The sequence below is a fragment of the Ambystoma mexicanum genome, chromosome 7q (assembly GCF_040938575.1).
Source record: "Ambystoma mexicanum isolate Mex_15411 chromosome 7q, UKY_AmexF1_1, whole genome shotgun sequence".
Classification (NCBI taxonomy): domain Eukaryota; kingdom Metazoa; phylum Chordata; class Amphibia; order Caudata; family Ambystomatidae; genus Ambystoma; species Ambystoma mexicanum.
Genome location: NC_090941.1, coordinates 1,156,838,819 through 1,156,910,907, shown reverse-complemented (window position 1 = coordinate 1,156,910,907; position 72,089 = coordinate 1,156,838,819).

The following is a 72,089-nucleotide window of genomic DNA, read 5'->3' as shown; positions in this document are numbered from 1 at the left end:
ACATGGGAATGATGAGGGCAGGTGATGTTGCACACATGGGCATGATGAGGGCAGGTGATGGTGCACACATGGGAATGATGAGGGCAGGTGATGATGCACACATGGGCATGATGAGGGCAGGTGATGGTGCACACATGGGCATGATGAGGGAAGGTGATGGTGCACACATGGGCATGATAGTAGCAGGTGATGGTGCACACATGGGCATGATAGGAGCAGGTGATGGTACAAACATGGGCATGATGAGGGCAGGTGATGGTGCATACATGGGCATGATGAGGGCAGGTGATGGTGCACACATGGGCATGATGAGGGCAGGTGATGGTGCACACATGGGAATGATGAGGGCAGGTGATGGTGCACACATGGGAATGATGAGGGCAGGTGATGGTGCGTACATGGGAATGAGGAGGGCAGGTGATGGTCCACACATGGGCATGATGAGGGCAGGTGATGGTGCACACATGGGAATGATGAGGGAAGGTGATGGTGCACACATGGGAATGATGAGGTCAGGTGATGGTGCACACATGGGCATGATGAGGGCATGTGATGGAGCACACATGGAAATGATGAGGGCAGGTGACGGTGCTCACATGGGAATGATGAGGGAAGGTGATGGTGCACACATGGGCATGATGAGGGCAGGTGACGGTGCACACATGGGTATGATGAGGGCAGGTGATGGTGCACACATGGGCATGATGAGGGCAGGTGATGGTGCACACATGGGCATGATGAGGGAAGGTGATGGTGCACACATGGGAATGATGAGGGCAGGTGATGGTGCACACATGGGCATGATGAGGGAAGGTGATGGTCCACACATGGGCATGATGAAGGCAGGTGATGGTGCACACATGGGCATGATAGGAGCAGGTGATGGTGCACACATGGGCATGATAGGAGCAGGTGATGGTGCACGCATGGGCATGATAGGAGCAGGTGATGGTGCACACATGGGAATGATGAGGGCAGGTGATGGTGCACACATGGGAATGATGAGGGCAGGTGATGGTGCGTACATGGGAATGAGGAGGGCAGGTGATGGTCCACACATGGGCATGATGAGGGCAGGTGATGGTGCACACATGGGAATGATGAGGGAAGGTGATGGTGCACACATGGGAATGATGAGGTCAGGTGATGGTGCACACATGGGCATGATGAGGGCAGGTGATGGAGCACACATGGAAATGATGAGGGCAGGTGACGGTGCTCACATGGGAATGATGAGGGAAGGTGATGGTGCACACATGGGCATGATGAGGGCAGGTGACGGTGCACACATGGGTATGATGAGGGCAGGTGATGGTGCACACATGGGCATGATGAGGGCAGGTGATGGTGCACACATGGGCATGATGAGGGAAGGTGATGGTGCACACATGGGAATGATGAGGGCAGGTGATGGTGCACACATGGGCATGATGAGGGAAGGTGATGGTCCACACATGGGCATGATGAAGGCAGGTGATGGTGCACACATGGGCATGATAGGAGCAGGTGATGGTGCACACATGGGCATGATAGGAGCAGGTGATGGTGCACACATGGGCATGATAGGAGCAGGTGATGGTGCACACATGGGCATGGTGAGGGCAGGTGATGGTGCACACATGGGCATGATAGGAGCAGGTGATGGTGCACACATGGGCATGATGAGGGCAGGTGATGGTGCACACATGGGCATGATGAGGGAAGGTGATGGTGCACACATGGGAATGATGAGGGCAGGTGATGGTGCACACATGGGCATGATGAGGGAAGGTGATTGTGCACACATGGGCATGATGAGGGATGGTGATGGTAAACACATGGGCATGATGAGGGCAGGTGATGGTGCACACATAGGCATGATGAGGGCAGGTGATGGTGCACACATGGGAATGATGAGGGCAGGTGATGGTGCACACATGGGCATGATGAGGGAAGGTGATGGTGCACACATGGGAATGATGAGGGCAGGTGATGGTGCACACATGGGCATGATGAGGGCAGGTGATGGTGCACACATAGGAATGATGAGGGCAGGTGATGAGGCACACATGGGAATGATGAGGGCAGGTGATGGTGCACACATGGGCATGATAGGAGCAGGTGATGGTGAACACATGGGAATGATGAGGGCAGGTGATGGTGCACACATGGGCATGATGAGGGCAGGTGATGGTGCACACATGGGCATGATGAGGGCAGGTGATGGTGCACACATGGGCATGATGAGGGCAGGTGATGGTGCACACATGGGAATGATGAGGGCAGGTGATGGTGCACACATGGGCATGGTGAGGGAAGGTGATGGTGCACACATGGGAATGATGAGGGCAGGTGATTGTGCACACATGGGAATAATGAGGGCAGGTGATGAGGCACACATGGGAATGATGAGGGCAGGTGATGGTGCACACATGGGCATGATAGGAGCAGGTGATGGTGCACACATGGGAATGATGAGGGTAGGTGATGGTGCACACATGGGAATGATGAGGGCAGGGGATGGGCCACACATGGGCATGATGAGGGCAGGTGATGGTGCACGCGTGGGCATGATGAGGGCAGGTGATGCTGCACACATGGGCATGATGCGGGCAGGTGATGGTGCACACATGGGCATGATGAGGGCAGGTGATGGTGCACACATGGGAATGATGAGGGAAAGTGATGGTACACACATGGGCATGATGAGGGCAGGTGATGGTGCACACATGGGAATGATAGAAGCAGGTGATGGTGCACACATGGGAATGATGAGGGCAGGTGATGGTGCACATATGGGCATGATGAGGGCAGGTGATGGTGCACACATGGGAATGATAGGAGCAGGTGATGGTGCACACATGGGAATAATGAGGGAAGGTGATGGTACACACATGGGCATGATGAGGGAAGGTGATGGTGCACACATGGGCATGATGAGGGAAGGTGATGGTGCACTCATGGGAATGATGAGGGAAGGTGATGGTGCACTCATGGGAATGATGAGGGAAGGTGATGGTGCACACATGGGAATGATGAGGGCAGGTGATGGTGCACGCATGGGCATGATTAAGGCAGGTGACGGTTTACACATGGGCATGATGAGGGCAGGTGATGGTGCACACATGGGCATGATGAGGGCAGGTGATGGTGCACACATGGGCATGATAGGAGCAGGTGATGGTGCACACATGAGAATGATGAGGGCAGGTGATGGTGCACACATGGGCATGATGAGGGCAGGTGATGGTGCACACATGGGCATGATGAGGGCAGGTGATGGTGCACACATGGGAATGATGAGGGCAGGTGATGGTGCACACATGGGCATGATGAGGGCAGGTGACGGTGTACACGTGGGCATGATGAGGGCAGATGATGGTGCACACATGGGCATGATGCGGGCAGGTGATGGTGCACACATGGGCATGATAGGAGCAGGTGATGGTGCACACATGGGTATGCTGAGGGCAGGTGATGATGCACACATGGGCATGATGAGGGCAGATGATGGTGCACACATGGGAATGATGAGGGCAGGTGATGGTGCACACATGGGCATGATGAGGGAAGGTGACGGTGCACACATGGGCATGATGAGGGCAGGTGACGTTGCACACATGGGCATGATGAGGGCAGGTGATGGTGCACACATGGGCATGATAGGAGCAGGTGATGGTGCACACATGGGCATGATGAGGGCAGGTGATGGTGCACACATGGGCATGATGAGGGCAGGTGATGGTGCACACATGGGCATGATGCGGGCAGCTGATGGTGCACACATGGGCATGATGACGGCAGGTGATGCTGCACACATGGGCATGATGAGGGCAGGTGATGGTGCACACATGGGCATGATGAGAGCAGGTGATGGTGCACACATGGGCATGATGAGGGCAGGTGATGGTGCACACATGGGAATGATGAGGGAAAGTGATGGTACACACATGGGCATGATGAGGGCAGGTGATGGTGCACACATGGGAATGATAGGAGCAGGTGATGGTGCACACATGGGAATGATGAGGGCAGGTGATGGTGCACACATGGGCATGATGAGGGCAGGTGATGGTGCACACATGGGAATGATAGGAGCAGGTGATGGTGCACACATGGGAATAATGAGGGAAGGTGATGGTACACACATGGGCATGATGAGGGAAGGTGATGGTGCACACATGGGCATGATGAGGGAAGGTGCTGGTGCACTCATGGGAATGATGAGGGAAGGTGATGGTGCACTCATGGGAATGATGAGGGAAGGTGATGGTGCACACATGGGAATGATGAGGGCAGGTGATGGTGCACACATGGGCATGATGAAGGCAGGTGACGGTGTACACATGGGCATGATGAGGGCAGGTGATGGTGCACACATGGGCATGATGAGGGCAGGTGATGGTGCACACATGGGCATGATAGGAGCAGGTGATGGTGCACACATGAGAATGATGAGGGCAGGTGATGGTGCACACATGGGCATGATGAGGGCAGGTGATGGTGCACACATGGGCATGATATGGGCAGGTGATGGTGCACACATGGGAATGATGAGGGCAGCTGACGGTGCACACATGGGCATGATGAGGGCAGGTGACGGTGTACACATGGGCATGATGAGGGCAGGTGATGGTGCACACATGGGCATGATGCGGGCAGGTGATGGTGCACACATGGGCATGATAGGAGCAGGTGATGGTGCACACATGGGTATGCTGAGGGCAGGTGATGATGCACACATGGGGGCATGATGAGGGCAGGTGATGGTGCACACATGGGAATGATGAGGGCAGGTGACGGTGCACACATGGGCATGATGAGGGAAGGTGACGGTGCACACATGGGCATGATGAGGGCAGGTGACGTTGCACACATGGGCATGATGAGGGCAGGTGATGGTGCACACATGGGCATGATAGGAGCAGGTGATGGTGCACACATGGGCATGATGAGGGCAGGTGATGGTGCACACATGGGCATGATAGGAGCAGGTGATGGTGCACACATGGGCATGATGAGGGCAGGTGATGGTGCAAACATGGGCATGATGAGGGCAGCTGATGGAACACACACGAGCATGATGAGGGCAGGTGACGGTGCACACACGGGCATGATGAGGGCAGGTGACAGTGCACACAAATGGGACTCATGAGGGCAGGTGACGGTGCACACATGGGTATGATGAGGGCAGGTGACGGTGCACACATGGGCATGATGAGGGCAGGTGACGTTGCACACATGGGTATGAGGGCAGGTGACGGTGCTCACATGGGCATGATGAGGGCAGGTGATGGTGCATACATGGGCATGGTGAGGGAAGGTGATGGTGCACACATGGGCATGATGAGGGCAGGTGATGGAACACACACGAGCATGATGAGGGCAGGTGATGGTGCACACATGGGCATGATAAGGGCAGGTGACGGTGCACACAAATGGGAATCATGAGGGCAGGTAACGGTGCACACATGGGCATGATGCGGGCAGGTGACGGTGCACACATGGGCATGATGAGGGCAGGTGATGGTGCACACATGGGCATGATGAGGGCAGGTGATGGTGCACACATGGGCATGATGAGGGCAGGTGACGGTGCACACATGGGCATGATGAGGGCAGGTGATGGTGCACACATGGGCATGATGAGGGCAGGTGATGGTCCACACATGGTTATGATGAGGGCAGGTGATGGTGCACACATGGGCATGATGAGGGCAGGTGGTGGTGCACACATGGGCATGATGAGGGCAGGTGAGGGTGCACACAGGCATGATGAGGGTAGGTGGCGTTGCACACATGGGTATGCTGAGGGCAGGTGATGATGCACACATGAGCATGATGAGGGAAGGTGATGGTGCACACATGGGAATGATGAGGGCAGGTGACGGTGCACACATGGGCATGATGAGGGCAGAAGATGGTGCACACATGGGAATGATGAGGGCAGGTGATGGTGCACACATGTGCATGATGAGGGCAGGTGAGGGTGCACACATGGGTTTGATGTGGGAAGGTGATGGTCCACACATGGGCATGATGAGGGCAGGTGATGGTGCACACATGGGCATGATGAGGGAAGGTGACGGTGCACACATGGGCATGATGAGGGAAGGTGATGGTGCACACATGGGAATGATGAGGGCAGGTGATGGTGCACACATGGGCATGATGAGGGCAGAAGATGGTGCACACATGGGAATGATGAGGGCAGGTGATGGTGCACACATGGGCATGATGAGGGCAGGTGATGGTGCACACATGGGCATGATGAGGGAAGGTGATGATGCACACATGGGCATGATAGGAGCAGGTGATGGTGCACACATGGGAATGATGAGGGCAGGTGATGGTGCACACATGGGCATGATGAGGGAAGGTGATGGTGCACACATGGGAATGATGAGAGCAGGTGATGGTGCACACATGGGCATGATGAGGGAAGGTGATGGTAAACACATGGGCATGATGAGGGCAGGTGATGGTGCACACATAGGCATGATGAGGGCAGGTGATGGTGCACACATGGGAATGATGAGGGCAGGTGATGGTGCACACATGGGCATGATGAGGGCATGTGATGGTGCACACATAGGCATAATGAGGGCAGGTGATGGTGCACACATGGGCATGATGAGGGCAGGTGATGGTGCACACATGGGAATGATGAGGGCAGGTGATGGTTCACACATGGGCATGATGAGGGCAGGTGATGGTGCACACATGGGCATGATGAGTGCAGGTGATGGTGCACACATGGGAATGATGAGGGCAGGTGATGGTTCACACATGGGCATGATGAGGGCAGGTGATGGTGCACACATGGGCATGATGAGGGCAGGTGATGGTGCATACATGGGAATGATGAGGGCAGGTGATGGTTCACACACGGGCATGATGAGGGCAGGTGATGGTGCACACATAGGAATGATGAGGGCAGGTGATGAGGCACACATGGGCATGATGAGGGCAGGTGATGGGCCACACATGGGAATGATGAGGGAAGGTGATGGTGCACACATGGGAATGATGAGGGCAGGTGATGGTGCACACATGGGCATGATGAGGGCAGGTGATGGTGCACACATGGGAATGTTGAGGGCAGGTGATGAGGCACACATGGGAATGACGAGGGCAGGTGATGGTGCACACATGGGCATGATAGGAGCAGGTGATGGTGCACACATGGGAATGATCAGGGCAGGTGATGGTGAACACATGGGCATGATGAGGACAGGTGATGGTGCACACATGGGAATGATGAGGGCAGGTGATGATGCACACATGGGCATGATGAGGGAAGGTGATGGTCCACACATGGGCATGATGAGGGAAGGTGATGATGCACACATGGGCATGATAGGAGCAGGTGATGGTGCACACATGGGAATGATGAGGGCAGGTGATGTTGCACACATGGGCATGATGAGGGCAGGTGATGGTGCACACATGGGAATGATGAGGGCAGGTGATGATGCACACATGGGCATGATGAGGGCAGGTGATGGTGCACACATGGGCATGATGAGGGAAGGTGATGATGCACACATGGGCATGATAGGAGCAGGTGATGGTGCACACATGGGAATGATGAGGGCAGGTGATGTTGCACACATGGGCATGATGAGGGCAGGTGATGGTGCACACATGGGCATGATAGGAGCAGGTGATGGTGCACACATGGGAATGATGAGGGCAGGTGATGGTGCACACATGGGCATGATAAGGGAAGGTGATGGTGCACACATGGGCATGATGAGGGAAGATGATGGTGCACACATGGGCATGATGAGGGCAGGTGATGGTGCACACATAGGCATGATAGGAGCAGGTGATGGTGCACACATGGGCATGATGAGGGCAGGTGATGGTGCACACATGGGCATGATGAGGGAAGGTGATGGTGCACACATGGGCATGATGAGGGCAGGTGATGGTGCACACATGGGCATGATGAGGGCAGGTGATGGTGCACACATGGGCATGATAGGAGCAGGTGATGGTGCACACATGGGCATGATGAGGGCAGGTGATGGTGCACACATGGGCATGATGAGGGAAGGTGATGGTGCACACATGGGATTGATGAGGGCAGGTGATGGTGCACACATGGGCATGATGAGGGAAGGTGATGGTGCACACATGGGCATGATAGGAGCAGGTGATGGTGCACACATGGGCATGATAGGAGCAGGTGATGGTACAAACATGGGCATGATGAGGGCAGGTGATAGTGCACTCATGGGCATGATGAGGGCAGGTGATGGTGCATACATAGGGCATGATGAGGGCAGGTGATGGTGCACACATGGGCATGATGAGGGCAGGTGATGGTGCACACATGGGAATGATGAGGGCAGGTGATGGTGCACACATGGGAATGATGAGGGCAGGTGATGGTGCATACATGGGAATGAGGAGGGCAGGTGATGGTCCACACATGGGCATGATGAGGGCAGGTGATGGTGCACACATGGGAATGATGAGGGAAGGTGATGGTGCACACATGGGAATGATGAGGTCAGGTGATGGTGCACACATGGGCATGATGAGGGCATGTGATGGTGCACACATGGGCATGATGAGGGCAGGTGATGGAGCACACATGGAAATGATGAGGGCAGGTGACGGTGCTCACATGGGAATGATGAGGGAAGGTGATGGTGCACACATGGGCATGATGAGGGCAGGTGACGGTGCACACATGGGTATGATGAGGGCAGATGATGGTGCACACATGGGCATGATGAGGGCAGGTGACGGTGCACACATGGGAATGATGAGGGCAGGTGATGGTGCACACATGGGCATGATGAGGGCAGGTGATGGTGCACACATGGGCATGATGAGGGCAGGTGATGGTGCACACATGGGCATGATGAGGGAAGGTGATGGTGCACACATGGGAATGATGAGGGCAGGTGATGGTGCACACATGGGCATGATGAGGGAAGGTGATGGTCCACACATGGGCATGATGAAGGCAGGTGATGGTGCACACATGGGCATGATAGGAGCAGGTGATGGTGCACACATGGGCATGATAGGAGCAGGTGATGGTGCACACATGGGCATGATAGGAGCAGGTGATGGTGCACACATGGGCATGGTGAGGGCAGGTGATTGTGCACACATGGGCATGATAGGAGCAGGTGATGGTGCACACATGGGCATGATGAGGGCAGGTGATGGTGCACACATGGGCATGATGAGGGAAGGTGATGGTGCACACATGGGAATGATGAGGGCAGGTGATGGTGCACACATGGGCATGATGAGGGAAGGTGATTGTGCACACATGGGCATGATGAGGGAAGGTGATGGTAAACACATGGGCATGATGAGGGCAGGTGATGTTGCACACATAGGCATGATGAGGGCAGGTGATGGTGCACACATGGGAATGATGAGGGCAGGTGATGGTGCACACATGGGCATGATGAGGGAAGGTGATGGTGCACACATGGGAATGATGAGGGCAGGTGATGGTGCACACATGGGCATGATGAGGGCAGGTGATGGTGCACACATAGGAATGATGAGGGCAGGTGATGAGGCACACATGGGAATGATGAGGGCAGGTGATGGTGCACACATGGGCATGATAGGAGCAGGTGATGGTGCACACATGGGAATGATGAGGGAAGGTGATGGTGCACACATGGGCATGATGAGGGCAAGTGATGGTGCACACATGGGCATGATGAGGGCAGGTGATGGTGCACACATGGGCATGATGAGGGCAGGTGATGGTGCACACATGGGAATGATGAGGGCAGGTGATGGTGCACACATGGGCATGGTGAGGGAAGGTGATGGTGCACACATGGGAATGATGAGGGCAGGTGATTGTGCACACATGGGAATAATGAGGGCAGGTGATGAGGCACACATGGGAATGATGAGGGCAGGTGATGGCGCACACATGGGCATGATAGGAGCAGGTGATGGTGCACACATGGGAATGATGAGGGTAGGTGATGGTGCACACATGGGCATGATGAGGGCAGGTGATGGTGCACGCGTGGGCATGATGAGGGCAGGTGATGCTGCACACATGGGCATGATGCGGGCAGGTGATGGTGCACACATGGGCATGATGAGGGCAGGTGATGGTGCACACATGGGAATGATGAGGGAAAGTGATGGTACACACATGGGCATGATGAGGGCAGGTGATGGTGCACACATGGGAATGATAGAAGCAGGTGATGGTGCACACATGGGAATGATGAGGGCAGGTGATGGTGCACACATGGGCATGATGAGGGCAGGTGATGGTGCACACATGGGAATGATAGGAGCAGGTGATGGTGCACACATGGGAATAATGAGGGAAGGTGATGGTACACACATGGGCATGATGAGGGAAGGTGATGGTGCACACATGGGCATGATGAGGGAAGGTGATGGTGCACTCATGGGAATGATGAGGGAAGGTGATGGTGCACTCATGGGAATGATGAGGGAAGGTGATGGTGCACACATGGGAATGATGAGGGCAGGTGATGGTGCACGCATGGGCATGATGAAGGCAGGTGACGGTTTACACATGGGCATGATGAGGGCAGGTGATGGTGCACACATGGGCATGATGAGGGCAGGTGATGGTGCACACATGGGCATGATAGGAGCAGGTGATGGTGCACACATGAGAATGATGAGGGCAGGTGATGGTGCACACATGGGCATGATGAGGGCAGGTGATGGTGCACACATGGGCATGATGAGGGCAGGTGATGGTGCACACATGGGAATGATGAGGGCAGGTGATGGTGCACACATGGGCATGATGAGGGCAGGTGACGGTGTACACGTGGGCATGATGAGGGCAGGTGATGGTGCACACATGGGCATGATGCGGGCAGGTGATGGTGCACACATGGGCATGATAGGAGCAGGTGATGGTGCACACATGGGTATGCTGAGGGCAGGTGATGATGCACACATGGGCATGATGAGGGCAGATGATGGTGCACACATGGGAATGATGAGGGCAGGTGATGGTGCACACATGGGCATGATGAGGGAAGGTGACGGTGCACACATGGGCATGATGAGGGCAGGTGACGTTGCACACATGGGCATGATGAGGGCAGGTGATGGTGCACACATGGGCATGATGAGGGAAGGTGACGGTGCACACATGGGCATGATGAGGGCAGGTGACGGTGCACACATGGGCATGATGAGGGCAGGTGATGGTGCACACATGGGAATGATGAGGGAAAGTGATGGTACACACATGGGCATGATGAGGGCAGGTGATGGTGCACACATGGGAATGATAGGAGCAGGTGATGGTGCACACATGGGAATGATGAGGGCAGGTGATGGTGCACACATGGGCATGATGAGGGCAGGTGATGGTGCACACATGGGAATGATAGGAGCAGGTGATGGTGCACACATGGGCATGATGAGGGCAGGTGATGGTGCACACATGGGCATGATGAGGGCAGGTGATGGTGCACACATGGGCATGATGCGGGCAGCTGATGGTGCACACATGGGCATGATGACGGCAGGTGATGCTGCACACATGGGCATGATGAGGGCAGGTGATGGTGCACACATGGGCATGATGAGGGCAGGTGATGGTGCACACATGGGAATGATGAGGGAAAGTGATGGTACACACATGGGCATGATGAGGGCAGGTGATGGTGCACACATGGGAATGATAGGAGCAGGTGATGGTGCACACATGGGAATGATGAGGGCAGGTGATGGTGCACACATGGGCATGATGAGGGCAGGTGATGGTGCACACATGGGAATGATAGGAGCAGGTGATGGTGCACACATGGGAATAATGAGGGAAGGTGATGGTACACACATGGGCATGATGAGGGAAGGTGATGGTGCACACATGGGCATGATGAGGGAAGGTGATGGTGCACTCATGGGAATGATGAGGGAAAGTGATGGTGCACTCATGGGCATGATAGGAGCAGGTGATGGTGCACACATGGGAATGATGAGGGCAGGTGATGTTGCACACATGGGCATGATGAGGGCAGGTGATGGTGCACACATGGGAATGATGAGGGCAGGTGATGATGCACACATGGGCATGATGAGGGCAGGTGATGGTGCACACATGGGCATGATGAGGGCAGGTGATGGTGCACACATGGGAATGATGAGGGCAGGTGATGATGCACACATGGGCATGATGAGGGCAGGTGATGGTGCACACATGGGCATGATGAGGGAAGGTGATGATGCACACATGGGCATGATAGGAGCAGGTGATGGTGCACACATGGGAATGATGAGGGCAGGTGATGTTGCACACATGGGCATGATGAGGGCAGGTGATGGTGCACACATGGGCATGATAGGAGCAGGTGATGGTGCACACATGGGAATGATGAGGGCAGGTGATGGTGCACACATGGGTTTGATGTGGGAAGGTGATGGTCCACACATGGGCATGATGAGGGCAGGTGATGGTGCACACATGGGCATGATGAGGGAAGGTGACGGTGCACACATGGGCATGATAGGAGCAAGTGATGGTGCACACATGGGCATGATGAGGGCAGGTGATGGTGCACACATGGGCATGATGAGGGAAGGTGATGATGCACACATGGGCATGATGAGGGAAGGTGATGGTGCACACATGGGAATGATGAGGGCAGGTGATGGTGCACACATGGGCATGATGAGGGCAGAAGATGGTGCACACATGGGAATGATGAGGGCAGGTGATGGTGCACACATGGGCATGATGAGGGCAGGTGATGGTGCACACATGGGCATGATGAGGGAAGGTGATGATGCACACATGGGCATGATAGGAGCAGGTGATGGTGCACACATGGGAATGATGAGGGCAGGCGATGGTGCACACATGGGCATGATGAGGGAAGGTGATGGTGCACACATGGGAATGATGAGAGCAGGTGATGGTGCACACATGGGCATGATGAGGGAAGGTGATGGTAAACACATGGGCATGATGAGGGCAGGTGATGGTGCACACATAGGCATGATGAGGGCAGGTGAAGGTGCACACATGGGAATGATGAGGGCAGGTGATGGTGCACACATGGGCATGATGAGGGCATGTGATGGTGCACACATAGGCATAATGAGGGCAGGTGATGGTGCACACATGGGCATGATGAGGGCAGGTGATGGTGCACACATGGGAATGATGAGGGCAGGTGATGGTTCACACATGGGCGTGATGAGGGCAGGTGATGGTGCACACATGGGCATGATGAGGGCAGGTGATGGTGCACACATGGGAATGATGAGGGCAGGTGATGGTTCACACATGGGCATGATGAGGGCAGGTGATGGTGCACACATGGGCATGATGAGGGCAGGTGATGGTGCATACATGGGAATGATGAGGGCAGGTGATGGTTCACACACGGGCATGATGAGGGCAGGTGATGGTGCAGACATGGGCATGATGAGGGCAGGTGATGGTGCACACATGGGCATGATGAGGGCAGGTGATGGGCCACACATGGGAATGATGAGGGAAGGTGATGGTGCACACATGGGAATGATGAGGGCAGGTGATGGTGCACACATGGGCATGATGAGGGCAGGTGATGGTGCACACATGGGAATGTTGAGGGCAGGTGATGAGGCACACATGGGAATGACGAGGGCAGGTGATGGTGCACACATGGGCATGATAGGAGCAGGTGATGGTGCACACATGGGAATGATCAGGGCAGGTGATGGTGAACACATGGGCATGATGAGGACAGGTGATGGTGCACACATGGGAATGATGAGGGCAGGTGATGATGCACACATGGGCATGATGAGGGAAGGTGATGGTGCACACATGGGAATGATAGGAGCAGGTGATGGTGCACACATGGGAATGATGAGGGCAGGTGATGGTGCACACATGGGCATGATGAGGGCAGGTGATGGTGCACACATGGGAATGATAGGAGCAGGTGATGGTGCACACATGGGAATAATGAGGGAAGGTGATGGTACACACATGGGCATGATGAGGGAAGGTGATGGTGCACACATGGGCATGATGAGGGAAGGTGATGGTGCACTCATGGGAATGATGAGGGAAAGTGATGGTGCACTCATGGGCATGATAGGAGCAGGTGATGGTGCACACATGGGAATGATGAGGGCAGGTGATGTTGCACACATGGGCATGATGAGGGCAGGTGATGGTGCACACATGGGAATGATGAGGGCAGGTGATGATGCACACATGGGCATGATGAGGGCAGGTGATGGTGCACACATGGGCATGATGAGGGCAGGTGATGGTGCACACATGGGAATGATGAGGGCAGGTGATGATGCACACATGGGCATGATGAGGGCAGGTGATGGTGCACACATGGGCATGATGAGGGAAAGTGATGATGCACACATGGGCATGATAGGAGCAGGTGATGGTGCACACATGGGAATGATGAGGGCAGGTGATGTTGCACACATGGGCATGATGAGGGCAGGTGATGGTGCACACATGGGCATGATAGGAGCAGGTGATGGTGCACACATGGGAATGATGAGGGCAGGTGATGGTGCACACATGGGTTTGATGTGGGAAGGTGATGGTCCACACATGGGCATGATGAGGGCAGGTGATGGTGCACACATGGGCATGATGAGGGAAGGTGACGGTGCACACATGGGCATGATAGGAGCAAGTGATGGTGCACACATGGGCATGATGAGGGCAGGTGATGGTGCACACATGGGCATGATGAGGGAAGGTGATGATGCACACATGGGCATGATGAGGGAAGGTGATGGTGCACACATGGGAATGATGAGGGCAGGTGATGGTGCACACATGGGCATGATGAGGGCAGAAGATGGTGCACACATGGGAATGATGAGGGCAGGTGATGGTGCACACATGGGCATGATGAGGGCAGGTGATGGTGCACACATGGGCATGATGAGGGAAGGTGATGATGCACACATGGGCATGATAGGAGCAGGTGATGGTGCACACATGGGAATGATGAGGGCAGGCGATGGTGCACACATGGGCATGATGAGGGAAGGTGATGGTGCACACATGGGAATGATGAGAGCAGGTGATGGTGCACACATGGGCATGATGAGGGAAGGTGATGGTAAACACATGGGCATGATGAGGGCAGGTGATGGTGCACACATAGGCATGATGAGGGCAGGTGAAGGTGCACACATGGGAATGATGAGGGCAGGTGATGGTGCACACATGGGCATGATGAGGGCATGTGATGGTGCACACATAGGCATAATGAGGGCAGGTGATGGTGCACACATGGGCATGATGAGGGCAGGTGATGGTGCACACATGGGAATGATGAGGGCAGGTGATGGTTCACACATGGGCGTGATGAGGGCAGGTGATGGTGCACACATGGGCATGATGAGGGCAGGTGATGGTGCACACATGGGAATGATGAGGGCAGGTGATGGTTCACACATGGGCATGATGAGGGCAGGTGATGGTGCACACATGGGCATGATGAGGGCAGGTGATGGTGCATACATGGGAATGATGAGGGCAGGTGATGGTTCACACACGGGCATGATGAGGGCAGGTGATGGTGCAGACATGGGCATGATGAGGGCAGGTGATGGTGCACACATGGGCATGATGAGGGCAGGTGATGGGCCACACATGGGAATGATGAGGGAAGGTGATGGTGCACACATGGGAATGATGAGGGCAGGTGATGGTGCACACATGGGCATGATGAGGGCAGGTGATGGTGCACACATGGGAATGTTGAGGGCAGGTGATGAGGCACACATGGGAATGACGAGGGCAGGTGATGGTGCACACATGGGCATGATAGGAGCAGGTGATGGTGCACACATGGGAATGATCAGGGCAGGTGATGGTGAACACATGGGCATGATGAGGACAGGTGATGGTGCACACATGGGAATGATGAGGGCAGGTGATGATGCACACATGGGCATGATGAGGGAAGGTGATGGTCCACACATGGGCATGATGAGGGAAGGTGATGATGCACACATGGGCATGATAGGAGCAGGTGATGGTGCACACATGGGAATGATGAGGGCAGGTGATGTTGCACACATGGGCATGATGAGGGCAGGTGATGGTGCACACATGGGAATGATGAGGGCAGGTGATGATGCACACATGGGCATGATGAGGGCAGGTGATGGTGCACACATGGGCATGATGAGGGAAGGTGATGGTGCACACATGGGCATGATAGGAGCAGGTGATGGTGCACACATGGGCATGATAGGAGCAGGTGATGGTACAAACATGGGCATGATTAGGGCAGGTGATAGTGCACTCATGGGCATGATGAGGGCAGGTGATGGTGCATACATGGGCATGATGAGGGCAGGTGATGGTGCACACATGGGCATGATGAGGGCAGGTGATGGTGCACACATGGGAATGATGAGGGCAGGTGATGGTGCACACATGGGAATGATGAGGGCAGGTGATGGTGCACACATGGGCATGATAGGAGCAGGTGATGGTGCACACATGGGCATGATAGGAGCAGGTGATGGTGCACACATGGGCATGATAGGAGCAGGTGATGGTGCACACATGGGAATGATGAGGGCAGGTGATGGTGCACACATGGGAATGATGAGGGCAGGTGATGGTGCACACATGGGAATGATGAGGGCAGGTGATGGTGCGTACATGGGAATGAGGAGGGCAGGTGATGGTCCACACATGGGCATGATGAGGGCAGGTGATGGTGCACACATGGGAATGATGAGGGAAGGTGATGGTGCACACATGGGAATGATGAGGTCAGGTGATGGTGCACACATGGGCATGATGAGGGCAGGTGATGGAGCACACATGGAAATGATGAGGGCAGGTGACGGTGCTCACATGGGAATGATGAGGGAAGGTGATGGTGCACACATGGGCATGATGAGGGCAGGTGACGGTGCACACATGGGTATGATGAGGGCAGGTGATGGTGCACACATGGGCATGATGAGGGCAGGTGATGGTGCACACATGGGCATGATGAGGGAAGGTGATGGTGCACACATGGGAATGATGAGGGCAGGTGATGGTGCACACATGGGCATGATGAGGGAAGGTGATGGTCCACACATGGGCATGATGAAGGCAGGTGATGGTGCACACATGGGCATGATAGGAGCAGGTGATGGTGCACACATGGGCATGATAGGAGCAGGTGATGGTGCACACATGGGCATGATAGGAGCAGGTGATGGTGCACACATGGGCATGGTGAGGGCAGGTGATGGTGCACACATGGGCATGATAGGAGCAGGTGATGGTGCACACATGGGCATGATGAGGGCAGGTGATGGTGCACACATGGGCATGATGAGGGAAGGTGATGGTGCACACATGGGAATGATGAGGGCAGGTGATGGTGCACACATGGGCATGATGAGGGAAGGTGATTGTGCACACATGGGCATGATGAGGGATGGTGATGGTAAACACATGGGCATGATGAGGGCAGGTGATGGTGCACACATAGGCATGATGAGGGCAGGTGATGGTGCACACATGGGAATGATGAGGGCAGGTGATGGTGCACACATGGGCATGATGAGGGAAGGTGATGGTGCACACATGGGAATGATGAGGGCAGGTGATGGTGCACACATGGGCATGATGAGGGCAGGTGATGGTGCACACATAGGAATGATGAGGGCAGGTGATGAGGCACACATGGGAATGATGAGGGCAGGTGATGGTGCACACATGGGCATGATAGGAGCAGGTGATGGTGAACACATGGGAATGATGAGGGCAGGTGATGGTGCACACATGGGCATGATGAGGGCAGGTGATGGTGCACACATGGGCATGATGAGGGCAGGTGATGGTGCACACATGGGCATGATGAGGGCAGGTGATGGTGCACACATGGGAATGATGAGGGCAGGTGATGGTGCACACATGGGCATGGTGAGGGAAGGTGATGGTGCACACATGGGAATGATGAGGGCAGGTGATTGTGCACACATGGGAATAATGAGGGCAGGTGATGAGGCACACATGGGAATGATGAGGGCAGGTGATGGTGCACACATGGGCATGATAGGAGCAGGTGATGGTGCACACATGGGAATGATGAGGGTAGGTGATGGTGCACACATGGGCATGATGAGGGCAGGTGATGGTGCACGCGTGGGCATGATGAGGGCAGGTGATGCTGCACACATGGGCATGATGCGGGCAGGTGATGGTGCACACATGGGCATGATGAGGGCAGGTGATGGTGCACACATGGGAATGATGAGGGAAAGTGATGGTACACACATGGGCATGATGAGGGCAGGTGATGGTGCACACATGGGAATGATAGAAGCAGGTGATGGTGCACACATGGGAATGATGAGGGCAGGTGATGGTGCACATATGGGCATGATGAGGGCAGGTGATGGTGCACACATGGGAATGATAGGAGCAGGTGATGGTGCACACATGGGAATAATGAGGGAAGGTGATGGTACACACATGGGCATGATGAGGGAAGGTGATGGTGCACACATGGGCATGATGAGGGAAGGTGATGGTGCACTCATGGGAATGATGAGGGAAGGTGATGGTGCACTCATGGGAATGATGAGGGAAGGTGATGGTGCACACATGGGAATGATGAGGGCAGGTGATGGTGCACGCATGGGCATGATTAAGGCAGGTGACGGTTTACACATGGGCATGATGAGGGCAGGTGATGGTGCACACATGGGCATGATGAGGGCAGGTGATGGTGCACACATGGGCATGATAGGAGCAGGTGATGGTGCACACATGAGAATGATGAGGGCAGGTGATGGTGCACACATGGGCATGATGAGGGCAGGTGATGGTGCACACATGGGCATGATGAGGGCAGGTGATGGTGCACACATGGGAATGATGAGGGCAGGTGATGGTGCACACATGGGCATGATGAGGGCAGGTGACGGTGTACACGTGGGCATGATGAGGGCAGATGATGGTGCACACATGGGCATGATGCGGGCAGGTGATGGTGCACACATGGGCATGATAGGAGCAGGTGATGGTGCACACATGGGTATGCTGAGGGCAGGTGATGATGCACACATGGGCATGATGAGGGCAGATGATGGTGCACACATGGGAATGATGAGGGCAGGTGATGGTGCACACATGGGCATGATGAGGGAAGGTGACGGTGCACACATGGGCATGATGAGGGCAGGTGACGTTGCACACATGGGCATGATGAGGGCAGGTGATGGTGCACACATGGGCATGATAGGAGCAGGTGATGGTGCACACATGGGCATGATGAGGGCAGGTGATGGTGCACACATGGGCATGATGAGGGCAGGTGATGGTGCACACATGGGCATGATGCGGGCAGCTGATGGTGCACACATGGGCATGATGACGGCAGGTGATGCTGCACACATGGGCATGATGAGGGCAGGTGATGGTGCACACATGGGCATGATGAGAGCAGGTGATGGTGCACACATGGGCATGATGAGGGCAGGTGATGGTGCACACATGGGAATGATGAGGGAAAGTGATGGTACACACATGGGCATGATGAGGGCAGGTGATGGTGCACACATGGGAATGATAGGAGCAGGTGATGGTGCACACATGGGAATGATGAGGGCAGGTGATGGTGCACACATGGGCATGATGAGGGCAGGTGATGGTGCACACATGGGAATGATAGGAGCAGGTGATGGTGCACACATGGGAATAATGAGGGAAGGTGATGGTACACACATGGGCATGATGAGGGAAGGTGATGGTGCACACATGGGCATGATGAGGGAAGGTGCTGGTGCACTCATGGGAATGATGAGGGAAGGTGATGGTGCACTCATGGGAATGATGAGGGAAGGTGATGGTGCACACATGGGAATGATGAGGGCAGGTGATGGTGCACACATGGGCATGATGAAGGCAGGTGACGGTGTACACATGGGCATGATGAGGGCAGGTGATGGTGCACACATGGGCATGATGAGGGCAGGTGATGGTGCACACATGGGCATGATAGGAGCAGGTGATGGTGCACACATGAGAATGATGAGGGCAGGTGATGGTGCACACATGGGCATGATGAGGGCAGGTGATGGTGCACACATGGGCATGATATGGGCAGGTGATGGTGCACACATGGGAATGATGAGGGCAGCTGACGGTGCACACATGGGCATGATGAGGGCAGGTGACGGTGTACACATGGGCATGATGAGGGCAGGTGATGGTGCACACATGGGCATGATGCGGGCAGGTGATGGTGCACACATGGGCATGATAGGAGCAGGTGATGGTGCACACATGGGTATGCTGAGGGCAGGTGATGATGCACACATGGGGGCATGATGAGGGCAGGTGATGGTGCACACATGGGAATGATGAGGGCAGGTGACGGTGCACACATGGGCATGATGAGGGAAGGTGACGGTGCACACATGGGCATGATGAGGGCAGGTGACGTTGCACACATGGGCATGATGAGGGCAGGTGATGGTGCACACATGGGCATGATAGGAGCAGGTGATGGTGCACACATGGGCATGATGAGGGCAGGTGATGGTGCACACATGGGCATGATAGGAGCAGGTGATGGTGCACACATGGGCATGATGAGGGCAGGTGATGGTGCAAACATGGGCATGATGAGGGCAGCTGATGGAACACACACGAGCATGATGAGGGCAGGTGACGGTGCACACACGGGCATGATGAGGGCAGGTGACAGTGCACACAAATGGGACTCATGAGGGCAGGTGACGGTGCACACATGGGTATGATGAGGGCAGGTGACGGTGCACACATGGGCATGATGAGGGCAGGTGACGTTGCACACATGGGTATGAGGGCAGGTGACGGTGCTCACATGGGCATGATGAGGGCAGGTGATGGTGCATACATGGGCATGGTGAGGGAAGGTGATGGTGCACACATGGGCATGATGAGGGCAGGTGATGGAACACACACGAGCATGATGAGGGCAGGTGATGGTGCACACATGGGCATGATAAGGGCAGGTGACGGTGCACACAAATGGGAATCATGAGGGCAGGTAACGGTGCACACATGGGCATGATGCGGGCAGGTGACGGTGCACACATGGGCATGATGAGGGCAGGTGATGGTGCACACATGGGCATGATGAGGGCAGGTGATGGTGCACACATGGGCATGATGAGGGCAGGTGACGGTGCACACATGGGCATGATGAGGGCAGGTGATGGTGCACACATGGGCATGATGAGGGCAGGTGATGGTCCACACATGGTTATGATGAGGGCAGGTGATGGTGCACACATGGGCATGATGAGGGCAGGTGGTGGTGCACACATGGGCATGATGAGGGCAGGTGATGGTGCACACAGGCATGATGAGGGTAGGTGGCGTTGCACACATGGGTATGCTGAGGGCAGGTGATGATGCACACATGAGCATAATGAGGGAAGGTGATGGTGCACACATGGGAATGATGAGGGCAGGTGACGGTGCACACATGGGCATGATGAGGGCAGAAGATGGTGCACACATGGGAATGATGAGGGCAGGTGATGGTGCACACATGTGCATGATGAGGGCAGGTGAGGGTGCACACATGGGTTTGATGTGGGAAGGTGATGGTCCACACATGGGCATGATGAGGGCAGGTGATGGTGCACACATGGGCATGATGAGGGAAGGTGACGGTGCACACATGGGCATGATGAGGGAAGGTGATGGTGCACACATGGGAATGATGAGGGCAGGTGATGGTGCACACATGGGCATGATGAGGGCAGAAGATGGTGCACACATGGGAATGATGAGGGCAGGTGATGGTGCACACATGGGCATGATGAGGGCAGGTGATGGTGCACACATGGGCATGATGAGGGAAGGTGATGATGCACACATGGGCATGATAGGAGCAGGTGATGGTGCACACATGGGAATGATGAGGGCAGGTGATGGTGCACACATGGGCATGATGAGGGAAGGTGATGGTGCACACATGGGAATGATGAGAGCAGGTGATGGTGCACACATGGGCATGATGAGGGAAGGTGATGGTAAACACATGGGCATGATGAGGGCAGGTGATGGTGCACACATAGGCATGATGAGGGCAGGTGATGGTGCACACATGGGAATGATGAGGGCAGGTGATGGTGCACACATGGGCATGATGAGGGCATGTGATGGTGCACACATAGGCATAATGAGGGCAGGTGATGGTGCACACATGGGCATGATGAGGGCAGGTGATGGTGCACACATGGGAATGATGAGGGCAGGTGATGGTTCACACATGGGCATGATGAGGGCAGGTGATGGTGCACACATGGGCATGATGAGTGCAGGTGATGGTGCACACATGGGAATGATGAGGGCAGGTGATGGTTCACACATGGGCATGATGAGGGCAGGTGATGGTGCACACATGGGCATGATGAGGGCAGGTGATGGTGCATACATGGGAATGATGAGGGCAGGTGATGGTTCACACACGGGCATGATGAGGGCAGGTGATGGTGCACACATAGGAATGATGAGGGCAGGTGATGAGGCACACATGGGCATGATGAGGGCAGGTGATGGGCCACACATGGGAATGATGAGGGAAGGTGATGGTGCACACATGGGAATGATGAGGGCAGGTGATGGTGCACACATGGGCATGATGAGGGCAGGTGATGGTGCACACATGGGAATGTTGAGGGCAGGTGATGAGGCACACATGGGAATGACGAGGGCAGGTGATGGTGCACACATGGGCATGATAGGAGCAGGTGATGGTGCACACATGGGAATGATCAGGGCAGGTGATGGTGAACACATGGGCATGATGAGGACAGGTGATGGTGCACACATGGGAATGATGAGGGCAGGTGATGATGCACACATGGGCATGATGAGGGAAGGTGATGGTCCACACATGGGCATGATGAGGGAAGGTGATGATGCACACATGGGCATGATAGGAGCAGGTGATGGTGCACACATGGGAATGATGAGGGCAGGTGATGTTGCACACATGGGCATGATGAGGGCAGGTGATGGTGCACACATGGGAATGATGAGGGCAGGTGATGATGCACACATGGGCATGATGAGGGCAGGTGATGGTGCACACATGGGCATGATGAGGGAAGGTGATGATGCACACATGGGCATGATAGGAGCAGGTGATGGTGCACACATGGGAATGATGAGGGCAGGTGATGTTGCACACATGGGCATGATGAGGGCAGGTGATGGTGCACACATGGGCATGATAGGAGCAGGTGATGGTGCACACATGGGAATGATGAGGGCAGGTGATGGTGCACACATGGGCATGATAAGGGAAGGTGATGGTGCACACATGGGCATGATGAGGGAAGATGATGGTGCACACATGGGCATGATGAGGGCAGGTGATGGTGCACACATAGGCATGATAGGAGCAGGTGATGGTGCACACATGGGCATGATGAGGGCAGGTGATGGTGCACACATGGGCATGATGAGGGAAGGTGATGGTGCACACATGGGCATGATGAGGGCAGGTGATGGTGCACACATGGGCATGATGAGGGCAGGTGATGGTGCACACATGGGCATGATAGGAGCAGGTGATGGTGCACACATGGGCATGATGAGGGCAGGTGATGGTGCACACATGGGCATGATGAGGGAAGGTGATGGTGCACACATGGGATTGATGAGGGCAGGTGATGGTGCACACATGGGCATGATGAGGGAAGGTGATGGTGCACACATGGGCATGATAGGAGCAGGTGATGGTGCACACATGGGCATGATAGGAGCAGGTGATGGTACAAACATGGGCATGATGAGGGCAGGTGATAGTGCACTCATGGGCATGATGAGGGCAGGTGATGGTGCATACATAGGGCATGATGAGGGCAGGTGATGGTGCACACATGGGCATGATGAGGGCAGGTGATGGTGCACACATGGGAATGATGAGGGCAGGTGATGGTGCACACATGGGAATGATGAGGGCAGGTGATGGTGCATACATGGGAATGAGGAGGGCAGGTGATGGTCCACACATGGGCATGATGAGGGCAGGTGATGGTGCACACATGGGAATGATGAGGGAAGGTGATGGTGCACACATGGGAATGATGAGGTCAGGTGATGGTGCACACATGGGCATGATGAGGGCATGTGATGGTGCACACATGGGCATGATGAGGGCAGGTGATGGAGCACACATGGAAATTATGAGGGCAGGTGACGGTGCTCACATGGGAATGATGAGGGAAGGTGATGGTGCACACATGGGCATGATGAGGGCAGGTGACGGTGCACACATGGGTATGATGAGGGCAGATGATGGTGCACACATGGGCATGATGAGGGCAGGTGACGGTGCACACATGGGAATGATGAGGGCAGGTGATGGTGCACACATGGGCATGATGAGGGCAGGTGATGGTGCACACATGGGCATGATGAGGGCAGGTGATGGTGCACACATGGGCATGATGAGGGAAGGTGATGGTGCACACATGGGAATGATGAGGGCAGGTGATGGTGCACACATGGGCATGATGAGGGAAGGTGATGGTCCACACATGGGCATGATGAAGGCAGGTGATGGTGCACACATGGGCATGATAGGAGCAGGTGATGGTGCACACATGGGCATGATAGGAGCAGGTGATGGTGCACACATGGGCATGATAGGAGCAGGTGATGGTGCACACATGGGCATGGTGAGGGCAGGTGATTGTGCACACATGGGCATGATAGGAGCAGGTGATGGTGCACACATGGGCATGATGAGGGCAGGTGATGGTGCACACATGGGCATGATGAGGGAAGGTGATGGTGCACACATGGGAATGATGAGGGCAGGTGATGGTGCACACATGGGCATGATGAGGGAAGGTGATTGTGCACACATGGGCATGATGAGGGAAGGTGATGGTAAACACATGGGCATGATGAGGGCAGGTGATGTTGCACACATAGGCATGATGAGGGCAGGTGATGGTGCACACATGGGAATGATGAGGGCAGGTGATGGTGCACACATGGGCATGATGAGGGAAGGTGATGGTGCACACATGGGAATGATGAGGGCAGGTGATGGTGCACACATGGGCATGATGAGGGCAGGTGATGGTGCACACATAGGAATGATGAGGGCAGGTGATGAGGCACACATGGGAATGATGAGGGCAGGTGATGGTGCACACATGGGCATGATAGGAGCAGGTGATGGTGCACACATGGGAATGATGAGGGAAGGTGATGGTGCACACATGGGCATGATGAGGGCAAGTGATGGTGCACACATGGGCATGATGAGGGCAGGTGATGGTGCACACATGGGCATGATGAGGGCAGGTGATGGTGCACACATGGGAATGATGAGGGCAGGTGATGGTGCACACATGGGCATGGTGAGGGAAGGTGATGGTGCACACATGGGAATGATGAGGGCAGGTGATTGTGCACACATGGGAATAATGAGGGCAGGTGATGAGGCACACATGGGAATGATGAGGGCAGGTGATGGCGCACACATGGGCATGATAGGAGCAGGTGATGGTGCACACATGGGAATGATGAGGGTAGGTGATGGTGCACACATGGGCATGATGAGGGCAGGTGATGGTGCACGCGTGGGCATGATGAGGGCAGGTGATGCTGCACACATGGGCATGATGCGGGCAGGTGATGGTGCACACATGGGCATGATGAGGGCAGGTGATGGTGCACACATGGGAATGATGAGGGAAAGTGATGGTACACACATGGGCATGATGAGGGCAGGTGATGGTGCACACATGGGAATGATAGAAGCAGGTGATGGTGCACACATGGGAATGATGAGGGCAGGTGATGGTGCACACATGGGCATGATGAGGGCAGGTGATGGTGCACACATGGGAATGATAGGAGCAGGTGATGGTGCACACATGGGAATAATGAGGGAAGGTGATGGTACACACATGGGCATGATGAGGGAAGGTGATGGTGCACACATGGGCATGATGAGGGAAGGTGATGGTGCACTCATGGGAATGATGAGGGAAGGTGATGGTGCACTCATGGGAATGATGAGGGAAGGTGATGGTGCACACATGGGAATGATGAGGGCAGGTGATGGTGCACGCATGGGCATGATGAAGGCAGGTGACGGTTTACACATGGGCATGATGAGGGCAGGTGATGGTGCACACATGGGCATGATGAGGGCAGGTGATGGTGCACACATGGGCATGATAGGAGCAGGTGATGGTGCACACATGAGAATGATGAGGGCAGGTGATGGTGCACACATGGGCATGATGAGGGCAGGTGATGGTGCACACATGGGCATGATGAGGGCAGGTGATGGTGCACACATGGGAATGATGAGGGCAGGTGATGGTGCACACATGGGCATGATGAGGGCAGGTGACGGTGTACACGTGGGCATGATGAGGGCAGGTGATGGTGCACACATGGGCATGATGCGGGCAGGTGATGGTGCACACATGGGCATGATAGGAGCAGGTGATGGTGCACACATGGGTATGCTGAGGGCAGGTGATGATGCACACATGGGCATGATGAGGGCAGATGATGGTGCACACATGGGAATGATGAGGGCAGGTGATGGTGCACACATGGGCATGATGAGGGAAGGTGACGGTGCACACATGGGCATGATGAGGGCAGGTGACGTTGCACACATGGGCATGATGAGGGCAGGTGATGGTGCACACATGGGCATGATAGGAGCAGGTGATGGTGCACACATGGGCATGATGAGGGCAGGTGATGGTGCACACATGGGCATGATGAGGGCAGGTGATGGTGCACACATGGGCATGATGAGGGCAGGTGATGGTGCACACATGGGAATGATGAGGGAAAGTGATGGTACACACATGGGCATGATGAGGGCAGGTGATGGTGCACACATGGGAATGATAGGAGCAGGTGATGGTGCACACATGGGAATGATGAGGGCAGGTGATGGTGCACACATGGGCATGATGAGGGCAGGTGATGGTGCACACATGGGAATGATAGGAGCAGGTGATGGTGCACACATGGGCATGATGAGGGCAGGTGATGGTGCACACATGGGCATGATGAGGGCAGGTGATGGTGCACACATGGGCATGATGCGGGCAGCTGATGGTGCACACATGGGCATGATGACGGCAGGTGATGCTGCACACATGGGCATGATGAGGGCAGGTGATGGTGCACACATGGGCATGATGAGGGCAGGTGATGGTGCACACATGGGAATGATGAGGGAAAGTGATGGTACACACATGGGCATGATGAGGGCAGGTGATGGTGCACACATGGGAATGATAGGAGCAGGTGATGGTGCACACATGGGAATGATGAGGGCAGGTGATGGTGCACACATGGGCATGATGAGGGCAGGTGATGGTGCACACATGGGAATGATAGGAGCAGGTGATGGTGCACACATGGGAATAATGAGGGAAGGTGATGGTACACACATGGGCATGATGAGGGAAGGTGATGGTGCACACATGGGCATGATGAGGGAAGGTGATGGTGCACTCATGGGAATGATGAGGGAAAGTGATGGTGCACTCATGGGCATGATAGGAGCAGGTGATGGTGCACACATGGGAATGATGAGGGCAGGTGATGTTGCACACATGGGCATGATGAGGGCAGGTGATGGTGCACACATGGGAATGATGAGGGCAGGTGATGATGCACACATGGGCATGATGAGGGCAGGTGATGGTGCACACATGGGCATGATGAGGGCAGGTGATGGTGCACACATGGGAATGATGAGGGCAGGTGATGATGCACACATGGGCATGATGAGGGCAGGTGATGGTGCACACATGGGCATGATGAGGGAAGGTGATGATGCACACATGGGCATGATAGGAGCAGGTGATGGTGCACACATGGGAATGATGAGGGCAGGTGATGTTGCACACATGGGCATGATGAGGGCAGGTGATGGTGCACACATGGGCATGATAGGAGCAGGTGATGGTGCACACATGGGAATGATGAGGGCAGGTGATGGTGCACACATGGGTTTGATGTGGGAAGGTGATGGTCCACACATGGGCATGATGAGGGCAGGTGATGGTGCACACATGGGCATGATGAGGGAAGGTGACGGTGCACACATGGGCATGATAGGAGCAAGTGATGGTGCACACATGGGCATGATGAGGGCAGGTGATGGTGCACACATGGGCATGATGAGGGAAGGTGATGATGCACACATGGGCATGATGAGGGAAGGTGATGGTGCACACATGGGAATGATGAGGGCAGGTGATGGTGCACACATGGGCATGATGAGGGCAGAAGATGGTGCACACATGGGAATGATGAGGGCAGGTGATGGTGCACACATGGGCATGATGAGGGCAGGTGATGGTGCACACATGGGCATGATGAGGGAAGGTGATGATGCACACATGGGCATGATAGGAGCAGGTGATGGTGCACACATGGGAATGATGAGGGCAGGCGATGGTGCACACATGGGCATGATGAGGGAAGGTGATGGTGCACACATGGGAATGATGAGAGCAGGTGATGGTGCACACATGGGCATGATGAGGGAAGGTGATGGTAAACACATGGGCATGATGAGGGCAGGTGATGGTGCACACATAGGCATGATGAGGGCAGGTGAAGGTGCACACATGGGAATGATGAGGGCAGGTGATGGTGCACACATGGGCATGATGAGGGCATGTGATGGTGCACACATAGGCATAATGAGGGCAGGTGATGGTGCACACATGGGCATGATGAGGGCAGGTGATGGTGCACACATGGGAATGATGAGGGCAGGTGATGGTTCACACATGGGCGTGATGAGGGCAGGTGATGGTGCACACATGGGCATGATGAGGGCAGGTGATGGTGCACACATGGGAATGATGAGGGCAGGTGATGGTTCACACATGGGCATGATGAGGGCAGGTGATGGTGCACACATGGGCATGATGAGGGCAGGTGATGGTGCATACATGGGAATGATGAGGGCAGGTGATGGTTCACACACGGGCATGATGAGGGCAGGTGATGGTGCAGACATGGGCATGATGAGGGCAGGTGATGGTGCACACATGGGCATGATGAGGGCAGGTGATGGGCCACACATGGGAATGATGAGGGAAGGTGATGGTGCACACATGGGAATGATGAGGGCAGGTGATGGTGCACACATGGGCATGATGAGGGCAGGTGATGGTGCACACATGGGAATGTTGAGGGCAGGTGATGAGGCACACATGGGAATGACGAGGGCAGGTGATGGTGCACACATGGGCATGATAGGAGCAGGTGATGGTGCACACATGGGAATGATCAGGGCAGGTGATGGTGAACACATGGGCATGATGAGGACAGGTGATGGTGCACACATGGGAATGATGAGGGCAGGTGATGATGCACACATGGGCATGATGAGGGAAGGTGATGGTGCACACATGGGAATGATAGGAGCAGGTGATGGTGCACACATGGGAATGATGAGGGCAGGTGATGGTGCACACATGGGCATGATGAGGGCAGGTGATGGTGCACACATGGGAATGATAGGAGCAGGTGATGGTGCACACATGGGAATAATGAGGGAAGGTGATGGTACACACATGGGCATGATGAGGGAAGGTGATGGTGCACACATGGGCATGATGAGGGAAGGTGATGGTGCACTCATGGGAATGATGAGGGAAAGTGATGGTGCACTCATGGGCATGATAGGAGCAGGTGATGGTGCACACATGGGAATGATGAGGGCAGGTGATGTTGCACACATGGGCATGATGAGGGCAGGTGATGGTGCACACATGGGAATGATGAGGGCAGGTGATGATGCACACATGGGCATGATGAGGGCAGGTGATGGTGCACACATGGGCATGATGAGGGCAGGTGATGGTGCACACATGGGAATGATGAGGGCAGGTGATGATGCACACATGGGCATGATGAGGGCAGGTGATGGTGCACACATGGGCATGATGAGGGAAAGTGATGATGCACACATGGGCATGATAGGAGCAGGTGATGGTGCACACATGGGAATGATGAGGGCAGGTGATGTTGCACACATGGGCATATTGAGGGCAGGTGATGGTGCACACATGGGCATGATAGGAGCAGGTGATGGTGCACACATGGGAATGATGAGGGCAGGTGATGGTGCACACATGGGTTTGATGTGGGAAGGTGATGGTCCACACATGGGCATGATGAGGGCAGGTGATGGTGCACACATGGGCATGATGAGGGAAGGTGACGGTGCACACATGGGCATGATAGGAGCAAGTGATGGTGCACACATGGGCATGATGAGGGCAGGTGATGGTGCACACATGGGCATGATGAGGGAAGGTGATGATGCACACATGGGCATGATGAGGGAAGGTGATGGTGCACACATGGGAATGATGAGGGCAGGTGATGGTGCACACATGGGCATGATGAGGGCAGAAGATGGTGCACACATGGGAATGATGAGGGCAGGTGATGGTGCACACATGGGCATGATGAGGGCAGGTGATGGTGCACACATGGGCATGATGAGGGAAGGTGATGATGCACACATGGGCATGATAGGAGCAGGTGATGGTGCACACATGGGAATGATGAGGGCAGGCGATGGTGCACACATGGGCATGATGAGGGAAGGTGATGGTGCACACATGGGAATGATGAGAGCAGGTGATGGTGCACACATGGGCATGATGAGGGAAGGTGATGGTAAACACATGGGCATGATGAGGGCAGGTGATGGTGCACACATAGGCATGATGAGGGCAGGTGAAGGTGCACACATGGGAATGATGAGGGCAGGTGATGGTGCACACATGGGCATGATGAGGGCATGTGATGGTGCACACATAGGCATAATGAGGGCAGGTGATGGTGCACACATGGGCATGATGAGGGCAGGTGATGGTGCACACATGGGAATGATGAGGGCAGGTGATGGTTCACACATGGGCGTGATGAGGGCAGGTGATGGTGCACACATGGGCATGATGAGGGCAGGTGATGGTGCACACATGGGAATGATGAGGGCAGGTGATGGTTCACACATGGGCATGATGAGGGCAGGTGATGGTGCACACATGGGCATGATGAGGGCAGGTGATGGTGCATACATGGGAATGATGAGGGCAGGTGATGGTTCACACACGGGCATGATGAGGGCAGGTGATGGTGCAGACATGGGCATGATGAGGGCAGGTGATGGTGCACACATGGGCATGATGAGGGCAGGTGATGGGCCACACATGGGAATGATGAGGGAAGGTGATGGTGCACACATGGGAATGATGAGGGCAGGTGATGGTGCACACATGGGCATGATGAGGGCAGGTGATGGTGCACACATGGGAATGTTGAGGGCAGGTGATGAGGCACACATGGGAATGACGAGGGCAGGTGATGGTGCACACATGGGCATGATAGGAGCAGGTGATGGTGCACACATGGGAATGATCAGGGCAGGTGATGGTGAACACATGGGCATGATGAGGACAGGTGATGGTGCACACATGGGAATGATGAGGGCAGGTGATGATGCACACATGGGCATGATGAGGGAAGGTGATGGTCCACACATGGGCATGATGAGGGAAGGTGATGATGCACACATGGGCATGATAGGAGCAGGTGATGGTGCACACATGGGAATGATGAGGGCAGGTGATGTTGCACACATGGGCATGATGAGGGCAGGTGATGGTGCACACATGGGAATGATGAGGGCAGGTGATGATGCACACATGGGCATGATGAGGGCAGGTGATGGTGCACACATGGGCATGATGAGGGAAGGTGATGGTGCACACATGGGCATGATAGGAGCAGGTGATGGTGCACACATGGGCATGATAGGAGCAGGTGATGGTACAAACATGAGCATGATTAGGGCAGGTGATAGTGCACTCATGGGCATGATGAGGGCAGGTGATGGTGCATACATGGGCATGATGAGGGCAGGTGATGGTGCACACATGGGCATGATGAGGGCAGGTGATGGTGCACACATGGGAATGATGAGGGCAGGTGATGGTGCACACATGGGAATGATGAGGGCAGGTGATGGTGCGTACATGGGAATGAGGAGGGCAGGTGATGGTCCACACATGGGCATGATGAGGGCAGGTGATGGTGCACACATGGGAATGATGAGGGAAGGTGATGGTGCACACATGGGAATGATGAGGTCAGGTGATGGTGCACACATGGGCATGATGAGGGCATGTGATGGAGCACACATGGAAATGATGAGGGCAGGTGACGGTGCTCACATGGGAATGATGAGGGAAGGTGATGGTGCACACATGGGCATGATGAGGGCAGGTGACGGTGCACACATGGGTATGATGAGGGCAGGTGATGGTGCACACATGGGCATGATGAGGGCAGGTGATGGTGCACACATGGGCATGATGAGGGAAGGTGATGGTGCACACATGGGAATGATGAGGGCAGGTGATGGTGCACACATGGGCATGATGAGGGAAGGTGATGGTCCACACATGGGCATGATGAAGGCAGGTGATGGTGCACACATGGGCATGATAGGAGCAGGTGATGGTGCACACATGGGCATGATAGGAGCAGGTGATGGTGCACACATGGGCATGATAGGAGCAGGTGATGGTGCACACATGGGAATGATGAGGGCAGGTGATGGTGCACACATGGGAATGATGAGGGCAGGTGATGGTGCGTACATGGGAATGAGGAGGGCAGGTGATGGTCCACACATGGGCATGATGAGGGCAGGTGATGGTGCACACATGGGAATGATGAGGGAAGGTGATGGTGCACACATGGGAATGATGAGGTCAGGTGATGGTGCACACATGGGCATGATGAGGGCAGGTGATGGAGCACACATGGAAATGATGAGGGCAGGTGACGGTGCTCACATGGGAATGATGAGGGAAGGTGATGGTGCACACATGGGCATGATGAGGGCAGGTGACGGTGCACACATGGGTATGATGAGGGCAGGTGATGGTGCACACATGGGCATGATGAGGGCAGGTGATGGTGCACACATGGGCATGATGAGGGAAGGTGATGGTGCACACATGGGAATGATGAGGGCAGGTGATGGTGCACACATGGGCATGATGAGGGAAGGTGATGGTCCACACATGGGCATGATGAAGGCAGGTGATGGTGCACACATGGGCATGATAGGAGCAGGTGATGGTGCACACATGGGCATGATAGGAGCAGGTGATGGTGCACACATGGGCATGATAGGAGCAGGTGATGGTGCACACATGGGCATGGTGAGGGCAGGTGATGGTGCACACATGGGCATGATAGGAGCAGGTGATGGTGCACACATGGGCATGATGAGGGCAGGTGATGGTGCACACATGGGCATGATGAGGGAAGGTGATGGTGCACACATGGGAATGATGAGGGCAGGTGATGGTGCACACATGGGCATGATGAGGGAAGGTGATTGTGCACACATGGGCATGATGAGGGATGGTGATGGTAAACACATGGGCATGATGAGGGCAGGTGATGGTGCACACATAGGCATGATGAGGGCAGGTGATGGTGCACACATGGGAATGATGAGGGCAGGTGATGGTGCACACATGGGCATGATGAGGGAAGGTGATGGTGCACACATGGGAATGATGAGGGCAGGTGATGGTGCACACATGGGCATGATGAGGGCAGGTGATGGTGCACACATAGGAATGATGAGGGCAGGTGATGAGGCACACATGGGAATGATGAGGGCAGGTGACGGTGTACACATGGGCATGATAGGAGCAGGTGATGGTGAACACATGGGAATGATGAGGGCAGGTGATGGTGCACACATGGGCATGATGAGGGCAGGTGATGGTGCACACATGGGCATGATGAGGGCAGGTGATGGTGCACACATGGGCATGATGAGGGCAGGTGATGGTGCACACATGGGAATGATGAGGGCAGGTGATGGTGCACACATGGGCATGGTGAGGGAAGGTGATGGTGCACACATGGGAATGATGAGGGCAGGTGATTGTGCACACATGGGAATAATGAGGGCAGGTGATGAGGCACACATGGGAATGATGAGGGCAGGTGATGGTGCACACATGGGCATGATAGGAGCAGGTGATGGTGCACACATGGGAATGATGAGGGTAGGTGATGGTGCACACATGGGCATGATGAGGGCAGGTGATGGTGCACGCGTGGGCATGATGAGGGCAGGTGATGCTGCACACATGGGCATGATGCGGGCAGGTGATGGTGCACACATGGGCATGATGAGGGCAGGTGATGGTGCACACATGGGAATGATGAGGGAAAGTGATGGTACACACATGGGCATGATGAGGGCAGGTGATGGTGCACACATGGGAATGATAGAAGCAGGTGATGGTGCACACATGGGAATGATGAGGGCAGGTGATGGTGCACATATGGGCATGATGAGGGCAGGTGATGGTGCACACATGGGAATGATAGGAGCAGGTGATGGTGCACACATGGGAATAATGAGGGAAGGTGATGGTACACACATGGGCATGATGAGGGAAGGTGATGGTGCACACATGGGCATGATGAGGGAAGGTGATGGTGCACTCATGGGAATGATGAGGGAAGGTGATGGTGCACTCATGGGAATGATGAGGGAAGGTGATGGTGCACACATGGGAATGATGAGGGCAGGTGATGGTGCACGCATGGGCATGATTAAGGCAGGTGACGGTTTACACATGGGCATGATGAGGGCAGGTGATGGTGCACACATGGGCATGATGAGGGCAGGTGATGGTGCACACATGGGCATGATAGGAGCAGGTGATGGTGCACACATGAGAATGATGAGGGCAGGTGATGGTGCACACATGGGCATGATGAGGGCAGGTGATGGTGCACACATGGGCATGATGAGGGCAGGTGATGGTGCACACATGGGAATGATGAGGGCAGGTGATGGTGCACACATGGGCATGATGAGGGCAGGTGACGGTGTACACGTGGGCATGATGAGGGCAGATGATGGTGCACACATGGGCATGATGCGGGCAGGTGATGGTGCACACATGGGCATGATAGGAGCAGGTGATGGTGCACACATGGGTATGCTGAGGGCAGGTGATGATGCACACATGGGCATGATGAGGGCAGATGATGGTGCACACATGGGAATGATGAGGGCAGGTGATGGTGCACACATGGGCATGATGAGGGAAGGTGACGGTGCACACATGGGCATGATGAGGGCAGGTGACGTTGCACACATGGGCATGATGAGGGCAGGTGATGGTGCACACATGGGCATGATAGGAGCAGGTGATGGTGCACACATGGGCATGATGAGGGCAGGTGATGGTGCACACATGGGCATGATGAGGGCAGGTGATGGTGCACACATGGGCATGATGCGGGCAGCTGATGGTGCACACATGGGCATGATGACGGCAGGTGATGCTGCACACATGGGCATGATGAGGGCAGGTGATGGTGCACACATGGGCATGATGAGAGCAGGTGATGGTGCACACATGGGCATGATGAGGGCAGGTGATGGTGCACACATGGGAATGATGAGGGAAAGTGATGGTACACACATGGGCATGATGAGGGCAGGTGATGGTGCACACATGGGAATGATAGGAGCAGGTGATGGTGCACACATGGGAATGATGAGGGCAGGTGATGGTGCACACATGGGCATGATGAGGGCAGGTGATGGTGCACACATGGGAATGATAGGAGCAGGTGATGGTGCACACATGGGAATAATGAGGGAAGGTGATGGTACACACATGGGCATGATGAGGGAAGGTGATGGTGCACACATGGGCATGATGAGGGAAGGTGATGGTGCACTCATGGGAATGATGAGGGAAGGTGATGGTGCACTCATGGGAATGATGAGGGAAGGTGATGGTGCACACATGGGAATGATGAGGGCAGGTGATGGTGCACACATGGGCATGATGAAGGCAGGTGACGGTGTACACATGGGCATGATGAGGGCAGGTGATGGTGCACACATGGGCATGATGAGGGCAGGTGATGGTGCACACATGGGCATGATAGGAGCAGGTGATGGTGCACACATGAGAATGATGAGGGCAGGTGATGGTGCACACATGGGCATGATGAGGGCAGGTGATGGTGCACACATGGGCATGATATGGGCAGGTGATGGTGCACACATGGGAATGATGAGGGCAGCTGACGGTGCACACATGGGCATGATGAGGGCAGGTGACGGTGTACACATGGGCATGATGAGGGCAGGTGATGGTGCACACATGGGCATGATGCGGGCAGGTGATGGTGCACACATGGGCATGATAGGAGCAGGTGATGGTGCACACATGGGTATGCTGAGGGCAGGTGATGATGCACACATGGGGGCATGATGAGGGCAGGTGATGGTGCACACATGGGAATGATGAGGGCAGGTGACGGTGCACACATGGGCATGATGAGGGAAGGTGACGGTGCACACATGGGCATGATGAGGGCAGTTGACGTTGCACACATGGGCATGATGAGGGCAGGTGATGGTGCACACATGGGCATGATAGGAGCAGGTGATGGTGCACACATGGGCATGATGAGGGCAGGTGATGGTGCACACATGGGCATGATAGGAGCAGGTGATGGTGCACACATGGGCATGATGAGGGCAGGTGATGGTGCAAACATGGGCATGATGAGGGCAGCTGATGGAACACACACGAGCATGATGAGGGCAGGTGACGGTGCACACACGGGCATGATGAGGGCAGGTGACAGTGCACACAAATGGGACTCATGAGGGCAGGTGACGGTGCACACATGGGTATGATGAGGGCAGGTGACGGTGCACACATGGGCATGATGAGGGCAGGTGACGTTGCACACATGGGTATGAGGGCAGGTGACGGTGCTCACATGGGCATGATGAGGGCAGGTGATGGTGCATACATGGGCATGGTGAGGGAAGGTGATGGTGCACACATGGGCATGATGAGGGCAGGTGATGGAACACACACGAGCATGATGAGGGCAGGTGATGGTGCACACATGGGCATGATAAGGGCAGGTGACGGTGCACACAAATGGGAATCATGAGGGCAGGTAACGGTGCACACATGGGCATGATGCGGGCAGGTGACGGTGCACACATGGGCATGATGAGGGCAGGTGATGGTGCACACATGGGCATGATGAGGGCAGGTGATGGTGCACACATGGGCATGATGAGGGCAGGTGACGGTGCACACATGGGCATGATGAGGGCAGGTGATGGTGCACACATGGGCATGATGAGGGCAGGTGATGGTCCACACATGGTTATGATGAGGGCAGGTGATGGTGCACACATGGGCATGATGAGGGCAGGTGGTGGTGCACACATGGGCATGATGAGGGCAGGTGATGGTGCACACAGGCATGATGAGGGTAGGTGGCGTTGCACACATGGGTATGCTGAGGGCAGGTGATGATGCACACATGAGCATGATGAGGGAAGGTGATGGTGCACACATGGGAATGATGAGGGCAGGTGACGGTGCACACATGGGCATGATGAGGGCAGAAGATGGTGCACACATGGGAATGATGAGGGCAGGTGATGGTGCACACATGTGCATGATGAGGGCAGGTGAGGGTGCACACATGGGTTTGATGTGGGAAGGTGATGGTCCACACATGGGCATGATGAGGGCAGGTGATGGTGCACACATGGGCATGATGAGGGAAGGTGACGGTGCACACATGGGCATGATGAGGGAAGGTGATGGTGCACACATGGGAATGATGAGGGCAGGTGATGGTGCACACATGGGCATGATGAGGGCAGAAGATGGTGCACACATGGGAATGATGAGGGCAGGTGATGGTGCACACATGGGCATGATGAGGGCAGGTGATGGTGCACACATGGGCATGATGAGGGAAGGTGATGATGCACACATGGGCATGATAGGAGCAGGTGATGGTGCACACATGGGAATGATGAGGGCAGGTGATGGTGCACACATGGGCATGATGAGGGAAGGTGATGGTGCACACATGGGAATGATGAGAGCAGGTGATGGTGCACACATGGGCATGATGAGGGAAGGTGATGGTAAACACATGGGCATGATGAGGGCAGGTGATGGTGCACACATAGGCATGATGAGGGCAGGTGATGGTGCACACATGGGAATGATGAGGGCAGGTGATGGTGCACACATGGGCATGATGAGGGCATGTGATGGTGCACACATAGGCATAATGAGGGCAGGTGATGGTGCACACATGGGCATGATGAGGGCAGGTGATGGTGCACACATGGGAATGATGAGGGCAGGTGATGGTTCACACATGGGCATGATGAGGGCAGGTGATGGTGCACACATGGGCATGATGAGTGCAGGTGATGGTGCACACATGGGAATGATGAGGGCAGGTGATGGTTCACACATGGGCATGATGAGGGCAGGTGATGGTGCACACATGGGCATGATGAGGGCAGGTGAGGGTGCATACATGGGAATGATGAGGGCAGGTGATGGTTCACACACGGGCATGATGAGGGCAGGTGATGGTGCACACATAGGAATGATGAGGGCAGGTGATGAGGCACACATGGGCATGATGAGGGCAGGTGATGGGCCACACATGGGAATGATGAGGGAAGGTGATGGTGCACACATGGGAATGATGAGGGCAGGTGATGGTGCACACATGGGCATGATGAGGGCAGGTGATGGTGCACACATGGGAATGTTGAGGGCAGGTGATGAGGCACACATGGGAATGACGAGGGCAGGTGATGGTGCACACATGGGCATGATAGGAGCAGGTGATGGTGCACACATGGGAATGATCAGGGCAGGTGATGGTGAACACATGGGCATGATGAGGACAGGTGATGGTGCACACATGGGCATGATGAGGGAAGGTGATGATGCACACATGGGCATGATAGGAGCAGGTGATGGTGCACACATGGGAATGATGAGGGCAGGTGATGGTGCACACATGGGCATGATGAGGGAAGGTGATGGTGCACACATGGGAATGATGAGAGCAGGTGATGGTGCACACATGTGCATGATGAGGGCAGGTGAGGGTGCACACATGGGTTTGATGTGGGAAGGTGATGGTCCACACATGGGCATGATGAGGGCAGGTGATGGTGCACACATGGGCATGATGAGGGAAGGTGACGGTGCACACATGGGCATGATGAGGGAAGGTGATGGTGCACACATGGGAATGATGAGGGCAGGTGATGGTGCACACATGGGCATGATGAGGGCAGAAGATGGTGCACACATGGGAATGATGAGGGCAGGTGATGGTGCACACATGGGCATGATGAGGGCAGGTGATGGTGCACACATGGGCATGATGAGGGAAGGTGATGATGCACACATGGGCATGATAGGAGCAGGTGATGGTGCACACATGGGAATGATGAGGGCAGGTGATGGTGCACACATGGGCATGATGAGGGAAGGTGATGGTGCACACATGGGAATGATGAGAGCAGGTGATGGTGCACACATGGGCATGATGAGGGCAGGTGATGGTAAACACATGGGCATGATGAGGGCAGGTGATGGTGCACACATAGGCATGATGAGGGCAGGTGATGGTGCACACATGGGAATGATGAGGGCAGGTGATGGTGCACACATGGGCATGATGAGGGCATGTGATGGTGCACACATAGGCATAATGAGGGCAGGTGATGGTGCACACATGGGCATGATGAGGGCAGGTGATGGTGCACACATGGGAATGATGAGGGCAGGTGATGGTGCACACATGGGCATGATGAGGGCAGGTGATGGTGCACACATGGGAATGATGAGGGCAGGTGATGGTGCACTCATGGGAATGATGAGGGAAGGTGATGGTGCACTCATGGGAATGATGAGGGAAGGTGATGGTGCACACATGGGAATGATGAGGGCAGGTGATGGTGCACGCATGGGCATAATGAAGGCAGGTGACGGTTTACACATGGGCATGATGAGGGCAGGTGATGGTGCACACATGGGCATGATGAGGGCAGGTGATGGTGCACACATGGGCATGATAGGAGCAGGTGATGGTGCACACATGAGAATGATGAGGGCAGGTGATGGTGCACACATGGGCATGATGAGGGCAGGTGATGGTGCACACATGGGCATGATGAGGGCAGGTGATGGTGCACACATGGGAATGATGAGGGCAGGTGATGGTGCACACATGGGCATGATGAGGGCAGGTGACGGTGTACACGTGGGCATGATGAGGGCAGGTGATGGTGCACACATGGGCATGATGCGGGCAGGTGATGGTGCACACATGGGCATGATAGGAGCAGGTGATGGTGCACACATGGGTATGCTGAGGGCAGGTGATGATGCACACATGGGCATGATGAGGGCAGATGATGGTGCACACATGGGAATGATGAGGGCAGGTGATGGTGCACACATGGGCATGATGAGGGAAGGTGACGGTGCACACATGGGCATGATGAGGGCAGGTGACGTTGCACACATGGGCATGATGAGGGCAGGTGATGGTGCACACATGGGCATGATAGGAGCAGGTGATGGTGCACACATGGGCATGATGAGGGCAGGAGATGGTGCACACATGGGCATGATGAGGGCAGGTGATGGTGCACACATGGGCATGATGCGGGCAGCTGATGGTGCACACATGGGCATGATGACGGCAGGTGATGCTGCAAACATGGGCATGATGAGGGCAGGTGATGGTGCACACATGGGCATGATGAGAGCAGGTGATGGTGCACACATGGGCATGATGAGGGCAGGTGATGGTGCACACATGGGAATGATGAGGGAAAGTGATGGTACACACATGGGCATGATGAGGGCAGGTGATGGTGCACACATGGGAATGATAGGAGCAGGTGATGGTGCACACATGGGAATGATGAGGGCAGGTGATGGTGCACACATGGGCATGATGAGGGCAGGTGATGGTGCACACATGGGAATGATAGGAGCAGGTGATGGTGCACACATGGGAATAATGAGGGAAGGTGATGGTACACACATGGGCATGATGAGGGAAGGTGATGGTGCACACATGGGCATGATGAGGGAAGGTGATGGTGCACTCATGGGAATGATGAGGGAAGGTGATGGTGCACTCATGGGAATGATGAGGGAAGGTGATGGTGCACACATGGGAATGATGTGGGCAGGTGATGGTGCACACATGGGCATGATGAAGGCAGGTGACGGTGTACACATGGGCATGATGAGGGCAGGTGATGGTGCACACATGGGCATGATGAGGGCAGGTGATGGTGCACACATGGGCATGATAGGAGCAGGTGATGGTGCACACATGAGAATGATGAGGGCAGGTGATGGTGCACACATGGGCATGATGAGGGCAGGTGATGGTGCACACATGGGCATGATATGGGCAGGTGATGGTGCACACATGGGAATGATGAGGGCAGCTGACGGTGCACACATGGGCATGATGAGGGCAGGTGACGGTGTACACATGGGCATGATGAGGGCAGGTGATGGTGCACACATGGGCATGATGCGGGCAGGTGATGGTGCACACATGGGCATGATAGGAGCAGGTGATGGTGCACACATGGGTATGCTGAGGGCAGGTGATGATGCACACATGGGGGCATGATGAGGGCAGGTGATGGTGCACACATGGGAATGATGAGGGCAGGTGACGGTGCACACATGGGCATGATGAGGGAAGGTGACGGTGCACACATGGGCATGATGAGGGCAGGTGACGTTGCACACATGGGCATGATGAGGGCAGGTGATGGTGCACACATGGGCATGATAGGAGCAGGTGATGGTGCACACATGGGCATGATGAGGGCAGGTGATGGTGCACACATGGGCATGATGAGGGCAGGTGATGGTGCACACATGGGCATGATGAGGGCAGCTGATGGAACACACACGAGCATGATGAGGGCAGGTGACGGTGCACACACGGGCATGATGAGGGCAGGTGACAGTGCACACAAATGGGACTCATGAGGGCAGGTGACGGTGCACACATGGGTATGATGAGGGCAGGTGACGGTGCACACATGGGCATGATGAGGGCAGGTGACGTTGCACACATGGGTATGAGGGCAGGTGACGGTGCTCACATGGGCATGATGAGGGCAGGTGATGGTGCATACATGGGCATGGTGAGGGAAGGTGATGGTGCACACATGGGCATGATGAGGGCAGGTGATGGAACACACACGAGCATGATGAGGGCAGGTGATGGTGCACACATGGGCATGATGAGGGCAGGTGACGGTGCACACAAATGGGAATCATGAGGGCAGGTAACGGTGCACACATGGGCATGATGAGGGCAGGTGACGGTGCACACATGGGCATGATGAGGGCAGGTGATGGTGCACACATGGGCATGATGAGGGCAGGTGATGGTGCACACATGGGCATGATGAGGGCAGGTGACGGTGCACACATGGGCATGATGAGGGCAGGTGATGGTGCACACATGGGCATGATGAGGGCAGGTGATGGTCCACACATGGTTATGATGAGGGCAGGTGATGGTGCACACATGGGCATGATGAGGGCAGGTGGTGGTGCACACATGGGCATGATGAGGGCAGGTGATGGTGCACACAGGCATGATGAGGGTAGGTGGCGTTGCACACATGGGTATGCTGAGGGCAGGTGATGATGCACACATGGGCATGATGAGAGAAGGTGATGGTGCACACATGGGAATGATGAGGGCAGGTGACGGTGCACACATGGGCATGATGAGGGCAGAAGATGGTGCACACATGGGAATGATGAGGGCAGGTGATGGTGCACACATGTGCATGATGAGGGCAGGTGATGGTGCACACATGGGCTTGATGTGGGAAGGTGATGGTCCACACATGGGCATGATGAGGGCAGGTGATGGTGCACACATGGGCATGATGAGGGAAGGTGACGGTGCACACATGGGCATGATAGGAGCAAGTGATGGTGCACACATGGGCATGATGAGGGCAGGTGATGGTGCACACATGGGCATGATGAGGGAAGGTGATGATGCACACATGGGCATGATGAGGGAAGGTGATGGTGCACACATGGGAATGATGAGGGCAGGTGATGGTGCACACATGGGCATGATGAGGGCAGAAGATGGTGCACACATGGGAATGATGAGGGCAGGTGATGGTGCACACATGGGCATGATGAGGGCAGGTGATGGTGCACACATGGGCATGATGAGGGAAGGTGATGATGCACACATGGGCATGATAGGAGCAGGTGATGGTGCACACATGGGAATGATGAGGGCAGGTGATGGTGCACACATGGGCATGATGAGGGAAGGTGATGGTGCACACATGGGAATGATGAGAGCAGGTGATGGTGCACACATGGGCATGATGAGGGAAGGTGATGGTAAACACATGGGCATGATGAGGGCAGGTGATGGTGCACACATAGGCATGATGAGGGCAGGTGATGGTGCACACATGGGAATGATGAGGGCAGGTGATGGTGCACACATGGGCATGATGAGGGCATGTGATGGTGCACACATAGGCATAATGAGGGCAGGTGATGGTGCACACATGGGCATGATGAGGGCAGGTGATGGTGCACACATGGGAATGATGAGGGCAGGTGATGGTTCACACATGGGCATGATGAGGGCAGGTGATGGTGCACACATGGGCATGATGAGGGCAGGTGATGGTGCACACATGGGAATGATGAGGGCAGGTGATGGTTCACACATGGGCATGATGAGGGCAGGTGATGGTGCACACATGGGCATGATGAGGGCAGGTGATGGTGCATACATGGGAATGATGAGGGCAGGTGATGGTTCACACACGGGCATGATGAGGGCAGGTGACGGTGCAGACATGGGCATGATGAGGGCAGGTGATGGTGCACACATGGGCATGATGAGGGCAGGTGATGGGCCACACATGCGAATGATGCGGGAAGGTTGACGGTGCACACATGGGAATGATGAGGGCAGTAATGGTGCACACATGGGCATGATGAGGGCAGGTGATGGTGCACACATGGGAATGATGAGGGCAGGTGATGAGGCACACATGGGAATGACGAGGGCAGGTGATGGTGCACACATGGGCATGATAGGAGCAGGTGATGGTGCACACATGGGAATGATCAGGGCAGGTGATGGTGAACACATGGGCATGATGAGGGCAGGTGATGGTGCACACATGGGAATGATGAGGGCAGGTGATGATGCACACATGGGCATGATGAGGGAAGGTGATGGTCCACACATGGGCATGATGAGGGAAGATGATGGTGCACACATGGGCATGATGAGGGCAGGTGATGGTGCACACATGGGCATGATGAGGGCAGGTGATGGCGCACACAGAATAATGATGAGGGCAGGTGATGGTGCACACATGGGCATGATGAGGGAAGGTGATAGTGCACACATGGACATGATGAGGGCAGGTGATGGTGCACACATGGGCATGATGAGGGCAGTTGATGGTGCACACATGGGCATGATAGGAGCAGGTGATGGTGCACACATGGGAATGATGAGGGCAGGTGATGGTGCACACATGGGCATGATGAGGGAAGGTGATGGTCCACACATGGGCATGATGAGGGCAGGTGATGGTCCACACATAGGCATGATGAGGGCAGGTGATGGTGCACACATGAGCATGATGAGGGCAGGTGATGGTCCACACATGGGCATGATGAGGGAAGATGATGGTGCACACATGGGCATGATGAGGGCAGGTGATGGTGCACACATGGGCATGATGAGGGCAGGTGATGGTGCACACAGAATAATGATGAGGGCAGGTGATGGTGCACACATGGGCATGATGAGGGAAGGTGATAGTGCACACATGGACATGATGAGGGCAGGTGATGGTGCACACATGGGCATGATGAGGGCAGTTGATGGTGCACACATGGGCATGATAGGAGCAGGTGATGGTGCACACATGGGAATGATGAGGGCAGGTGATGGTGCACACATGGGCATGATGAGGGAAGGTGATGGTCCACACATGGGCATGATAGGAGCAGGTGATGGTGCACACATGGGCATGATGAGGGCAGGTGATGGTGCACACATGGGCATGATAGGAGCAGGTGATGGTGCACACATGGGAATGATGAGGGAAGGTGATGGTGCACACATGGGCATGATGAGGGAAGGTGATAGTGCACACATGGGCATGATGAGGGCAGGTGATGGTGCACACATGGGCATGATGAGGGCAGGTGATGGTGCACACATGGGCATGATAGGAGCAGGTGATGGTGCACACATGGGAATGATGAGGGAAGGTGATGATGCACACATGGGCATGATGAGGGAAGGTGATGGTCCACACATGGGCATGATGAGGGAAGATGATGGTGCACACATGGGCATGATGAGGGCAGGTGATGGTGCACACATGGGCATGATAGGAGCAGGTGATGGTGCACACATGGGAATGATGAGGGAAGGTGATGGTGCACAAATGGTCATGATGAGGGAAGGTGATGGTCCACACATGGGCATGATGAGGGCAGGTGATGGTGCACACATGGGAATGATGAGGGCAGGTGATGGTGCACACATGGGAATGATGAGGGCAGGTGATGGTGCACACATGGGCATGATGACGGCAGGTGATGGTGCACACGTGATAATGATGAGGGCAGGTGATGGTGCACACATGGGCATGATGAGGGAAGGTGATGGTGCACACATGGGCATGATGAGGGCAGGTGATGTTGCACACATGGGCATGATGAGGGCAGGTGATGGTGCACACATGGGCATGATAGGAGCAGGTGATGGTGCACACATGGGAATGATGAGGGCAGGTGATGGTGCACACATGGGCATGATAAGGGAAGGTGATGGTGCACACATGGGCATGATGAGGGAAGATGATGGTGCACACATGGGCATGATGAGGGCAGGTGATGGTGCACACATAGGCATGATAGGAGCAGGTGATGGTGCACACATGGGCATGATGAGGGCAGGTGATGGTGCACACATGGGCATCATGAGGGAAGGTGATGGTGCACACATGGGCATGATGAGGGAAGGTGATGGTGCACACATGGGCATGATGAGGGCAGGTGATGGTGCACACATGGGCATGATGAGGGCAGGTGATGGTGCACACATGGGCATGATAGGAGCAGGTGATGGTGCACACATGGGCATGATGAGGGCAGGTGATGGTGCACACATGGGCATGATGAGGGAAGGTGATGGTGCACACATGGGATTGATGAGGGCAGGTGATGGTGCACACATGGGCATGATGAGGGAAGGTGATGGTGCACACATGGCCATGATAGGAGCAGGTGATGGTGCACACATGGGCATGATAGGAGCAGGTGATGGTACACACATGGGCATGATGAGGGCAGGTGATAGTGCACTCATGGGCATGATGAGGGCAGGTGATGGTGCATACATGGGCATGATGAGGGCAGGTGATGGTGCACACATGGGCATGATGAGGGCAGGTGATGGTGCACACATGGGAATGATGAGGGCAGGTGATGGTGCACACATGGGAATGATGAGGGCAGGTGATGGTGCGTACATGGGAATGAGGAGGGCAGGTGATGGTCCACACATGGGCATGATGAGGGCAGGTGATGGTGCACACATGGGAATGATGAGGGAAGGTGATGGTGCACACATGGGAATGATGAGGTCAGGTGATGGCGCACACATGGGCATGATGAGGGCATGTGATGGTGCACACATGGGCATGATGAGGGCAGGTGATGGAGCACACATGGAAATGATGAGGGCAGGTGAAGGTGCTCACATGGGAATGATGAGGGAAGGTGATGGTGCACACATGGGCATGATGAGGGCAGGTGACGGTGCACACATGGGTATGATGAGGGCAGATGATGGTGCACACATGGGCATGATGAGGGCAGGTGATGGTGCACACATGGGAATGATGAGGGCAGGTGATGGTGCACACATGGGCATGATGAGGGCAGGTGATGGTGCACACATGGGCATGATGAGGGAAGGTGATGGTGCACACATGGGAATGATGAGGGCAGGTGATGGTGCACACATGGGCATGATGAGGGAAGGTGATGGTCCACACATGGGCATGATGAAGGCAGGTGATGGTGCACACATGGGCATGATAGGAGCAGGTGATGGTGCACACATGGGCATGATAGGAGCAGGTGATGGTGCACACATGGGCATGATAGGAGCAGGTGATGGTGCACACATGGGCATGGTGAGGGCAGGTGATGGTGCACACATGGGCATGATAGGAGCAGGTGATGGTGCACACATGGGCATGATGAGGGCAGGTGATGGTGCACACATGGGCATGATGAGGGAAGGTGATGGTGCACACATGGGAATGATGAGGGCAGGTGATGGTGCACACATGGGCATGATGAGGGAAGGTGATTGTGCACACATGGGCATGATGAGGGAAGGTGATGGTAAACACATGGGCATGATGAGGGCAGGTGATGGTGCACACATAGGCATGATGAGGGCAGGTGATGGTGCACACATGGGAATGATGAGGGCAGGTGATGGTGCACACATGGGCATGATGAGGGAAGGTGATGGTGCACACATGGGAATGATGAGGGCAGGTGATGGTGCACACATGGGCATGATGAGGGCAGGTGATGGTGCACACATAGGAATGATGAGGGCAGGTGATGAGGCACACATGGGAATGATGAGGGCAGGTGATGGTGCACACATGGGCATGATAGGAGCAGGTGATGGTGCACACATGGGAATGATGAGGGCAGGTGATGGTGCACACATGGGCATGATGAGGGCAGGTGATGGTGCACACATGGGCATGATGAGGGCAGGTGATGGTGCACACATGGGCATGATGAGGGCAGGTGATGGTGCACACATGGGAATGATGAGGGCAGGTGATGGTGCACACATGGGCATGGTGAGGGAAGGTGATGGTGCACACATGGGAATGATGAGGGCAGGTGATTGTGCACACATGGGAATAATGAGGGCAGGTGATGAGGCACACATGGGAATGATGAGGGCAGGTGATGGTGCACACATGGGCATGATAGGAGCAGGTGATGGTGCACACATGGGAATGATGCGGGCAGGTGATGGTGCACACATGGGCATGATGAGGGCAGGTGATGGTGCACACATGGGAATGATGAGGGAAAGTGATGGTACACACATGGGCATGATGAGGGCAGGTGATGGTGCACACATGGGCATGATGAGGGAAGGTGATGGTGCACACATGGGCATGGTGAGGGAAGGTGATGGTGCACACATGGGAATGATGAGAGCAGGTGATTGTGCACACATGGGAATAATGAGGGCAGGTGATGAGGCACACATGGGAATGATGAGGGCAGGTGATGGTGCACGCATGGGCATGATGAGGGCAGGTTATGCTGCACACATGGGCATGATGCGGGCAGGTGATGGTGCACACATGGGCATGATGAGGGCAGGTGATGGTGCACACATGGGAATGATGAGGGAAAGTGATGGTACACACATGGGCATGATGAGGGCAGGTGATGGTGCACACATGGGCATGATAGGAACAGGTGATGGTGCACACATGGGAATGATGAGGGCAGGTGATGGTGCACACATGGGCATGATGAGGGCAGGTGATGGTGCACACATGGGCATGATGAGGGCAGGTGATGGTGCACACATGGGCATGATGAGGGCAGATGATGGTGCACACATGGGAATGATGAGGGCAGGTGATGGTGCACACATGGGCATGATGAGGGCAGGTGACGCTGTACACATGGGCATGATGAGGGCAGGTGATGGTGCACACATGGGCATGATGAGGGCAGGTGACGGTGCACACATGGGCATGATAGGAGCAGGTGATAGTGCACACATGGGTATGCTGAGGGCAGGTGATGATGCACACATGGGCATGATGAGGGCAGGTGATGGTGCACACATGGGAATGATGAGGGCAGGTGATGGTGCACACATGGGCATGATGAGGGCAGGTGATGGTGCACACATGGGCATGATGAGGGAAGGTGATGGTGCACACATGGGCATGATGAGGGAAGGTGATGGTAAACACGTGGGCATGATGAGAGCAGGTGATGGTGCACACATGGGCATGATGAGGGCAGGTGATGGTGCGCACATGGGAATGATGAGGGCAGGTGATGGTGCACACATGGGCATGATGAGGGAAGGTGATGGTGCACACATGGGAATGATGAGGGCAGGTGATGGTGCACACATGGGCATGATGAGGGCAGGTGATGGTGCACACATGGGAATGATGAGGGCAGGTGATGAGGCACACATGGGAATGATGAGGGCAGGTGATGGTGCACACATGGGCATGATAGGAGCAGGTGATGGTGCACACATGGGAATGATGAGGGCAGGTGATGGTGCACACATGGGCATGATGAGGGCAGGTGATGGTGCACACATGGGCATGATGAGGGCAGGTGATGGTGCACACATGGGCATGATGAGGGCAGGTGATGGTGCACACATGGGAATGATGAGGGCAGGTGATGGTGCACACATGGGCATGATGAGGGAAGGTGATGGTGCGCACATGGGAATGATGAGGGCACGTGATGGTGCACACATGGGAATAATGAGGGCAGGTGATGAGGCACACATGGGAATGAGGAGGGCAGGTGATGGTGCACACATGGGCATGATAGGAGCAGGTGATGGTGCACACATGGGAATGATGAGGGTAGGTGATGGTGCACACATGGGCATGATGAGGGCAGGTGATGGTGCACACATGGGCATGATGAGGGCAGGTGATGCTGCACACATGGACATGATGAGGGCAGGTGATGGTGCACACATGGGCATGATGAGGGCAGGTGATGCTGCACACATGGGAATGATGAGGGAAAGTGATGGTACACACATGGGCATGATGAGGGCAGGTGATGGTGCACACATGGGCATGATAGGAACAGGTGATGGTGCACACATGGGAATAATGAGGGAAGGTGATGGTACACACATGGGCATGATGAGGGAAGGTGATGGTGCACACATGGGCATGATGAGGGAAGGTGATGGTGCACTCATGGGAATGATGAGGGCAGGTGATGGTGCACTCATGGGAATGATGAGGGAAGGGGATGGTGCACACATGGGATGATGAGGGCAGGTGATGGTGCACAAATGGGCATGATGAGGGCAGGTGACGGTGTACACATGGGCATGATGAGGGCAGGTGATGGTGCACACATGGGCATGATGAGGGCAGGTGATGGTGCACACATGGGCATGATAGGAGCAGGTGATGGTGCACACATGGGTATGCTGAGGGCAAGTGATGGTGCACACATGGGAATGATGAGGGCAGGTGATGGTGCACACATGGGCATGATGAGGGCAGGTGATGGTGCACACATGGGCATGATGAGGGCAGGTGATGGTGCACACATGGGCATGATGAGGGCAGGTGATGGTGCACACATGGGAATGATGAGGGCAGGTGATGGTGCACACATGGGCATGATGAGGGCAGGTGACGGTGTACACATGGGCATGATGAGGGCAGATGATGGTGCACACATGGGCATGATGAGGGCAGGTGATGATGCACACATGGGCATGATAGGAGCAGGTGATGGTGCACACATGGGTATGCTGAGGGCAGGTGATGATGCACACATGGGCATGATGAGGGCAGGTGATGGTGCACACATGGGAATGATGAGGGCAGGTGATGGTGCACAAATGGGCATGATGAGGGCAGGTGATGGTGCACACATGGGCATGATGAGGGAAGGTGATGGTGCACACATGGGCATGATGAGGGAAGGTGATGGTAAACACATGGGCATGATGAGAGCAGGTGATGGTGCACACATGGGCATGATGAGGGCAGGTGATGGTGCACACATGGGAATGATGAGGGCAGGTGATGGTGCACACATGGGCATGATGAGGGAAGGTGATGGTGCACACATGGGAATGATGAGGGCAGGTGATGGTGCACACATGAGCATGATGAGGGCATGTGATGGTGCACACATGGGAATGATGAGGGCTGGTGATGAGGCACACATGGGAATGATGAGGGCAGGTGATGGTGCACACATGGGAATGATGAGGGCAGGTGATGGTGCACACATGGGCATGATGAGGGAAGGAGATGGTGCATACATGGGCATGATGAGGGCAGGTGATGGTGCACACATGGGAATGATGAGGGCAGGTGATGGTGCACACATGGGCATGATGAGGGAAGGTGATGGTGCACACATGGGCATGATGAGGGAAGGTGATGGTAAACACATGGGCATGATGAGGGCAGGTGATGGTGCACACATGGGCATGATGAGGACAGGTGATGGTGCACACATGATAATGATGAGGTCAGGTGATGGGGCACACATGGGCATGATGAGGGAACGTGATGGTGCACACATGGGCATGATGAGGGCAGGTGATGGTGCACACATGGGCATGATGAGGGCAGGTGATGGTGCACACATGGGCATGATAGGAGCAGGTGATGGTGCACACATGGGAATGATGAGGGCAGGTGATGGTGTACACATGGGCATGATGAGGGAAGGTGATGGTGCACACATGGGCATGATGCGGGAAGGTGATGGTCCACACATGGGCATGATGAGGGCAGGTGATGGTGCACACATGGGAATGATGAGGGCAGGTGATGGTGCACACATGGGCATGATGAGGGCAGGTGATGGTGCACACATGATAATGATGAGGCTAGGTGATGGTGCACACATGGGCATGATGAGGGAAGGTGATGGTGCACACATGGGCATGATGAGGGCAGGTGATGGTGCACACATGGGCATGATGAGGGCAGGTGATGGTGCACACATGGGCATGATAGGAGCAGGTGATGGTGCACACTTGGGAATGATGAGGGCAGGTGATGGTGTACACATGGGCATGATGAGGGAAGGTGATGGTGCACACATGGGCATGATGAGGGAAGGTGATGGTGCACACATGGGCATGATGAGGGCAGGTGATGGTGCACACATGGGCATGATAGGAGCAGGTGATGGTGCACACGTGGGCATTTAGGAGCAGTTGATGGTGCACACATGGGCATGATGAGGTCAGGTGATGGTGCACACATGGGCATGATGAGGGCAGGTGATGGTGCACACATGGGCATGATGAGGGCAGGTGATGGTGCACACATGGGCATGATAAAAGCAGGTGATGGTGCACACATGGGCATGATGAGGGCACGTGATGGTGCACACATGGGCATGATGAGGGCAGGTGATGGTGCACACATGGGCATGATGAGGGCAGGTGATGGTGCACACATGGGAATGATGAGGGCAGGTGATGGTGCACACATGGGCATGATGAGGGCAGGTGACGGTGTACACATGGGCATGATGAGGGCAGATGATGGTGCACACATGGGCATGATGAGGGCAGGTGATGATGCACACATGGGCATGATAGGAGCAGGTGATGGTGCACACATGGGTATGCTGAGGGCAGGTGATGATGCACACATGGGCATGATGAGGGCAGGTGATGGTGCACACATGGGAATGATGAGGGCAGGTGATGGTGCACAAATGGGCATGATGAGGGCAGGTGATGGTGCACACATGGGCATGATGAGGGAAGGTGATGGTGCACACATGGGCATGATGAGGGCAGGTGATGGTGCACACATGGGCATGATAGGAGCAGGTGATGGTGCACACATGGGCATTTAGGAGCAGTTGATGGTGCACACATGGGCATGATGAGGTCAGGTGATGGTGCACACATGGGCATGATGAGGGCAGGTGATGGTGCACACATGGGCATGATGAGGGCAGGTGATGGTGCACACATGGGCATGATAAAAGCAGGTGATGGTGCACTCATGGGAATGATGAGGGCAGGTGATGGTGCACTCATGGGAATGATGAGGGAAGGGGATGGTGCACACATGGGATGATGAGGGCAGGTGATGGTGCACACATGGGCATGATGAGGGCAGGTGACGGTGTACACATGGGCATGATGAGGGCAGGTGATGGTGCACACATGGGCATGATGAGGGCAGGTGATGGTGCACACATGGGCATGATAGGAGCAGGTGATGGTGCACACATGGGTATGCTGAGGGCAAGTGATGGTGCACACATGGGAATGATGAGGGCAGGTGATGGTGCACACATGGGCATGATGAGGGCAGGTGATGGTGCACACATGGGCATGATGAGGGCAGGTGATGGTGCACACATGGGCATGATGAGGGCAGGTGATGGTGCACACATGGGAATGATGAGGGCAGGTGATGGTGCACACATGGGCATGATGAGGGCAGGTGACGGTGTACACATGGGCATGATGAGGGCAGATGATGGTGCACACATGGGCATGATGAGGGCAGGTGATGATGCACACATGGGCATGATGAGGGCAGGTGATGGTGCCCACATGGGCATGATGAGGGAAGGTGATGGTGCACACATGGGCATGATGAGGGCAGGTGATGGTGCACACATGGGCATGATGAGGGCAGGTGATGGTGCACACATGGGAATGATGAGGCAGGTGATGGTGGACACACGACACACGGGCATGATGAGGGCAGATGATGGTGCACACATGGGAATGAGGGCAGGTGACGGTGCACACATGGGAATGATGAGGGCAGGTGATGGTGCACACATGGGCATGATGAGGGCAGGTGATGGTGCACACATGGGAATGGTGAGGGCAGGTGATGGTGCACACATGGGCATGATGAAGGCAGGTGACGGTCCACACATGGGAATGAGGGCAGGTGACGGTGCACACATGGGCATGATGAGGGCATGTGATGGTGCACACATGGGCATGATGAAGGCAGGTGATGGTGCACACATGGGCATGATGAGGGCAGGTGATGGTGCACACATGGGAATGATGAGGGAAGGTGACGGTGCACACATGGGCATGATAAGGGCAGGTGATGGTGCACACATGGGCATGAGGGCAGGTGACGGTGCACACATGGGCATGATGAGGGCAGGTGATGGTGCACACATGGGCATGGTGAGGGCAGGTGATGGTGCACACATGAGCATGATGAGGGCAGGTGATTGTGCACACATGGGCATGATGAAGGCAGGTGACGGTCCACACATGGGTATGAGGGAAGGTGATGGTGCACCCATGGGCATGATGAGGGCATTTGATGGTGCACACATGGGCATGAGGGCAGGTGATGGTCCACACATTGGCATGATGAGGGCAGGTGACGGTGCACACATGGGCATGAGGGCAGGTGACGGTGCACACATGGGCATGATGAGGGCAGGTGATGGTGCACACATGGGCATGATGAGGGAAGGTGATGGTGCACACATGAACATGATGAGGGCAGATGATGGTGCACACATGGGTATGAAGGTAGGTGATGGTCCACACATGGGCATGATGAGGGCAGGTGATGGTGCACACATGGGCATGATGAGGGCAAGTGATGGTGCACACACAGGCATGATGAGGGCAGGTGATGGTGCACACACGGGCATGAGGAGGGCAGGTTATGGTGTACACATGGGAATGATGAGGGCAGGTGATGGTCCACACACGGGCTTGATGAGGGCAGGTGACGGTGCACACATGGGAATGATGAGGGAAGGTGACGGTGCACACATGGGCATGATGAAAGCAGGTGACGGTCCACACATGGGAATGAGGGCAGGTGATGGTGCACACATGGGCATGATGAGGGCAGGTGATGGTGCACACATGGGCATGATGAGGGAAGGTGGTGGTGCACACATGGGCATGATGAGGGCAGGTGACGGTGCACACATGGGCATGATGAGGGAAGGTGATGGTGCACACATGGGCATGATGAGGGCAGGTGATGGTGCACACATGGGCATGATGAAGGCAGGTGACGGTCCACACATGGGTATGACGGAAGGTGATGGTGCACACATGGGCATGATGAGGGAAGGTGATGGTGCACACATGGGTATGAGGGCAGGTGATGGTCCACACATGGGCATGATGAAGGAAGGTGATGGTGCACACATGGGCATGATGAGGGCATGTGATGGTGTACACATGGGCATGATGAGGGCAGGTGATGGTCCACACATGGGAATGAGGGCAGGTGACGGTGCACACATGGGCATGATGAGGGCAGATGATGATGCAGACATGGGCATGATGAGGGCAGGTGACGGTGCACACATGGGCACGATGAGGGCAGGTGATGGTGCACACATGGGAATGATGAGGGCAGGTGATGGTGCACATATGGGCATGATGAGGGCAGGTTATGGTGCACACATGGGCATGATGAGGGCAGGTGATGGTGCACACATGGGCATGATAGGAGCAGGGGATGGTGCACACATGGGCATGATGAGGGCAGGTGATGGTGCACACATGGGCATGATAGGAGCAGGTGAAGTGCACACATGGGAATGATGAGGGCAGGTGACAGTGCACACATGGGAATGATGAGGGCAGGTGATGGTGCACACATGGGCATGATAGGAGCAGGTGATGGTGGGCACACGACACACAGGCATGATGAGGGCAGGTGATTGAGCACACATGGGCATGATAGGAGCAGGTGATGGTGCACACATGGGCATGATGAGGGCAGGTAATGGTGCACACATGGGCATGACAGGAGCAGGTGATGGTGAACACACGACACACGGGCATGATGAGGGCAGGTGATGGTGCACACATGGGAATGATGAGGGCAGGTGATGGTGCACACATGGGAATGATGAGGGCAGGTGATGGTGCACACATGGGCATGATAGGAGCAGGTGATGGTGCACACATGGGCATGATGAGGGCAGGAGATGGTCCACACATAGGCATGATAGGAGCAGGTGATGGTGCACACATGTGAATGATGAGGGCAGGTGATGGTGCACACATGGGAATGATGAGGGCAGGTGACGGTGCACACATGGGAATGATGAGGGCAGGTGACGGTGCACACATGGGAATGATGAGGGCAGGTGACGGTGCACACATGGGCATGATGAAGGCAGGTGACGGTCCAGACATGGGAATGAGGGCAGGTGACGGTGAACACATGGGAATGATGAGGGCAGGTGATGGTGCACACATGGGCATGATGAGGGCAGGTGATGGTGCACACATGGGAATGGTGAGGGCAGGTGATGGTGCACACATGGGCATGATGAAGGCAGGTGACGGTCCACACATGAGAATGAGGGGAGGTGACGGTGCACACATGGGCATGATGAGGGCATGTGATGGTGCACACATGGGCATTATGAAGGCAGGTGATGGTGCACACATGGGCATGATGAGGGCAGGTGATGGTGCACACATGGGCATGATGAAGGCAGGTGATGGTGCACACATGGGCATGATGAGGGCAGGTGATGGTGCACACATGGGCATGATGAGGGCAGGTGATGGTCCACACATGGGAATGATGAGGGCAGGTGATGGTCCACACATGGGCATGATGAAGGCAGGTGATGGTGCACACATGGGCATGATAGGAGCAGGTGATGGTCCACACATGGGAATGATGAGGGCAGGTGATGGTGCACACATGGGCATGATGAGAGCAGGTGACAGTGCACATATGGGCATGATAGGAGCAGGTGATGGTGCACACATGGGCATGATGAGGGCAGGTGATGGTTCACACATGGGCATGATAGGAGCAGGTGATGGTGCACACATGAGCATGATGAGGGCAGGTGATGGTTCACACATGGGCATGATAGGAGCAGGTGATGGTGCACACATGGGAATGATGAGGGCAGGTGACAGTGCACATATGGGCATGATAGGAGCAGGTGATGGTGCACACATGGGCATGATGAGGGCAGGTGATGGTTCACAAATGGGCATGATAGGAGCAGGTGATGGTGCACACATGAGCATGATGACGGCAGGTGATGGTTCACACATGGGCATGATAGGAGCAGGTGATGGTGCACACATGGGAATGATGAGGGCAGGTGATGAGGCACACACAGTCATGATGAGGGCAGGTGATGGTGCACACATGGGCATGATGAGGGCAGGTGATGGTCCACACATGGGAATGATGAGGGCAGGTGATGGTCCACACATGGGCATGATGAAGGCAGGTGATGGTGCACACATGGGCATGATAGGAGCAGGTGATGGTCCACACATGGGAATGATGAGGGCAGGTGATGGTGCACACATAGGCACGATAGGAGCAGGTGATGGTGCAAACATGGGCATGATGAGGGCAGGTGATGGTGCACACATGGGAATGATGAGGGCAGGTGATGGTGCACACATGGGCATGATAGGAGCAGGTGATGGTGCACACATGGGCATGATGAGGGCAGGTAATGGTGCACACATGGGCATGACAGGAGCAGGTGATGGTGGACACACGACACACGGGCATGATGAGGGCAGGTGATGGTGCACACATGGGAATGATGAGGGCAGGTGATGGTGCACACATGGGCATGATAGGAGCAGGTGATGGTGCACACATGGGCATGATGAGGGCAGGTAATGGTGCACACATGGGCATGACAGGAGCAGGTGATGGTGGACACACGACACACGGGCATGATGAGGGCAGGTGATGGTGCACACATGGGAATGATGAGGGCAGGTGATGGTGCACACATGGGAATGATGAGGGCAGGTGATGGTGCACACATGGGCATGATAGGAGCAGGTGATGGTGCACACATGGGCATGATGAGGGCAGGAGATGGTCCACACATAGGCATGATAGGAGCAGGTGATGGTGCACACATGGGAATGATGAGGGCAGGTGATGGTGCACACATGGGAATGATGAGGGCAGGTGACGGTGCACACATGGGAATGATGAGGGCAGGTAATGGTGCACACATGGGAATGACAGGAGCAGGTGATGGTGGACACACGACACACGGGCATGATGAGGGCAGGTGATGGTGCACACATGGGAATGATGAAGGCAGGTGACGGTCCACACATGGGAATGAGGGCAGGTGACGGTGCACACATGGGAATGATGAGGGCAGGTGATGGTGCACACATGGGCATGATGAGGGCGGGTGATGGTGCACACATGGGAATGGTGAGGGCAGGTGATGGTGCACACATGGGCATGATGAAGGCAGGTGACGGTCCACACATGGGAATGAGGGCAGGTGACGGTGCACACATGGGCATGATGAGGGCATGTGATGGTGCACACATGGGCATGATGAGGGCAGGTGATGGTGCACACATGGGAATGATGAGGGAAGGTGACGGTGCACACATGGGCATGATAAGAGCAGGTGATGGTGCACACATGGGCATGAGGGCAGGTGACGGTGCACACATGGGCATGATGATGGCAGGTGATGGTGCACACATGGGCATGGTGAGGGCAGGTGATGGTGCACACATGGGAATGATGAGGGCAGGTGATGGTGCACACATGGGCATGATAGGAGCAGGTGATGGTGCACACATGGGCATGATGAGGGCAGGTAATGGTGCACACATGGGCATGACAGGAGCAGGTGATGGTGGACATACGACACACGGGCATGATGAGGGCAGGTGATGGTGCACACATGGGAATGATGAGGGCAGGTGATGGTGCACACATGGGCATAATAGGAGCAGGTGATGGTGCACACATGGGCATGATGAGGGCAGGTAATGGTGCACACATGGGCATGACAGGAGCAGGTGATGGTGGACACACGACACACGGGCATGATAAGGGCAGGTGATGGTGCACACATGGGAATGATGAGGGCAGGTGATGGTGCACACATGGGAATGATGAGGGCAAGTGATGGTGCACACATGGGCATGATAGGAGCAGGTGATGGTGCACACATGGGCATGATGAGGGCAGGTGATGGTCCACACATGGGCATGATAGGAGCAGGTGATGGTGCACACATGGGAATGATGAGGGCAGGTGATGGTGCACACATGGGCATAATAGGAGCAGGTGATGGTGCACACATGGGCATGATGAGGGCAGGTAATGGTGCACACATGGGCATGACAGGAGCAGGTGATGGTGGACACACGACACACGGGCATGATAAGGGCAGGTGATGGTGCACACATGGGAATGATGAGGGCAGGTGATGGTGCACACATGGGAATGATGAGGGCAGGTGACGGTGCACACATGGGAATGATGAGGGCAGGTAATGGTGCACACATGGGCATGACAGGAGCAGGTGATGGTGGACACACGACACACGGGCATGATGAGGGCAGGTGATGGTGCACACATGGGAATGATGAAGGCAGGTGACGGTCCACACATGGGAATGAGGGCAGGTGACGGTGCACACATGGGAATGATGAGGGCAGGTGATGGTGCACACATGGGCATGATGAGGGCGGGTGATGGTGCACACATGGGAATGGTGAGGGCCGGTGATGGTGCACACATGGGCATGATGAAGGCAGGTGACGGTCCACACATGGGAATGAGGGCAGGTGACGGTGCACACATGGGCATGATGAGGGCATGTGATGGTGCACACATGGGCATGATGAGGGCAGGTGATGGTGCACACATGGGAATGATGAGGGAAGGTGACGGTGCACACATGGGCATGATAAGAGCAGGTGATGGTGCACACATGGGCATGAGGGCAGGTGACGGTGCACACATGGGCATGATGATGGCAGGTGATGGTGCACACATGGGCATGGTGAGGGCAGGTGATGGTGCACACATGGGAATGATGAGGGCAGGTGATGGTGCACACATGGGCATGATAGGAGCAGGTGATGGTGCACACATGGGCATGATGAGGGCAGGTAATGGTGCACACATGGGCATGACAGGAGCAGGTGATGGTGGACATACGACACACGGGCATGATGAGGGCAGGTGATGGTGCACACATGGGAATGATGAGGGCAGGTGATGGTGCACACATGGGCATAATAGGAGCAGGTGATGGTGCACACATGGGCATGATGAGGGCTCGTAATGGTGCACACATGGGCATGACAGGAGCAGGTGATGGTGGACACACGACACACGGGCATGATAAGGGCAGGTGATGGTGCACACATGGGAATGATGAGGGCAGGTGATGGTGCACACATGGGAATGATGAGGGCAGGTGATGGTGCACACATGGGCATGATAGGAGCAGGTGATGGTGCACACATGGGCATGATGAGGGCAGGTGATGGTCCACACATGGGCATGATAGGAGCAGGTGATGGTGCACACATGGGAATGATGAGGGCAGGTGATGGTGCACACATGGGAATGATGAGGGCAGGTGACGGTGCACACATGGGAATGATGAGGGCAGATGACGGTGCACACATGGGAATGATGAGGGCAGGTGACGGTGCACACATGGGCATGATGAGGGCAGGTGACGGTGCACACATGGGCATGATGAGGGCAGGTGACGGTGCACACATGGGAATGATGAGGGCAGGTGATGGTGCACACATGGGCATGATGAGGGCAGGTGATGGTGCACACATGGGAATGGTGAGGGCAGGTGATGGTGCACACATGGGCATGATGAAGGCAGGTGACGGTCCACACATGGGAATGAGGGCAGGTGACGGTGCACACATGGGCATGATGAGGGCATGTGATGGTGCACACATGGGCATGATGAAGGCAGGTGATGGTGCACACATGGGCATGATGAGGGCAGGTGATGGTGCACACATGGGAATGATGAGGGAAGGTGACGGTGCACACATGGGCATGATAAGGGCAGGTGATGGTGCACACATGGGCATGAGGGCAGGTGACGGTGCACACATGGGCATGATGAGGGCAGGTGATGGTGCACACATGGGCATGGTGAGGGCAGGTGATGGTGCACACATGAGCATGATGAGGGCAGGTGATTGTGCACACATGGGCATGATGAGGGAAGGTGATGGTGCACACATGGGCATGATGAAGGCAGGTGACAGTCCACACATGGGTATGAGGGAAGGTGATGGTGCACCCATGGGCATGATGAGGGCATTTGATGGTGCACACATGGGCATGAGGGCAGGTGATGGTCCACACATTGGCATGATGAGGGCAGGTGACGGTGCACACATGGGCATGAGGGCAGGTGACGGTGCACACATGGGCATGATGAGGGCAGGTGATGGTGCACACATGGGCATGGTGAGGGCAGGTGATGGTGCACACATGAGCATGATGAGGGCAGGTGATGGTGCACACATGAGCATGATGAGGGCAGGTGATGGTGCACACATGGGCATGATAGGAGCAGGTGATGGTGCACACATGGTCATGATGAGAGCAGGTGATGGTGCACACATGGGCATGATGAGGGCAGGTGATGGTGCACACATGGGCATGGTGAGGCAGGTGATGGTGCACACATGGGCATGGTGAGGCAGGTGATGGTGCACACATGAGCATGATGAGGGCAGGTGATGGTGCACACATGGGCATGATGAGGGAAGGTGATGGTGCACACATGAGCATGATGAGGGCAGATGATGGTGCACACATGGGTATGAAGGTAGGTGATGGTCCACACATGGGCATGATGAGGGCAGGTGATGGTGCACACATGGGCATGATGAGGGCAAGTGATGGTGCACACACAGGCATGATGAGGGCAGGTGATGGTGCACACACGGGCATGAGGAGGGCAGGTTATGGTGTACACATGGGAATGATGAGGGCAGGTGATGGTCCACACACGGGCTTGATGAGGGCAGGTGACGGTGCACACATGGGAATGATGAGGGAAGGTGACGGTGCACACATGGGCATGATGAAAGCAGGTGACGGTCCACACATGGGAATGAGGGCAGGTGATGGTGCACACATGGGCATGATGAGGGCAGGTGATGGTGCACACATGGGCATGATGAGGGAAGGTGGTGGTGCACACATGGGCATGATGAGGGCAGGTGACGGTGCACACATGGGCATGATGAGGGAAGGTGATGGTGCACACATGGGCATGATGAGGGCAGGTGATGGTGCACACATGGGCATGATGAAGGCAGGTGTCGGTCCACACATGGGTATGACGGAAGGTGATGGTGCACACATGGGCATGATGAGGGAAGGTGATGGTGCACACATGGGTATGAGGGCAGGTGATGGTCCACACATGGGCATGATGAAGGAAGGTGATGGTGCACACATGGGCATGATGAGGGCATGTGATGGTGTACACATGGGCATGATGAGGGCAGGTGATGGTGCACACATGGGAATGATGAGGGAAGGTGACGGTGCACACATGAGCATGATAAGAGCAGGTGATGGTGCACACATGGGCATGAGGGCAGGTGACGGTGCACACATGGGCATGATGATGGCAGGTGATGGTGCACACATGGGCATGGTGAGGGCAGGTGATGGTGCACACATGGGAATGATGAGGGCAGGTGATGGTGCACACATGGGCATGATAGGAGCAGGTGATGGTGCACACATGGGCATGATGAGGGCAGGTAATGGGGCACACATGGGCATGACAGGAGCAGGTGATGGTGGACATACGACACACGGGCATGATGAGGGCAGGTGATGGTGCACACATGGGAATGATGAGGGCAGGTGATGGTGCACACATGGGCATGATAGGAGCAGGTGATGGTGCACACATGGGCATGATGAGGGCAGGTAATGGTGCACACATGGGCATGACAGGAGCAGGTGATGGTGGACACACGACACACGGGCATGATGAGGGCAGGTGATGGTGCACACATGGGAATGATGAGGGCAGGTGATGGTGCACACATGGGAATGATGAGGGCAGGTGATGGTGCACACATGGGCATGATAGGAGCAGGTGATGGTGCACACATGGGCATGATGAGGGCAGGTGATGGTCCACACATGGGCATGATAGGAGCAGGTGATGGTGCACACATGGGAATGATGAGGGCAGGTGATGGTGCACACATGGGAATGATGAGGGCAGGTGACGGTGCACACATGGGAATGATGAGGGCAGGTGACGGTGCACACATGGGAATGATGAGGGCAGGTGACGGTGCACACATGGGCATGATGAGGGCAGGTGACGGTCCACACATGGGAATGAGGGCAGGTGACGGTGCACACATGGGAATGATGAGGGCAGGTGATGGTGCACACATGGGCATGATGAGGGCAGGTGATGGTGCACACATGGGAATGGTGAGGGCAGGTGATGGTGCACACATGGGCATGATGAAGGCAGGTGACGGTCCACACATGGGAATGAGGGCAGGTGACGGTGCACACATGGGCATGATGAGGGCATATGATGGTGCCCACATGGGCATGATGAAGGCAGGTGATGGTGCACACATGGGCATGATGAGGGCAGGTGATGGTGCACACATGGGAATGATGAGGGAAGGTGACGGTGCACACATGGGCATGATAAGGGTAGGTGATGGTGCACACATGGGCATGAGGGCAGGTGACGGTGCACACATGGGCATGATGAGGGCAGGTGATGGTGCACACATGGGCATGGTGAGGGCAGGTGATGGTGCACACATGAGCATGATGAGGGCAGGTGATTGTGCACACATGGGCATGATGAGGGAAGGTGATGGTGCACACATGGGCATGATGAAGGCAGGTGACAGTCCACACATGGGTATGAGGGAAGGTGATGGTGCACCCATGGGCATGATGAGGGCATTTGATGGTGCACACATGGGCATGAGGGCAGGTGATGGTCCACACATTGGCATGATGAGGGCAGGTGACGGTGCACACATGGGCATGAGGGCAGGTGACGGTGCACACATGGGCATGATGAGGGCAGGTGATGGTGCACACATAGGCATGGTGGGGGCAGGTGATGGTGCACACATGAGCATGATGAGGGCAGGTGATGGTGCACACATGGGAATGATGAGGGCAGGTGATGGTGCACACATGGGAATGATGAGGGCAGGTGATGGTGCACACATGGGAATGATGAGGGCAGGTGATGGTGCACACATGGGCATGATAGGAGCAGGTGATGGTGCACACATGGGCATGATGAGGGCAGGTGATGGTGCACACATGGGCATGATGAGGGCAGGTGATGGTGCACACATGGGCATGGTGAGGCAGGTGATGGTGCACACATGGGCATGGTGAGGCAGGTGATGGTGCACACATGAGCATGATGAGGGCAGGTGATGGTGCACACATGGGCATGATGAGGGAAGGTGATGGTGCACACATGAGCATGATGAGGGCAGATGATGGTGCACACATGGGTATGAAGGTAGGTGATGGTCCACACATGGGCATGATGAGGGCAGGTGATGGTGCACACATGGGCATGATGAGGGCAAGTGATGGTGCACACACAGGCATGATGAGGGCAGGTGATGGTGCACACACGGGCATGAGGAGGGCAGGTTATGGTGTACACATGGGAATGATGAGGGCAGGTGATGGTCCACACACGGGCTTGATGAGGGCAGGTGACGGTGCACACATGGGAATGATGAGGGAAGGTGACGGTGCACACATGGGCATGATGAAAGCAGGTGACGGTCCACACATGGGAATGAGGGCAGGTGATGGTGCACACATGGGCATGATGAGGGCAGGTGATGGTGCACACATGGGCATGATGAGGGAAGGTGGTGGTGCACACATGGGCATGATGAGGGCAGGTGACGGTGCACACATGGGCATGATGAGGGCAGGTGATGGTGCACACATGGGCATGATGAAGGCAGGTGATGGTGCACACATGGGCATGATGAGGGCAGGTGATGGTGCACACATGGGCATGATGAAGGCAGGTGACGGTCCACACATGGGTATGACGGAAGGTGATGGTGCACACATGGGCATGATGAGGGAAGGTGATGGTGCACACATGGGTATGAGGGCAGGTGATGGTCCACACATGGGCATGATGAAGGAAGGTGATGGTGCACACATGGGCATGATGAGGGCATGTGATGGTGTACACATGGGCATGATGAGGGCAGGTGATGGTACACACATGGGCATGATGAAGGCAGGTGATGGTCCACACATGGGAATGAGGGCAGGTGACGGTGCACACATGGGCATGATGAGGGCAGATGATGATGCAGACATGGGCATGATGAGGGCAGGTGATGGTGCACACATGGGCACGATGAGGGCAGGTGATGGTGCACACATGGGAATGATGAGGGCAGGTGATGGTGCACATATGGGCATGATGAGGGCAGGTTATGGTGCACACATGGGCATGATGAGGGCAGGTGATGGTGCACACATGGGCATGATAGGAGCAGGGGATGGTGCACACATGGGCATGATGAGGGCAGGTGATGGTGCACACATGGGCATGATAGGAGCAGGTGAAGTGCACACATGGGAATGATGAGGGCAGGTGACAGTGCACACATGGGAATGATGAGGGAAGGTGATGGTGCACACATGGGCATGATAGGAGCAGGTGATGGTGGGCACACGACACACAGGCATGATGAGGGCAGGTGATGGAGCACACATGGGCATGATAGGAGCAGGTGATGGTGCACACATGTGCATGATGAGGGCAGGTAATGGTGCACACATGGGCATGACAGGAGCAGGTGATGGTGGACACACGACACACGGGCATGATGAGGGCAGGTGATGGTGCACACATGGGAATGATGAGGGCAGGTGATGGTGCACACATGGGAATGATGAGGGCAGGTGTTGGTGCACACATGGGCATGATAGGAGCAGGTGATGGTGCACACATGGGCATGATGAGGGCAGGAGATGGTCCACACATAGGCATGATAGGAGCAGGTGATGGTGCACACATGGGAATGATGAGGGCAGGTGATGGTGCACACATGGGAATGATGAGGGCAGGTGACGGTGCACACATGGGAATGATGAGGGCAGGTGATGGTGCACACATGGGAATGATGAGGGCAGGTGACGGTGCACACATGGGCATGATGAAGGCAGGTGACGGTCCAGACATGGGAATGAGGGCAGGTGACGGTGCACACATGGGAATGATGAGGGCAGGTGATGGTGCACACATGGGCATGATGAGGGCAGTTGATGGTGCACACATGGGAATGGTGAGGGCAGGTGATGGTGCACACATGGGCATGATGAAGGCAGGTGACGGTCCACACATGGGAATGAGGGGAGGTGACGGTGCACACATGGGCATGATGAGGGCATGTGATGGTGCACACATGGGCATGATGAAGGCAGGTGATGGTGCACACATGGGCATGATGAGGGCAGGTGATGGTGCACACATGGGCATGATGAAGGCAGGTGATGGTGCAGACATGGGCATGATGAGGGCAGGTGATGGTGCACACATGGGCATGATGAGGGCAGGTGATGGTCCACACATGGGAATGATGAGGGCAGGTGATGGTCCACACATGGGCATGATGAAGGCAGGTGATGGTGCACACATGGGCATGATAGGAGCAGGTGATGGTCCACACATGGGAATGATGAGGGCAGGTGCTGGTGCACACATGGGCATGATGAGAGCAGGTGACAGTGCACATATGGGCATGATAGGAGCAGGTGATGGTGCACACATGGGCATGATGAGGGCAGGTGATGGTTCACACATGGGCATGATAGGAGCAGGTGATGGTGCACACATGAGCATGATGAGGGCAGGTGATGGTTCACACATGGGCATGATAGGAGCAGGTGATGGTGCACACATGGGAATGATGAGGGCAGGTGACAGTGCACATATGGGCATGATAGGAGCAGGTGATGGTGCACACATGGGCATGATGAGGGCAGGTGATGGTTCACAAATGGGCATGATAGGAGCAGGTGATGGTGCACACATGAGCATGATGACGGCAGGTGATGGTTCACACATGGGCATGATAGGAGCAGGTGACGGTGCACACATGGGAATGATGAGGGCAGGTGATGGTGCACACATGGGAATGATGAGGGCAGGTGACGGTGCACACATGGGCATGATGAAGGCAGGTGACGGTCCAGACATGGGAATGAGGGCAGGTGACGGTGCACACATGGGAATGATGAGGGCAGGTGATGGTGCACACATGGGCATGATGAGGGCAGTTGATGGTGCACACATGGGAATGGTGAGGGCAGGTGATGGTGCACACATGGGCATGATGAAGGCAGGTGACGGTCCACACATGGGAATGAGGGGAGGTGACGGTGCACACATGGGCATGATGAGGGCATGTGATGGTGCACACATGGGCATGATGAAGGCAGGTGATGGTGCACACATGGGCATGATGAGGGCAGGTGATGGTGCACACATGGGCATGATGAAGGCAGGTGATGGTGCAGACATGGGCATGATGAGGGCAGGTGATGGTGCACACATGGGCATGATGAGGGCAGGTGATGGTCCACACATGGGAATGATGAGGGCAGGTGATGGTCCACACATGGGCATGATGAAGGCAGGTGATGGTGCACACATGGGCATGATAGGAGCAGGTGATGGTCCACACATGGGAATGATGAGGGCAGGTGCTGGTGCACACATGGGCATGATGAGAGCAGGTGACAGTGCACATATGGGCATGATAGGAGCAGGTGATGGTGCACACATGGGCATGATGAGGGCAGGTGATGGTTCACACATGGGCATGATAGGAGCAGGTGATGGTGCACACATGAGCATGATGAGGGCAGGTGATGGTTCACACATGGGCATGATAGGAGCAGGTGATGGTGCACACATGGGAATGATGAGGGCAGGTGACAGTGCACATATGGGCATGATAGGAGCAGGTGATGGTGCACACATGGGCATGATGAGGGCAGGTGATGGTTCACAAATGGGCATGATAGGAGCAGGTGATGGTGCACACATGAGCATGATGACGGCAGGTGATGGTTCACACATGGGCATGATAGGAGCAGGTGATGGTGCACTCATGGGAATGATGAGGGCAGGTGATGAGGCACACACAGTCATGATGAGGGCAGGTGATGGTCCACACATGGGCATGATGAGGGCAGGTGATGGTGCACACATGGGCATGATAGGAGCAGGTGATGGTGCAAACATGGGCATGATGAGGGCAGGTGATGGTGCACACATGGGAATGATGAGGGCAGGTGATGGTGCACACATGGGCATGATAGGAGCAGGTGATGGTGCACACATGGGCATGATGAGGGCAGGTAATGGTGCACACATGGGCATGACAGGAGCAGGTGATGGTGGACACACGACACACGGGCATGATGAGGGCAGGTGATGGTGCACACATGGGAATGATGAGGGCAGGTGATGGTGCACACATGGGAATGATGAGGGCAGGTGATGGTGCACACATGGGCATGATAGGAGCAGGTGATGGTGCACACATGGGCATGATGAGGGCAGGTAATGGTGCACACATGGGCATGACAGGAGCAGTTGATGGTGGACACACGACACACGGGCATGATGAGGGCAGGTGATGGTGCACACATGGGAATGATGAGGGCAGGTGATGGTGCACACATGGGAATGATGAGGGCAGGTGATGGTGCACACATGGGCATGATAGGAGCAGGTGATGGTGCACACATGGGCATGATGAGGGCAGGTGATGGTCCACACATGGGCATGATAGGAGCAGGTGATGGTGCACACATGGGAATGATGAGGGCAGGTGATGGTGCACACATGGGAATGATGAGGGCAGGTAACGGTGCACACATGGGAATGATGAGGGCAGGTGACGGTGCACACATGGGAATGATGAGGGCAGGTGACGGTGCACACATGGGCATGATGAAGGCAGGTGACGGTCCACACATGGGAATGAGGGCAGGTGACGGTGCACACATGGGAATGATGAGGGCAGGTGATGGTGCACACATGGGCATGATGAGGGCAGGTGATGGTGCACACATGGGAATGGTGAGGGCAGGTGATGGTGCACACATGGGCATGATGAAGGCAGGTGACGGTCCACACATGGGAATGAGGGCAGGTGATGGTGCACACATGGGCATGATGAGGGCATGTGATGGTGCACACATGGGCATGATGAAGGCAGGTGATGGTGCACACATGGGCATGATGAGGGCAGGTGATGGTGCACACATGGGAATGATGAGGGAAGGTGACGGTGCACACATGGGCATGATAAGGGCAGGTGATGGTGCACACATGGGCATGAGGGCAGGTGACGGTGCACACATGGGCATGATGAGGGCAGGTGATGGTGCACACATGGGCATGGTGAGGGCAGGTGATGGTGCACACATGAGCATGATGAGGTCAGGTGATTGTGCACACATGGGCATGATGAGGGAAGGTGATGGTGCACACATGGGCATGATGAAGGCAGGTGACGGTCCACACATGGGTATGAGGGAAGGTAATGGTGCACCCATGGTCATGATGAGGGCATTTGATGGTGCACACATGGGCATGAGGGCAGGTGATGGTCCACACATTGGCATGATGAGGGCAGGTGATGGTGCACACATGGGCATGAGGGCAGGTGACGGTGCACACATGGGCATGATGAGGGCAGGTGATGGTGCACACATGGGCATGGTGAGGGCGGGTGATGGTGCACACATGAGCATGATGAGGGCAGGTGATGGTGCACACATGAGCATGATGAGGGCAGGTGATGGTGCACACATGGGCATGATAGGAGCAGGTGATGGTGCACACATGGGCATGATGAGGGCAGGTGATGGTGCACACATGGGCATGATGAGGGCAGGTGATGGTGCACACATGGGCATGGTGAGGGCAGGTGATGGTGCACACATGAGCATGATGAGGGCAGGTGATGGTGCACACATGGGCATGATGAGGGAAGGTGATGGTGCACACATGAGCATGATGAGGGCAGGTGATGGTGCACACATGGGTATGAAGGCAGGTGATGGTCCACACATGGGCATGATGAGGGCAGGTGATGGTGCACACATGGGCATGATGAGGGCAAGTGATGGTGCACACACAGGCATGATGAGGGCAGGTGATGGTGCACACACGGGCATGAGGAGGGCAGGTTATGGTGCACACATGGGAATGATGAGCGCAGGTGATGGTCCACACATGGGCTTGATGAGGGCAGGTGACGGTGCACACATGGGAATGATAGGAGCAGGTGATGGTGCACACATGGGAATGATGAGGGCAGGTGATGGTGCACACATGGGAATGATGAGGGCAGGTGACGGTGCACACATGGGAATGATGAGGGCAGGTGACGGTGCACACATGGGAATGATGAGGGCAGGTGACGGTGCACAATTGGGCATGATGAAGGCAGGTGATGGTCCACACATGGGAATGAGGGCAGGTGACGGTGCACACATGGGAATGATGAGGGCAGGTGATGGTGCACACATGGGCATGATGAGGGCAGGTGATGGTGCACACATGGGAATGGTGAGGGCAGGTGATGGTGCACACATGGGCATGATGAAGGCAGGTGACGGTCCACACATGGGAATGAGGGCAGGTGACGGTGCACACATGGGCATGATGAGGGCATGTGATGGTGCACACATGGGCATGATGAGGGCAGGTGATGGTGCACACATGGGAATGATGAGGGAAGGTGACGGTGCACACAAGGGCATGATAAGGGCAGGTGATGGTGCACACATGGGCATGAGGGCAGGTGACGGTGCACACATGGGCATGATGAGGGCAGGTGATGGTGCACACATGGGCATGGTGAGGGCAGGTGATGGTGCACACATGGGAATGATGAGGGCAGGTGATGGTGCACACATGGGCATGATAGGAGCAGGTGATGGTGCACACATGGGCATGATGAGGGCAGGTAATGGTGCACACATGGGCATGACAGGAGCAGGTGATGGTGGACACACGACACACGGGCATGATGAGGGCAGGTAATGGTGCACACAAGGGAATGATGAGGGCAGGTGATGGTGCACACATGGGCATGATAGGAGCAGGTGATGGTGCACACATGGGCATGATGAGGGCAGGTAATGGTGCACACATGGGCATGACAGGAGCAGGTGATGGTGGACACACGACACACGGGCATGATGAGGGCAGGTGATGGTGCACACATGGGAATGATGAGGGCAGGTGATGGTGCACACATGGGAATGATGAGGGCAGGTGATGGTGCACACATGGGCATGATAGGAGCAGGTGATGGTGCACACATGGGCATGATGAGGGCAGGTGATGGTCCACACATGGGCATGATAGGAGCAGGTGATGGTGCACACATGGGAATGATGAGGGCAGGTGATGGTGCACACATGGGAATGATGAGGGCAGGTGACGGTGCACACATGGGAATGATGAGGGCAGGTGACGGTGCACACAAGGGAATGATGAGGGCAGGTGACGGTGCACACATGGGCATGATGAAGGCAGGTGAAGGTCCACACATGGGAATGAGTGCAGGTGACGGTGCACACATGGGGATGATGAGGGCAGGTGATGGTGCACACATGGGCATGATGAGGGCAGGTGATGGTGCACACATGGGAATGGTGAGGGCAGGTGATGGTGCACACATGGGCATGATGAAGGCAGGTGACGGTCCACACATGGGAATGAGGGCAGGTGACGGTGCACACATGGGCATGATGAGGGCATGTGATGGTGCACACATGGGCATGATGAAGGCAGGTGATGGTGCACACATGGGCATGATGAGGGCAGGTGATGGTGCACACATGGGAATGATGAGGGAAGGTGACGGTGCACACATGGGCATGATAAGGGCAGGTGATGGTGCACACATGGGCATGAGGGCAGGTGACGGTGCACACATGGGCATGATGAGGGCAGGTGATGGTGCACACATGGGCATGGTGAGGGCAGGTGATGGTGCACACATGAGCATGATGAGGGCAGGTGATTGTGCACACATGGGCATGATGAGGGAAGGTGATGGTGCACACATGGGCATGATGAAGGCAGGTGACGGTCCACACATGGGTATGAGGGAAGATGATGGTGCACCCATGGGCATGATGAGGGCATTTGATGGTGCACACATGGGCATGAGGGCAGGTGATGGTCCACACATTGGCATGATGAGGGCAGGTGATGGTGCACACATGGGCATGAGGGCAGGTGACGGTGCACACATGGGCATGATGAGGGCAGGTGATGGTGCACACATGGGCATGGTGAGGGCAGGTGATGGTGCACACATGAGCATGATGAGGGCAGGTGATGGTGCACACATGAGCATGATGAGGGCAGGTGATGGT